General features: G+C 41.1%; 2 protein-coding genes, 1 long non-coding RNA gene and 2 pseudogenes across 3 annotated transcripts; 2 read left to right on the top strand and 3 right to left on the bottom strand.

The window, feature by feature from the left end:
• Positions 1 to 12,971: 12,971 nt before the first annotated feature.
• On the bottom strand, positions 12,972 to 14,107 carry LOC146959834 (GTPase IMAP family member 9-like). Its single transcript, XM_085772859.1, has 2 exons — positions 13,855 to 14,107; positions 12,972 to 13,609 (listed from the first exon to the last, which is right to left on the bottom strand). Exons 1-2 carry the CDS (start codon positions 14,105 to 14,107, stop codon positions 12,972 to 12,974), a joined length of 891 nt encoding a protein of 296 aa, XP_085628985.1.
• An 8,833-nt stretch (positions 14,108 to 22,940) lies between these two features.
• On the top strand, positions 22,941 to 23,778 carry LOC146959835 (GTPase IMAP family member 9-like; annotated as a pseudogene).
• A 13,482-nt stretch (positions 23,779 to 37,260) lies between these two features.
• Positions 37,261 to 38,549, top strand: LOC146959836 (G2/M phase-specific E3 ubiquitin-protein ligase-like). The gene is made up of 5 exons (XM_085772860.1): positions 37,261 to 37,361; positions 37,490 to 37,652; positions 37,794 to 37,897; positions 38,168 to 38,312; positions 38,412 to 38,549. The coding sequence occupies exons 1-5, from the start codon at positions 37,261 to 37,263 to the stop codon at positions 38,547 to 38,549; spliced, it is 651 nt and encodes a 216-aa protein (XP_085628986.1).
• Positions 38,550 to 40,479: 1,930 nt separating this feature from the next.
• Positions 40,480 to 42,047, bottom strand: LOC146959837 (uncharacterized; annotated as a pseudogene).
• A 10,694-nt stretch (positions 42,048 to 52,741) lies between these two features.
• Positions 52,742 to 53,291, bottom strand: LOC146959838 (uncharacterized). The gene is made up of 3 exons (XR_015035588.1): positions 53,119 to 53,291; positions 52,909 to 53,010; positions 52,742 to 52,820 (listed from the first exon to the last, which is right to left on the bottom strand). It is a non-coding gene; the product is annotated as an uncharacterized LOC146959838 (long non-coding RNA).
• Between the last annotated feature and the right edge of the window lie 18,798 nt (positions 53,292 to 72,089).

A 72,089-nucleotide genomic window follows, 5' to 3' on the forward strand; every position in this document is an offset into this window, starting at 1 on the left:
TTAAAAAAAAGGATTATCCAGTATACTTTGTAAAAGATAATGACATTATTACAGATAAAATTGAAGAAATAGTAAATGAATTTAATAACTTCTTTGTTCAGGTTGGTTGCAACCTATCAAAAGATATTCCGAAGCCAAAAAGTAATAATGAGATAGATAAGTATATTAGTAAAAATTCCTCCTCCATGTTTTCTAGTGCTACGAATGATAGAGAGATACTCGAGATTGTTAATAAATTCAAAAATAAAAAATCCTCTGATTGTTTTGATATGGACATGGTATTAATTAAAAGTATCATTGAATATGTAGTTCAGCCATTTACGTATATTTGTAATTTATCCTTTCAAACAGGTATTTTTCCTTCAAAAATGAAAACAGCAAAAGTTATCCCTATTTATAAAACTGCTGAAAGAAATCTATTTACCAACTATAGACCAATATCATTACTCCCGCAGTTCTCAAAAATTTTAGAAAAGTTATTTGTAAATAGACTTGATAATTTCATTGAAAGAAATAATCTATTGAGTGATAGCCAGTATGGCTTTAGAGAAAAAAGGTCCACCTCGATGGCGGTAATGGAACTTGTGGAAGGGATATCAAATGCAATAGACAATAAGGAATACACAATAGGTGTCTTTATTGATTTAAAAAAGGCATTTGATACTATTGACCACCGAATATTAATGAATAAATTAGAGAGATATGGCATCAGGGGGATTGTTTATAAGTGGATGGAGAGTTATTTGGAGGACAGATATCAGTATGTGCAATTAAATAATGTAAAATCTAAATACTTGAAGGTCACCTGTGGGGTTCCCCAAGGGTCCGTTTTGGGCCCTAAATTATTTTTGTTATATGTTAATGATATTTGCAATGTCTCCGATTTATTGAAATGTGTTTTATTTGCTGATGACACCACTCTCTACTGCTCTGGTAAAAATCTTGAACAGCTTCTGAGTATAGTTGAAAATGAATTGAACAAACTTAAAGACTGGTTTGATTTGAATAAGTTATCATTGAATCTAAATAAAACAAAGTTTATAATTTTTGGTACCAAACAAATTAAAACTCAGGTTAAAATTATAGTAAATAGTAATTGAAATAGAAAGAGTGTATGAAAACAAATTTCTGGGTGTTACAATTGACGACAAACTGTGTTGGAAGCCACATATAAACAATGTGATAACCAAAATGTCAAAAATCATCGCAATATTTTATAAAACAAGAAATTATCTCAACCAAAAGTCATTATACACACTCTACTGTTCGCTGTTACTTCAATATATGACCTATTGTGCCGAGATATGGGGTAATGCGTACAAAACTAACACTCAACCTATCTTCAAATTACAGAAGAAAGCTATAAGAATTATAAATCATTTAAATATTACAGAGTCAACAAACGCTTATTTTGTACAGTCAAAGACTCTTAAATTTTACGACTTAGTTAATTTCAAAATGGCTCTAATTATGTTTAAAGTGCATAACCATATGTTTTGTTGCAGTACTCAGAGGCTGTTTGAAACTCGAGAGAGTCGTTATGAATTGAGAGGATTAGGTGTCTATAAAAGACCAAAAATACGAACTAATATAAAACAGTGTTGTGTTTCCGTCAGAGGTGTCAATTTGTGGAACAGTTATGATGAGGAATTAAGAATGTGTAGCTCGATTTCTATTTTCAAGAAAATGTTTAAATCCAAGGTACTTAAAGAATATATAGATTTGTTATGAGCGCCAAATGCTTGTTTGATTTAAACTCTAATGTAAAAGTTGCCTTGTTGAAATAGTTTCTGGATTGATTGTTGTTTTTTTGTTTTTGTTTTTTCTCTCTCTTTACCTCTTTTTTTGTTTTGGTAAAAAGGGTAGGCATAATAAGCCTAGGCTTCAGCCTACACCTTTTCGATCAGCACCCCTCATCACATGTACAGTAAGCACTTGTGTACATTTAGTAAATTTTACCTGTGGAGAAGGGGGGGGGGGGGGGGGGGTAAAATGCTGATCGAATAAACTGAACTGAACTGAACTGAATGTAGTTATATTTTGACTATATTAGCTTCACATGATTTAGCAACGACTCCGTTAAAAGTAGAACGACGCTGCTGAGACGAGCCGCGGGCCCACGGTGCGCCGCCGCCTGGTGCTGGTGATCAGAGCGGCAGAGAGCAGCAGGCAGTGATCAGCTGCTCCGGTGACCGCGGTCGGCACGGTGCAGCGGCTCCGCGGCGCTGACGGGGGGATGGTCACATGTTCAAAATGCACGACATTTCTGCTTATTGTGGTATAACCTGTCAATTAAAAATCAACAAGTATCTGCAACGCTGCTGCATCTCATCCTTGTGTGGTCACGTCCACCACCTGACATGCAGCGCATTCTGCTCAACACAGCTGCCGTCACTCCACCAGAAGATACATGGACGTATTTTAAATATAATCCAGCAGAAAAAAAACTGAATGCACCAGGCTACTGTTACCACTTTATCTGTGTGTGGGCTAATGCATAATCCTTAGACCATAAACCATTGGGTGGAAACATTATGTGTAAAACCATTCCTTTATTGAATTAATTTGTTAAAAGACTTTCTTTTTTTTAAATTAAAACTGACTAAAACTAGACGAAAACCTTGTTGAGTTTTCGTCGACTAAAACTATCACATATAGAAATGACTAAAATTGACTAAAACTAATAAGTATCAAAAAGACTAAGACTAAGACTAAATCTAAAATGCCTGCCAAAAACAACACTGATACAGTATCAGTTAACAATATGGTACAAAACAATCACCGTACATTTGTTTTACTGTTAACACAACAAAAATGATTCCTGGGAAACAGGGAATATTGTTGTTTAGATGGAGGATGGCTAAGGATCCTTCTTCCTGTATGTGGATCTGGCCACAATACCTCATCCACATCACTTTCTTTGATTTGTAAAAAAAGAAAAAAAAAAAGGATCTTGTATCTTGTAATCTCATGTATCATTTTCCTTCCACTTCACAATTATGTGCTACTTTGTGTTGGTCAATCACATGAAATCCAAATAAAATACTTTTAAGTTTGCTGGTGTAATGTGACAAAAGGTGGAAAAGGTCAGAGGGATGAAGACTTCTCCAAGGCTTTGACTTGACCTTTGACTCTTGCAGAGTTGCGTTCAAAGGGCTCTGTAACTTGTTGTCTAACCTGAGTCTGATGTGTTTGAGGACACAGTCAATAGTGGACAGAGACACTGTTGATTCCATCAAAGCTGACGCTGTCTTTAATCACAGGGCAGCGTCTCCGTCCTCTGACTATATTCTTTATCAGTGACAACCTGACATGTTTCTGAGAGTGGTGGGGTGTGTGTGTTGGAGGGGGGGGGGGCAGCATTATAAAACAGAGAGCAAAGTGAACTGAATGTATTCACTGCTCTTCAGCAGCAGAGACTCAACACATCCTCCACCTGGAAAAGACAAACATGGCTGGTAAGGTTTTTTACTATTCAAAGTTACTTGTAGGATTGGGATTTGTTTCATTTACAGTGACTTTAGGAGAATTCTAAAGTTGAGCCACTCATTAAGCAGATGATGAGTGTGTGAGCACTTTAGAGTTGCTACTACACTGCAAAAACTCAAAATCTTTCCAAGAATATTTGTCTTATTTCTAGTCAAAATGTCCAATTTCTATTCAAAACGAATCTCTTTTCACTTAAAATAAGACTCATCACCTAAAAATGATCTTGTTTTTAGATAATTTCACTTGTTTCAAACAAATTTTCACTTGAAATAAGGAGAAAAATCTGCCAGTGAAAGCAAGTTTTTTGAGCTTGTAATAAGGAAGAAAAACTTACTCCATTGTCAGATTTTTCTACTTATTTCAAATGAAAATAGACTTGAAAGAAGTAAAAAGTGTCTAAAAACAAGCTGCTTTTTAATGTGATGAGTCTTATTTTAAGTAGAATGAGATTTGTTTTGACTAGAAATAAGACAAATATTCTTGGTAAGATATTGAGTTTTTGCAGTGTATGTTAGATGTGATGTTAGAATGAGCAGCATGGGCTCCTCTATGGAGCTATTGTTGTTACTTTATTAGCTCAGGGCAAAAGAGAGGTTACGCACAAATCTTTTTCACGGATCGCCGCGAGCATTTGCCTCAGCAGATGTTGCAGAAATGACGTGTAAAAAGACAACCAATCAGAGCTCCTGCCTGACTTGGAACCGGTGACAGACATTTACACATCTATTATAGATCTGTTTACAGATGTACAGATTTATGTACACCTACAGATCTTTGCACACATTTGCAGATTTGTCTTCACTTGCAAATCTGAATACAAATGTGTTGTATTCTTTCTTTCTTTTTTTTCTTTTTCTTTTTTTACACATTTACAAATTGATTTCGCACACAGATTCTGAATACACATTTGCAAACGATAAAGTAACAATCATACCTCTAAAGTCCTGTGGTCAGAGAGCATGCCCCACACAGGCATGAGATTGTAGGTTTGACTCCAGACATGGACGATTACATCACACCATGTGTGAGTGAGGGAGGGGGGAGAGGAGAGGAGAGGGAAGGGGAGGAGAGGAGAGGAGAGGAGAGGAGAGGAGAGGAGAGGAGAGGAGAGGGGAGGAGAGGAGAGGAGAGGGAGGAGAGGAGAGGAGAAGAGAGGAGAGGAGAAGAGAGGAGAGCAGAGGAAGGGAGGGGAGGGGAGAGGAGAGGAGAGGAGAGGGAGGGGAGGAGAGGAGAGGGGAGGAGAGGGAGGGGAGGAGAGGAGAGGAGAGGAGAGGAGGAGGAGAGGAGAGGAGAGGAGAGGGGAGGGGAGAGGAGAGGAGAGGAGAGGGGAAGGGAGGAGAGGAGAGGAGAGGAGAGGAGAGGGGAGGGGAGGAGAGGAGAGGAGAGGAGACACCGTGAACCTTGTTTAGACCTTCCATTAAACCCAAACTGCATCCTGTTCCTTGTTCCACATTAGCGCCACCTGTTAGCGTCACAGCAACCTTCAGGGCCTGTGGTAAAAACAAGGGGGCAGTTGTCGGTCTGAGAAGTGAAGCTCACTTCCGCGTTCAAAAAACTGCAATCCCCTCTTCTTCCTCTGGGGGCTGGTGTCAGAAGGGAGCATTCCCCATAGAGCCCCATGTTAAAATCGCCGACTTTACATCCTCAGTAAACATGTTAAAAGCCTGGTGTCAGAAGGTTTTTTCGTCTCAATCGATAGTTTCTACCCCCGCACACACTCTGAGGGGGGGGGATTTTTTTTTAACTCTACCGTTTTACTGTTATTAGGTTAAAATTCTGGCCAATTAGGGCGCGGAAACGTTGAGTGACAGGTCCGAGCAGCTCCGTGGACAGCTGCTTCGAGGCCAGTGGGCGGGTTCTCGCCCGGCTAATCCAACATGGCGCTGTTCAGGCCGCCATATTTGAGTCACAAAAACGACTCCCCAAAACCAATGGGTGACGTCACGGATGCTACGTCCATTCTTTTTACAGTCTATGGGTAAAAATGAGTTCATGTGACTGTGATGAAGTGAGTTTGTTTTCTGGACCCAGTATCTAATGGCTGTTTAGACCTTCAGTTAGACCTTCAGGACTCTAAAGACAGTTGTTGTTTCTCTCTGGTGACACACTGCTGTCATTTCAGTTTACACTCTGTCTGTTAACAACAATGGTCAATAATGAGTTTTACTATTCTCCCACAGATCTCAGGATTGTACTTGTGGGGAAAACTGGAACTGGAAAGAGCGCCTGTGGAAACACCATCTTAGGAAGGAAAGCCTTTGAATCTAAGTTGTCTGCATCCTCAGTGACGCCAGAGTGTCAGAAGGAAACAGGAGATGTTGATGGTCAAACAGTGGCTGTTGTTGATACTCCAGGTCTGTTTGACACCACTAAAGATCACGATGAGGTGAAGAACGAGATCGCTAGATCCGTCTCCTTTGCTGCTCCTGGTCCTCATGTGTTCCTCATCGTGATCCAACCAGGCAGATTCACTGAAGAAGAAAAAGAAACAGTGAAGATCCTTCAGAAGCTGTTTGGAAAAGAAACAAAAAAGTACAGCATGATCCTGTTCACCCATGGAGACGACCTAGAGGCGGAAGGTACCGATATAGAACAAATGATCTGTAAAGAATCAAGATCTCTGTGGCTTCGTCAGCCAGTGTGATGGAGGATTCCACGTGTTCAACAACAGAGACAAGAGGAATCATGACCAAGTCACTGACCTGATGGAGAAGATCAACAGCCTGGTTCAGAGAAATGGAGGAAAGCTGCTACACCAATGAGATGTTCCAAGAAGCTGAGAGAGCCATCAGAGAAGAACAGGAACGTCTACTGGGAAGAAATCCAGCTATGGGTCGTAAAGAAGCAAGAAGAAGAGCAGAGGGAAGGAATCCATTTCTTGCTGGTGTGGCAGCAGCTGTTGCTGGAGGCGCAGTTGCAGGTCCAATAGGAGCTGCAGTGGGAGCTATAGTGGGAGTTGTGTCAAGTATCTGTTCCATTCAGTGATATTTAATGTTAAATATCCATTACGTTCTGGTCACAACTGGAGAGTTTCATGTTAACAGATTCATCTTTTTGATCACGTGTTCTAGTTTTCATTCATTATGAACATTTTCATTCCTCAGCACTGATCCTTTATTATGTCATTAATATCCTCTCTAACTGTTTCAGAGCTGTAACAGACTGACTGCAATCAAACATGTGATGTATCTGTGTTCAACATGTTAATAAACACAAATGTTTCAAATCAGCTGTGTCTCCAGAACATGATTGTTCCACTTTCTCAACTTCAGAAATTTAGATTTGAGGAGGCAGAACATTGATGTTGCCCCTCTTGCCCCTGCATAGAGCCAACCTCATCTGCACTCATAGATTGAATGCTAAACCACTTCAAAATGGTGGTTTGATGTGTTGCTCGTAAAGGGATAGTTCAACATTTTGGCAAATTGGCCCATTGTAATTGTTAACCTTTAAATTATTTGTTAATGGTGAGCAGCCCCCCCCCCCCCCCCTCCAGACAATTCCTCTCTTTTTTGGTCCTGACATTTTTATGTTATTTTGTTCTCAATGCACTCTACTATATAGTGAATAAAGATTTTCAACTGCAATATTTCATTAATTGAGATCAAAGATGTGTTGTTTGAGTGTTTTAACCCTTTATTTTTTGGAGCAGTGTATTTGAAACACATCCAGAGCCCCGAACGGCAGCACTGCTCCTCTGTCCAGGTTACACCTGAAGCTTCACTGTTCAAAAACAAACTAAAGCAGCCCACAGTAGAATACAACAGAATCAACTAGAATAGAAATATAAAACTATCAATCACAGAATGATTGATGTGTAAATAAATAAATCCAGTCCAGGTCACAGGGTGGAGATGAAAGACAAAGTTCATTTCACACTTTGAAAAAAATGTTTTATGTTTATTTATTTTATCTGTGGATGAAATTAAAAAGTTCTGAGAGTTTGTGTGGATGCTGACGGACAGCAGCTGTGACATCATCACTAAACCCCCCCTTCACGTGACAGGAAGTAAAGTGAAACATGTTTCTAACAGTGAAGTGGGTCTGATGGAGGTGGTTTCCATGGTGACGCTCTGCCCTCTGCTGGACACTCGTCACCACTACAGCTACAGACAGACACAGCTGCTCTGCTGATTATGAGGAGCATGAAAAAAGGTATTGAGTAGGGATGTCACCATTACTTGTTTTCACAATTAATCGTGGTATTAAAAGCCACAATTATTTAATCGTAAAGATTCCTAAATACCGTCACTTTCACAAATATTCGATGTTGGAACCGTATCAACAGATGTGGCGCAAAAATAAAGGTAAATGCTCAGATACTGGTCCATTTAACTAACATAACATTGAATTGGTAGGAATTTAAATGTTAGAGTGTCATTTTTAATTTAAAAAAAAAGCAAAACAAAACAAAAAACAAAACATTTAGATGACAATTCATGACCTGAATATTTCAAACACTTCCCCTGGGGGTTAATAATTGGTCATATATTAATATATACTTGAAATATTTTGTGTAAACAATGAGTAATGTAATTATATTTTGACTATATTTGATTTTACACATTCATAGTGTTGTGAAATTAATTAATGCAGAATAATCGTAACACCGTGATTATTTCTCTGACAATAATCGTACAAAGAAAATTTATAATCGTGACGTCCCTAGTATTGAACGTTAATCACATCGTTTCATGTCATAAAAGTTTTTGTTGAAAATGCATCTGCAGCGTAACGAACGTTTGACTTATAATACGTTTACAATTAACCTTATGCACGTCAAATGCTAACCAAGCTTAGCATTTTTCTGCTAGAAGCTCTCTTGGTAAAAATAAAGTAGAAAAATATAGAAATGAGAAGTGCATGCAGTAACTCAGCCACAGCATCGTTTCTCTGTTCTGTACTGGGTCAGGCCACAGGACTTCATCCTCAACTGGATTATGTATGTTCCCTGATATCATTAGACACAAGTGTGATCAGATTGAGTTGTTGTGTTCAACCGGTGAAACTTGTGCTTTACTTGTGTTTGACTTTTGCCACCTGTGCTCAGCATTATGCAACACAGGTGCATCACAATGAAAATGTGTTGGTGAGTTGTTAAAGTCTAAACAGGTGAAAAGTGCTGATGGTTTTGCCAAAAGAGACTGATTCAGTCAGTGGTTCAGGCAACTGAGCATTTGGTTCAGACAACAGGGTTTAGTGTTTTAGCAACTGAGAAAAACTGTACAGTAATGAAACAGAAACTGTTAATCCCGTGTGCATTAAATTAAACAAAAATAAAACTAAGTAGGCTAGCCTGTGTGTAGATCGTTGGTCTAACCCTAACCCACTTTATGCTACAACATGTTGTTTTTATTGATGTTTCTCTAGACAAACGCTCAGCAAATTGATCCTGGTCTCTGGACAGAGGGGACAGGACATGATATTCATGATTTGTGTAGAAAAAAATGGACTATTGCCTGTAATGTCCACTTTTATTCATTCATTTCATTTTATTTTTATTCATTTTAGGGCTTGCCTCGCCAGACATGTGGGAACGACTGTGGGATTTTTTTTCTCATGGTAAGGTTTCTTGTGAAAGTATACGCACTGCAGGCATCAGTCAACAATGTAAACTGATGGTTCTTCTATTCCAGTATTTATCATTTTGTGTCTGTTTTCAGTGAAGTGGACGAGTTCTGCAGGAGGATGGAAGGGCAGATGAGGAAAGAAGGAGCACTGCCATGATATAAAGACTATTTGTGAAAGCCTGTGCAATAAAACATCTGAAACCATTTCATTCCATTCATTTCATTGTAGGCTATTTTAAGACTGTTTTGTCATTATAACCCCATGCAATAGCATTTACAGGGTTGCCAACTTTTGGTCCTGGGCTGGAGTGAGATTCTGTTGGCGGGGGGGGGGGGCTGTCTATAATAATAATAGTAATGTTTAATGTAGATATTTTCTCTCTCTCTCACACACACACACACACACAATACCGCAAACTGAGTAGAGGTGTAATAGGTGACAAAATATATCCCTCTAGGGGGGTCTGGGGGCACCCCCCCAGGAAAAAATTGTGATTTTAACATGTATTTGAAGCATTCTGGTGTACTCTGAGAAGAAAATAAAGGGAAAACACAACATTTGCTTCAGATAAGAGGGAAAAAAGCAGATCTGTGGTTCCTATCATTGTATGGCTGGAGTGTATGAAACTGGTCTAGTGGGGAGCTGTGGCTTTTGGCCTGGACCAGCCTATTGAGCCTATTAATATATGAAAGGACAGAACAGACACGTCCTGTGATTTTCAGTCTTCTACTACAGCCTGATGATACAAGTCGACAACTCCCCGTCCTACTGTGCTGTGATCACAGGCTTGAGCAGCCGTCCAATCGACACGCGGATAAGCATCGCACACCAATCAGAGAGCCTATTGATGAGAGCCAAAGCTTGCTTTAATTTTTTTTCTTTTTTTTGCCAAATCGCTTGATTTTGGCGTGAGAATAGTTTGAGTGGCGTGAGAGCGTGAGACAGGACCTAAAAGCGTGTGACACACGCCAGATCAACCCTGCTCCCAAGTGACGTCACGGGACCAAAGACTGCGTCCCGCTACATTAGCTAAGATTTCTTGCCGTTATTTACCAGTTGACGTCAGCGAATCAACAAATAGTTCCTTAAACGCCTAAGATGCTGTTGCCTTCGTCCTCGTCGATGCCTGAGAAGCAGGCAGGACCGGTTCTAGGCAGCATATATTAGGGGGCAGTCAGAAATGTGAAGGGGGCATCATGTGAACACATCATGCTGAATTGGGTTGTTGGCTGTGTCCAACCCCAACCTGGAGAAGTGGATTTCACTTTGTCAGACCTCGACCTTCAGACCTGTCCAACTAGAGGCCGGGGGGGCCAACCAGGGTCTTAGGCCTCTACCTTCAGACCTGTCCAACTAGGGGCCGGGGGGCCAACCAGGGTCTTAGAGCCCAAATTTGTTACTGTCGTAATGCAAAGAGCCACATTATATGGGGGGTTAGGGGTGCATATACCTGAAGATGCATTGCAAACCCAGAGGGGGTGAAAAAGGTGAGTAGCTAAACCCCTGAAGGGGGTTCTGGGGGTCTGGGGGTCTGGGGGCACCCCCCCCCCCCTCCCTGAAAATTTTGTGATTTTAAAATGTGAGTGAAGCATTCTGGTGTACTCTGAGAAGAGGGGGGTGGGGGGGGGGGGGGGGGGGGTCTACTATGGTCAAGATTTACAAAACTGAAAGATAGTCTTATGAATACTAAAGAAAAAAGAACAGAACATTTTAGAAAAGAACACTGTCCCTTTTTTGGCGGATTTTTGTGCTACTGCAGATAATTTTGTCAACTTGTAAAATACACATTGTTTGAGTATATTAAAATGTGCTTTCTCAACTTCTAACATTTGGATTTGAGGGGGCAAGACATTTATTTGAGGGGGCGCTGCCCCCTCTTGTCCCTGCGTAGAGCCGGCCCTGGAAGCAGGAGTTGGGCGAGCAGCATCCACACAACAGCGGGTACCATTTTTCATCAAGTAACAACAACTGTGAGACAAATGAAGCTTAGCGAAAGTTCAGACAGGAAGACTATCTCTTTAAGCACGCCTCAAAGCCCTTTCCCTGTTTTCCCGCTATCCTCTCGCTCCACCCTTATTCTCATAATTCAACCAATCACAGTCTCAAGGTCAGATAGAAGAAGAAGAGCCATTTAAGACAGTACATTGTGAGTGTCTCTTTCATGAGTAAAAGTAAGATATTTTCAATTAAAATGTCATTTTTCAATGTGGTTCTTTTTTGTGTCATTGGTGTTACTTTGATTTGCGCTATAATTAAATATTATATGGGGGAAAAAACAGTTTAATGAATATAATTTTTGGATTTTAAGATGCTGACTCCATGCTTGACACCATTTTGTGTAATTAGCCTCTTATAGATATTTGTCATTGGTGTTACTGTGAAAACTAAATACATATGATAGGTGGAAAAAAAGAAAAATATTCTAGTTGTCCATTATAGTTGGTAACATGGTCAACATGCTAATAAATAGTTCCCACTAAATTAAATGTGTGAAAACTGAATTAAAATGTTTAACTTTTTTGACTCGGACAATCACCATATTTTGATATGATGTAGTGCACTACATCATATACACGATGTAGTGGACTACATCATATACACGATGTAGTGGACTACATCATATACACGATGTAGTGCACTACATCATATACACGATGTAGTGGACTACATCATATACACGATGTAGTGGATAGGGAGTGAGTGAGTGGATGATTGCGAACACAGCTATAGACTGATGCTTGCTGGCTGCGTGACATTCTTGATTTGCATGTTTTGTATTGAAATAATCCAAAGTAACTAAAGTAATCCGGTACATTACTTTAATTTTGTGACACTTTGTGTAAGTTACTGATTACATTTTTTAACAGGTAACTTGTAATTGTACTGGATTACGTTTTTAAAGTAGCCCTCGCAACCCCGACCACGCTAGGAGCTTCATCATCAGAGCTCTAGAAGAACTTAGACCCAGTCATTTTCAAACTTTTATTCATCTTCAGACGCTGAAACAACTGAAACATTGAAATGACCACATTATACATCTTTCAGGTTATAGACAGAGACCCTCGACATGTCTGTGCAGGTCTATGACCTCATGAATAGGATTAGTGATTGATCACATTTTTAGGAGATTAATCTGATACTTCCCTCTGTGTTCATCTATCAGTGTTGCCTCACTTCTTTTGTCCCTACCTTAAAGGGATAGTTCAACATTTTGGCAAATTGGCCCATTGCCATAATCGCTATAGTCATAGCAGTAGGTTCGTTACCTTTAATTGTTGGTGCAAGCTGTTTTTAGAACGGCGGAGCGCAGCAGCTGGCTGCTCAGAGCTACGCTATGGAGGCTAAGGGAATTTCTTGGTTTCCCTCATCAAACTCATCAAATACACAACCCAACAACTCCAAAACGCTTTCGTGGACAAGTTGTGACCTGCACATTCACCACGCTATGAGATAATAATGGAACGTTACGAAACAGAGCCGTTTTCGAGGTAAATACAGGGTAAATACAGAGTCTGCTTGCTGAAAAACTGTCCCTGAACGCAACGCGCATCAGCGGTTTTGCATGAATTTACCTCTTAAACGGCTCCGTCTCGTAACGTTCCGTTATTATCTCATAGCGTGGTGGTTGTGCAGGTCACAACTTGTCCACGACAGCCTTTTGGAGTTGTTGGGTTTGTTTATTTGATGAGTTTGATGAGGGAAACCAAGAAATTCCCTTAGCCTCCATAGCGTAGCTCTGAGCAGCCAGCTGCTGCGCTCCGCCGTACTAAAAACAGCTTACACCGACAATTAAAGGTAATGAACCTACTGCTATGACTATAGCGATTATGGCAATGGGCCAATTTGCCAAAATGTTGAACTATCCCTTTAAGAAGTTAGTGAACTGACTCCACTAAGGTTGGCTACCCCTCCTACCATCTCCTGACTCCCTGTGTGGACGGACGTCTGACCTCATAAACCCGACGTCCTCCCTCAGAGACTGAATCTATCTTGTGCAGCAGCTGTTGGACCTGATCTCTGTCCTCCATCCTTCTGTTGTTGAACACCTGGTACCGACCGCTACACTTCTTCAGAAGCTTCTGCAGGTTCTCGTCTTCTCTGATGAACTGGTCCAGGTCGATGCCGTCCTCTTCCAGTCCGTCTCCGTAGGTGAACAGCACCATGGTGTGTTTAGGGGCATCAGGACTCAGCATGTTCTCCAGAGCCTTCAGACTTTCCTGCTCCACTTCAGTGAATCTTCCCAGCTGGATGGTGAGGAGGAAGACGTGAGGACCTGGAGAGCTCAGCTTCAGAGCTTCCTCCAGCTGAGCCTTCACCTGGTTCTGGTCCTTCAGCACAGAGCTGAAGAGACCGGGGGTGTCCACCACAGAGACTCTACGACCACCAACCTCACCTCCTCTCTCCACACAGCTCAGTGTCACAGGTGAAGCACTGAACCTACAGTCGAACTCCTTCCTCCCCAGGATGGTGTTTCCTGCTGAGCTCTTCCCCACTCTCTCCTGACCCACCAGCACCACCCCTGGAAACACCTGAGCTCCAGGACTCAGTGCTGTCAACACATCAGAGTGACACAAAAATCAGTTTTAATCTGAAACTGTTGTGAACCAGAATGTGATAAACAATGGTCTGATCTTAATGATTTTATTTTGTAAGTGTTAGAAGTCAAAGTTAAAAGGAAACTACAGTGATGAACTGCACGATCACACGGAGATGGAAATAATGATTCCCTCTTTATGAGCTGCAGCTAATCAATCATCAATATTAAGTATCACAGAATGACACAGGCTTGCCTACCCGACTCAGATACAGCTCTTCCTGGACCTCCCACACTTCTGTAGCAGCTTCCTCCATTTCTCTGAACCAGCATGTTGATCTTCTTCAGCAGCTCAGTGACTTGGTTGTGATTCTTCTTGTCTCTGTTGTTGAACACGTGGTATCCTCCATCATACTGAGTGATGAGGTCACTGAGTGGTTGAATCATATTAATCAGTGTCTCTATGGTAACATCTTCTGCTTCTAGGTCGTCTCCATGGGTGAACAGGACCATGCTGTACTTTCTTGCTTCTTCTCCAAACATCTCCTGAAGGATCTTCACTGTTTTTTTTTTCTTCTTCAGTGAATCTGCCTGGTTGCATCACGATGAGGAACACATGAGGACCAGGAGCAGCAAATGAGACGGATCTAGCGATCTCGTTCTTCACCTCATCGTGATCTTTACTGGTGTCAAACAGACCTGGAGTATCAACAACAGTCACTGTTTGACCATCAACAGCTCCTGTTTCCTTCTGACACAACAATGTTGATTCAAAGACTCGTCTTCCGAAGATGGTGTTTCCTGCTGCGCTCTTTCCAGCTCCAGTTTTCCCAACGAGTACAATCCTGAGTTCTGTGGGAGAAAATTAAAACTCATTACTGACCATTGTTGTTAACAGACAGTGGAATCTGTGTAAACACATCTATAATAGATCTGTAAATGTCTGTCAGCGGTTCCAAGTCAGGCAGATCCGCAAATGCTCGCGGCGATTGGTAAAAAAGATTTGTGCATAACCTCTCTTTTGTCCTGAGCTAATTAAGCAATATCACACGAGAGGTCGTGCTGTTGTACTGTATATCAGCACGGGTGTGATTCTGTCGTAGGCACGCAACTGGAAGGGAGACGAGGCTGTTGCCAGGCAACACATGAACATTTCCTACTAGCTATCTTACTAGTGGCCCCTTTTCCACTGAGCTGGTTCCAGTGTTGGATCGGCGCCAGTGTCGGATTAGCAGCGGAGCAACAGGACCAGCGTGAAGACATACAGAGACGTTATCGATACCGTATTACATTTGTTTATCTGTAATCAATATAAACACAGTTGAAGCTAAGTAGCTGAGCTACGTGGCTATCGCCGTCAAAACGTAGTTGCCGCCGCAACGATTTACGGATTAGACGGACCAGGTCAGGTCCAGGTTTTAATGTTCAGGTCCGTTTCTAACTGTAGCAGCAGCAGAGAGATGGGGCAGCTCCTGTATGGGGAGCCTGGCTCTGACTTAGCTCCTGTCCAGATGAACAGCGGAGTGATATGTCTGTAAAAAGTCCCAGTGCTGTTATCCACCACTTTATTTTCCCATGATCCATTGCGTCACACCACAACGGAAGTCGGTTTTAGTAGCATTCTAGCGAGCGTCTAACTGGTAGCGTTAGCCACCGGTGTAGGTACCAAATGTGGGGGCTCCGGGCTGCCAAAACCGTTTTGACTAAATCTGATGTTTGTGAAGTCTATAAAATGAATTATTGAACAAACATTAGGCTACTATTTCTGTGTGCACGTTTTTGTAATTAGTCATGGTTATCGTAGTTGTTAGCTTTGCTGCTGCTGACAGCTAACAGCGGCAGCTAAGCTAACATCAGGGCGTCAGCTGTCAAAACCCTCCCGTTGTGGGACACGACATGAAACTACTCCAGTTAGCTCAGTCATGTTGGAACTAGGATATCCACTGGAAAAAAATATTTTTTTCCTGGGCCGTTTATTGAATTATAATTATTTATTGAATTATAGGCCAGCTAATCTAAAATGTTTGTTCAACAATTAGTTTTATAGACTTCATAAACATCAGAGTAGTGGCAACGGTGATATAGCCTAGTGACGTGAAAATGTGACATAAAGCTAAAACCTCGTCTGTATTGTTCTCATTAAAATTACGTGATGATTATAAACTAGAAAAACATTTCCAAGAATGGAAATGGTGTGAATGCTGAAAGCAATGCTGAATGAGCTGAAGAAATTGTTGAAACAATGCTGAATGAGCTGAAGAAAGAAAGAAAGAAAGAAAGAAAGAAGGAAAGAAAGAAAATGGGAAGGGTAGATGGAGAAAGAAAGAAAGAACAAAAGGACAGAAAGAAAGAAGACACAGAGAGGTAGATAGAGAAAGAAAAAGGTAAGAAAAACAGAATAATAGAACATAAAGAGAATAGAGAATGAATGAAAGAGACAGAGGGGTAGTAAGAAAGAAGGAAAGAAATTGGGGTGGATAAATGAAAGAGAGAGATATACAGAGAGCAGTAGAAAGAAAGAAAGAAATGGGGTAGAAACATAGAAAGAGAAAAGGAGTAGAAAGAAAAACAGAAAGAAACAAAGAAGTAAAAAGAAATGGGGTGAAAGAAAGAAAGAAAGAAAGAAGAAAAAGAGAGAGGGGGATGATAGATAGAAAGAGGTAGATGGATGGATGGATAGGGAGGGAAAGATAGAACGAAGTTATGTAAAATACAAATGAAGGAGTAAAAGAAAGAAAGAAAAAGAGAGAAAAAAGAGACAAAGGGTTTATAGATAGATAGATAGATGCACTGTTCTATTTATAGACTTTGATAACGAGCTGGCCGCTACAGCTGGACCAACTGCACACAGAGCAGAGCAGAGCAGAGAGATTTCAGCTCTGTGCAGCTTCCCAAAACAGCCCATAAAAAGAGAACCGTACCTCTTATCAGAATGTGGCCATGACTACTGGGGCAAGGAGACCTTCCTGAGCACATTGATGTGCATTAAATGTTTGTAGGGCAAAAACTTTTCTCAGGGTCGCAAGGTAGAAAAGGGGGGCATTTCTGCTTTTCTAAAAAAATCAGCTCCTACTTTTATATTGAAGTGGATGAGCCACTGGAGCGGGTCTAGCTGCACAATTAGGCTCATTGAGACAATTCTGTAAGTCTGTCTGCTGTTTTGAACACATCAAATGAGACACGACAAGTGTGGCTACAAACCGGTGAGGAAATCATGTGTCTAGAGTTTAATTTGTGGCCGTGCTGGCAATTTATCCAGAAAAAAATCCTGAATGTTTTTTCGATCCCTCTCACTCTAGCGATGATGTCACTCACTCTAAGCCCTGCTCGTTAGACGCAACACACACCCATTATAAAGCTGGATTTTGTCAAAAAACTTAATGATTTTAAAGCGGCCAAATATCAGAAACTGTTGAAGATATCAATAAGCTGAGTCATAGAGGAATACTTAAAAAGTTTGTCTACAGCTCAGAATTTGAATGAAGTCTCTAGCTGAAAGTATGTGGACACTTTAAAGGCTGAAAGAAGTAAGAAGATTTGAAAAGTTTCAAGACTGTTCCAATGCATTCTCTATGGGGAAAAAAAATCAGAAATAGTTGAATATTGCAAAAAGTATGAATAGTTGAAAAGAGAAAAGACATAGCACACCTGTCCCGAAAAGGCTGAACATTTTGATATTTGAATTGTTGAAATAGCACAAAGTATGAAGGACTAGTTAAATGCCGAAGAAAGGCAGAAAATGGCCGAACCGAATAACAATAGTGTGAATGCTTCCAGCATTCACACTAATAAAGTCATCACGGCCAATGTTTATCAACCAGTCTATGCTATCAATACAGTAACGTTGGAATGGAGTGTCATGGCGACACCCAGCGTCATTCTCCAGAAAGTGGTGGATACTGTATATCAGCACTCATGAAATGTCTCTTGTCCAATCAAATTACTCGGTCGGAACTAACTATTGTATAATAAAGTAACAACAATAGCTCCATAGAGGAGCCCATGCTGCTCATTCTAACATCACATCTAACATAGTAGCAACTCTAAAGTGGTCACACACTCATCATCTGCTTAATGAGTGGCTCAACTTTAGAATTCTCCTAAAGTCACTGTAAATGAAACAAATCCCAATCCTACAAGTAACTTTAAATAGTAAAAAACCTTACCAGCCATGTTTGTCTTTTCCAGGTGGAGGATGTGTTGAGTCTCTGCTGCTGAAGAGCAGTGAATACATTCAGTTCACTTTGCTCTCTGTTTTATAATGCTGCCCCCCCCCTCCAACACACACACCCCACCACTCTCAGAAACATGTCAGGTTGTCACTGATAAAGAATATAGTCAGAGGACGGAGACGCTGCCCTGTGATTAAAGACAGCGTCAGCTTTGATGGAATCAACAGTGTCTCTGTCCACTATTGACTGTGTCCTCAAACACATCAGACTCAGGTTAGACAACAAGTTACAGAGCCCTTTGAACGCAACTCTGCAAGAGTCAAAGGTCAAGTCAAAGCCTTGGAGAAGTCTTCATCCCTCTGACCTTTTCCACCTTTTGTCACATTACACCAGCAAACTTAAAAGTATTTTATTTGGATTTCATGTGATTGACCAACACAAAGTAGCACATAATTGTGAAGTGGAAGGAAAATGATACATGAGATTACAAGATACAAGATCCTTTTTTTGTTTTTGTTTTACAAATCAAAGAAAGTGATGTGGATGAGGTATTGTGGCCAGATCCACATACAGGAAGAAGGATCCTTAGCCATCCTCCATCTAAACAACAATATTCCCTGTTTCCCAGGAATCATTTTTGTTGTGTTAACAGTAAAACAAATGTACGGTGATTGTTTTGTACCATATTGTTAACTGATACTGTACAGATCAGATCACACAGATCATCAGTGATCACATGTCCCAAATATTTAACCTTATTACAAAAAGGTAACAATGACCCAGACAAATGAAATACTGGGAACACCAGGTCCTTAACACCCTTAGGTCTGCACTGACACTGTATCAGTGTTGTTTTTGGCAGGCATTTTAGATTTAGTCTTAGTCTTTTTGATACTTATTAGTTTTAGTCAATTTTAGTCATTTCTATATGTGATAGTTTTAGTCGACGAAAACTCAACAAGGTTTTCGTCTAGTTTTAGTCAGTTTTAATTTAAAAAAAAGAAAGTCTTTTAACAAATTAATTCAATAAAGGAATGGTTTTACACATAATGTTTCCACCCAATGGTTTATGGTCTAAGGATTATGCATTAGCCCACACACAGATAAAGTGGTAACAGTAGCCTGGTGCATTCAGTTTTTTTTCTGCTGGATTATATTTAAAATGCGTCCATGTATCTTCTGGTGGAGTGACGGCAGGTGTGTTGAGCAGAATGTGCTGCATGCCAGGTGGTGGACGTGACCACACAAGGATGAGATGCAGCAGCGTTGCAGATACTTGTTGATTTTTAATTGACAGGTTATACGCACAATAAGCAGAAATGTCGTGCATTTTGAACATGTGACCATCCCCCCGTCAGCGCCGCGGAGCCGCTGCACCGTGCCGACCGCGGTCACCGGAGCAGCTGATCACTGCCTGCTGCTCTCTGCCGCTCTGATCACCAGCACCAGGCGGCGGCGCACCGTGGGCCCGCGGCTCGTCTCAGCAGCGTCGTTCTACTTTTAACGGAGCCGTTGCTAAATCATGTGAAGCTTGAGTAATGACGATCCATTATGGGATTTAGAGGCGATCGCAGCCCGACCACTAACATTTACGTCCGTTCTCGTCTCCTCAACGAAAACTCACACACGTCTCGTCATGTTTTCGTCATCAGAGAGCCGTGTTTATCTCGTCACCGTCTCGTTGTCGTCATGAAAAAAGGTGCTTGTTCTCTTTAATTGAAAAAAAAAAAAAAAAAGCTAGTTGTTTACTATACAAGTGCACTATGTTAAATGTTTCCTGTGTTGAACATTGACAATAGATATGAAAATGCACTTTGTTGATTTTATTTATTTAAAAAACAAAGAAAAACACGCACTCTCCAACAAAACTCTCAGGAACAAACTAAAGAGGTGCACGGCCAAAAGATCAACTTAAAGAAACAAAAGAAAGGCCAGCAGCACTCGTGTCCTTCTCATTGTCTTTTATTACATACTGCGTCGGCGCTTAGCATGCACAAACCGGTTTCCACAACTGACTGAGGAAGACGTTGTGGAAACCGGTTTGTGCATGCTAAGCACCGACGCAGTATGTAATAAAAGACAATGAGAAGGACACGAGTGCTGCTGGCCTTTCTTTTGTTTCTTTGATTTGATTTATTTGACATAGGGGTAGGCTATAAAACACCATTTGGACTTTATAAGGTTCGGACCTTTCACTTGGATGAAAGTTTAGTAACTGGACCTCAATGAATTTAATTGAATACCCCTGCTGTACAGTTTATTCTATCTGTCTTACCATATTTGTTGTAAGACATTTCTATTTCCATGCAGGGCCGTTGTATAGGGGAGAAAGGTGATAATAACTCTAGGGGCCCAGCGCCCAGTGGGGCCCACAAAAGACCCCAGTAGTCTAATCTTTGTACAACTGATTTATTCTGCATAAGACCCTGACTAATATTTAATGTTTATATGGATGACCTATCTGGGAAAACAGGATGTGTGGTAGGAAATGTTATTGTCAATCATCTTATGTATGCCGATGATTTGGCAATCATTTCTCCCTCTAGTGCTGGCTTTCAAGAGCTGCTTAACATATGTTCAGAATATGGTGCAAGATTTAACGTGAGTTATAATGCCAGAAGAGTTCTGTTATGGTGTGCAGACCTAAGGGTGTTAAGGACCTGGTGTTCCCAGTATTTCATTTGTCTGGGTCATTGTTACCTTTTTGTAATAAGGTTAAATATTTGGGACATGTGATCACTGATGATCTGTGTGATCTGATCTGTACAGTATCAGTTAACAATATGGTACAAAACAATCACCGTACATTTGTTTTACTGTTAACACAACAAAAATGATTCCTGGGAAACAGGGAATATTGTTGTTTAGATGGAGGATGGCTAAGGATCCTTCTTCCTGTATGTGGATCTGGCCACAATACCTCATCCACATCACTTTCTTTGATTTGTAAAAAAAAAAAAAAAAAAAAAGGATCTTGTATCTTGTAATCTCATGTATCATTTTCCTTCCACTTCACAATTATGTGCTGTGTTGGTCAATCACATGAAATCCAAATAAAATACTTTTAAGTTTGCTGGTGTGATGTGACAAAAGGTGGAAAAGGTCAGAGGGATGAAGACTTCTCCAAGGCTTTGACTTGACCTTTGACTCTTGCAGAGTTGCGTTCAAAGGGCTCTGTAACTTGTTGTCTAACCTGAGTCTGATGTGTTTGAGGACACAGTCAATAGTGGACAGAGACACTGTTGATTCCATCAAAGCTGACGCTGTCTTTAATCACAGGGCAGCGTCTCCGTCCTCTGACTATATTCTTTATCAGTGACAACCTGACATGTTTCTGAGAGTGGTGGGGTGTGTGTGTTGGAGGGGGGGGCAGCATTATAAAACAGAGAGCAAAGTGAACTGAATGTATTCACTGCTCTTCAGCAGCAGAGACTCAACACATCCTCCACCTGGAAAAGACAAACATGGCTGGTAAGGTTTTTTACTATTTAAAGTTACTTGTAGGATTGGGATTTGTTTCATTTACAGTGACTTTAGGAGAATTCTAAAGTTGAGCCACTCATTAAGCAGATGATGAGTGTGTGTGAGCACTTTTAGAGTTGCTACTACACTGCAAAAACTCAAAATCTTTCCAAGAATATTTGTCTTATTTCTAGTCAAAATGTCCAATTTCTATTCAAAACGAATCTCTTTTCACTTAAAATAAGACTCATCACCTAAAAATGAACTTGTTTTTAGATCATTTCACTTGTTTCAAACAAATTTTCACTTGAAATAAGGAGAAAAATCTGCCAGTGAAAGCAAGTTTTTTGAGCTTGTAATAAGGAAGAAAAACTTACTCCATTGTCAGATTTTTCTACTTATTTCAAATGAAAATAGACTTGAAAGAAGTAAAAAGTGTCTAAAAACAAGCTGCTTTTTAATGTGATGAGTCTTATTTTAAGTAGAATGAGATTTATTTTGACTAGAAATGACATTTTGACTAGAAATAAAACAAATATTCTTGGTAAGATATTGAGTTTTTGCCGTGTATGTTAGATGTGATGTTAGAATGAGCAGCATGGGCTCCTCTATGGAGCTATTGTTGTTACTTTATTAGCTCAGGGCAAAAGAGAGGTTACGCACAAATCTTTTTCACGGATCGCCGCGAGCAAACGATAAAGTAACAATCATACCTCTAAAGTCCTGTGGTCAGAGAGCATGCCCCACACAGGCAGGAGATTGTAGGTTTGACTCCAGACAGGGACGATTACATCACACCATGTGTGAGGGAGGGAGGGAGGGGGGAGGAGAGGAGAGGGGAGGAGAGGAGAGGAGAGGGGAGGAGAGGAGAGGAGAGGAGAGGAGAGGAGAGGAGAGAAGAGGGGAAGGGAGGAGAGGAGAGGGGAGGGGAGGAGAGGAGAGGAGAGGAGAGGAGACACCGTGAACCTTGTTTAGACCTTCCATTAAACCCAAACTGCATCCTGTTCCTTGTTCCACATTAGCGCCACCTGTTAGCGTCACAGCAACCTTCAGGGCCTGTGGTAAAACCAAGGGGGCAGTTGTCGGTCTGAGAAGTGAAGCTCACTTCCGCGTTCAAAAAACTGCAATCCCCTCTTCTTCCTCTGGGGGCTGGTGTCAGAAGGGAGCATTCCCCATAGAGCCCCATGTTAAAATCGCCGACTTTACATCCTCAGTAAACATGTTAAAAGCCTGGTGTCAGAACGTTTTTTCGTCTCAATCGATAGTTTCTACCCCCGCACACACACTGAGGGGGGTGAACTTTTTTTTAACTCTACCGTTTTACTGTTATTAGGTTAAAATTCTGGCCAATTAGGGCGCGGAAACGTTGAGTGACAGGTCCGAGCAGCTCCGTGGACAGCTGCTTCGAGGCCAGTGGGCGGGTTCTCGGCCGGCCAATCCAACATGGCGCTGTTCAGGCCGCCATATTTGAGTCACAAAAACGACTCCCCAAAACCAATGGGTGACGTCACGGACGCTACGTCCATTCTTTTTACAGTCTATGGGTAAAAATGAGTTCATGTGACTGTGATGAAGTGAGTTTGTTTTCTGGACCCAGTATCTAATGGCTGTTTAGACCTTCAGTTAGACCTTCAGGACTCTAAAGACAGTTGTTGTTTCTCTCTGGTGACACACTGCTGTCATTTCAGTTTACACTCTGTCTGTTAACAACAATGGTCAGTAATGAGTTTTACTATTCTCCCACAGATCTCAGGATTGTACTTGTGGGGAAAACTGGAACTGGAAAGAGCGCCTGTGGGAAACACCATCTTAGGAAGGAAAGCCTTTGAATCTAAGTTGTCTGCATCCTCAGTGACGCCAGAGTGTCAGAAGGAAACAGGAGATGTTGATGGTCAAACAGTGGCTGTTGTTGATACTCCAGGTCTGTTTGACACCACTAAAGATCACGATGAGGTGAAGAACGAGATCGCTAGATCCGTCTCCTTTGCTGCTCCTGGTCCTCATGTGTTCCTCATCGTGATCCAACCAGGCAGATTCACTGAAGAAGAACGAGAAACAGTGAAGATCCTTCAGAAGCTGTTTGGAAAAAAAACAAAAAACTACAGCATGATCCTGTTCACCCATGGAGACGACCTAGAGGCGGAAGGTACCGATATAGAACAAATGATCTGTAAGAATCAAGATCTCTGTGGCTTCGTCAGCCAGTGTGATGGAGGATTCCACGTGTTCAACAACAGAGACAAGAGGAATCATGACCAAGTCACTGACCTGATGGAGGAGATCAACAGGCTGGTTCAGAGAAATGGAGGAAGCTGCTACACCAATGAGATGTTCCAAGAAGCTGAGAGAGCCATCAGAGAAGAACAGGAACGTCTACTGGGAAGAAATCCAGCTATGGGTCGTAAAGAAGCAAGAAGAAGAGCAGAGGGAAGGAATCCATTTCTTGCTGGTGTGGCAGCAGCTGTTGCTGGAGGCGCAGTTGCAGGTCCAATAGGAGCTGCAGTGGGAGCTATAGTGGGAGTTGTGTCAAGTATCTGTTCCATTCAGTGATATTTAATGTTAAATATCCATTACGTTCTGGTCACAACTGGAGAGTTTCATGTTAACAGATTCATCTTTTTGATCACGTGTTCTAGTTTTCATTCATTATGAACATTTTCATTCCTCAGCACTGATCCTTTATTATGTCATTAATATCCTCTCTAACTGTTTCAGAGCTGTAACAGACTGACTGCAATCAAACATGTGATGTATCTGTGTTCAACATGTTAATAAACACAAATGTTTCAAATCAGCTGTGTCTCCAGAACATGATTGTTCCACTTTCTCAACTTCAGAAATTTAGATTTGAGGGGGCAGAACATTGATGTTGCCCCTCTTGCCCCTGCATAGAGCCAACCTCATCTGCACTCATAGATTGAATGCTAAACCACTTCAAAATGGTGGTTTGATGTGTTGCTCGTAAAGGGATAGTTCAACATTTTGGCAAATTGGCCCATTGCCATGATCCCTATAGTCATAGCAGTAGGTTCGTTACCTTTAAGTGTCGGTGCAAGCTGTTTTTAGAACGGTGGAGCAGAGCCGTGAGCTGCTCAGAGCTACGCTACGGAGGCTCATTATGGGATTTCTTGGTTTCCCTCATCAAACTCATCAAATACACAATCCAACAACTCCACAACGCTCTGGTGGGCAAGTTGTGAGCTGCACATTCACCACGCTATGAGAAAATAACAGAACTTTACTTCAAACACAGCCACTGTCTCCCTCTCTCCGCCTCTCTCTCGCTCTCTCACACACACACACACACACACACACACACACACACACACACACACACACACAGACACACACACACACACAGACACACACACACAAGCTCGGTCTGTCTCTCTCTTCCTTGAGATAAAAAAACAACTGAACCTCATTTACTTTAGTGAAAAGTTATTCATTAGTATGGAACATTTGGGGACAGCTCTCCATTTCGACACACCTCCACTTCGACACCCCGCTGTTCCGAAATACCCCCACTACGAAACGCCGCTGATCCGACACAGTCCCCCCCCCCCCCCCCCCCCCCCCCCCCCCCCCCCCCCCACCCCCCCCCCCCCCGCAGCTGTCCAATGTCCAAGGTGCTGAACCGCGTGACGTTGTTTACATTCTGCTTTGTGGCTTGTCTGTGAAACGTGCTGCTCAGAGACTGGGCAGATCTGTCCCACTTGCTTTCTCCCCGACTCCGTTGTTGGAGATCTCCACACAGTAAAAGAAATACACTTTTTTTCTCCCCCCTGCTCCGCTCGAGCGCGGCTGAACCCGGCTTGAGCTCACAGGGCGCGAGGCTGCTGCAGCCGCCGCTCGTGCTGACAGCTGACTGAGGGAGATGCTTTGGTTGGGTTTAGGCAATGAAGAAAGGAGTTGGTTAAAGCAGAAGTAAGTGATATATTTGTGTTAATCTAAGTCTTAAATAGTTATATCTTCCGACAGCAATCACTTCTATAGAGTGTTTGGACTGAAACACGGGTCTGTCAGTCACTCTGCTCTGCTCTGAGCCCAGGAGAAAACATTTATCGTATCCTACAGTTTTTATCCAATGAGGAGAGAGAACGGCATGCAGGGCTGTGTGTGCAGCCAAGGAACGCCGTGAATGTGGCGACGTAGGGATGAGGACTGTTATGGTGCGTTCAAGGAAACTCGTATTTTTCCGACCTGTGAAGTGGTACCAGTTCGATCTGGTACGAGTTCACAGGTCAGAAGTTACGAGTGGCCGTTATAGTGACTTTCACCGGTAAAACAGGTCGGAGAAACACGAGTGGGTTGCCTGGAACGCTACAAAGTCGTAAGTTGTGACTTGAAGCTGTAATTTACGATTTCAAAAGCCTGCCTGGAACGCAGCATTAGCCAAAACCACCGGACCACTTACTTCTGCTTTAAGTTTAGTAAAAAGACCAGGTAGAGGCTAGACAGGATAGAAGCAGAATGAACATTATAAGTAATTAATATGAAGTATTTGCTTGTTTTGCAGTTAATTATGCACATGATCCGTTTGACCCCAAAAAGGAAAAAAGGATCAATGCGCACTGCGCACTGGGGGTTTCCCCAATAGCCTTTTCGGAGTAGCGGGGTCTTTAGAAAAAATAGAAAACCCCGCTATTACGATGAATGGAAGTCTATTGTCGGAAAGGCGGGGCTTTGGAAAGGCGGGGTGTAACCGGAACATTTACTCCCGTTTGATGACGTTGTGTGCGACCACGCACTCGCAGCCCAGCTCACGTGACAGGCACTTGTATTTATATTAGAATAGGTCATCACTGATTGGATTTAATTTTCAGTGAACTTCTTTTTTTTTTTTTTACTCTGTTTCTTAAAGCAGAAGTAAGTGATATATTTGTGTTAATCTAAGTCTTAAATAGTTATATCTTCCGACAGCAATCACTTCTATAGAGTGTTTGGTCTGAAACACGGGTCTGTCAGTCACTCTGCTCTGCTCTGAGCCCAGGAGAAAACTTTTATCGTATCCTACAGTTTTTATCCAATGAGGAGAGAGAACGGCATGCAGGGCTGTGTGTGCAGCCAAGGGACGCCGTGAATGTGGCGACGTAGGGACGAGGACTGTTATGGTGCGTTCAAGGAAACTCGTATTTTTCCGACCTGTGAAGTCGTACCAGTTCGATCTGGTACGAGTTCACGGGTCAGAAGTTACGAGTGGCCGTTATAGTGACTTTCACCGGTAAAACAGGTCGGAGAAACACGAGTGGGTTGCCTGGAACGCTACAAAGTCGTAAGTTGTGACTTGAAGCTGTAATTTACGATTTCAAAAGCCTGCCTGGAACGCAGCATTAGCCAAAACCACCGGATCGCTTACTTCTGCTTTAATTTATCAGGTTTTATTTGAAGTTACACTACTTTGTGATTTTATAAGCTAAGAAAACCTGAAGGACGATGTTACTTTTGCTGTTTGCACTATTATCCCACTGTTTGTGCCTTAGAGGTTGAATAAATGTTGAATCTGTTCTCACATTTCAAACTTGTTTGATTTGAGTCGTTACAGGTTTGCAGTACAGGTGAATTGTTGTTTTGAAGTATATTTTTTTGGCGTTTTTGCCTTTTTTATTTTATAGTCATAGTGAGATAGACATGAAAGGGGAGGCAGAGAGAGGGGGAATGACATGCAGGAAAGGTCTGCCCGACGCGGGACTCAAACCGGGGACGCCTGCGTTGAGGACTGTAGCCTCTACATGGGGCGGCCGCCTTAACCACTGCGCCACGCACCGCCCCATGAATTGGTATTTTTTATCGTCACTTTTATCGTTATCGGGATAAATGCCAGAAATGATGGTGATTAGTTTTAGTCCATATCGCCCATCCCTACTGGTGACTGTGCATCTGCCCCAACTCTGATGCCCTGGCAGTGTCAGTTAAGCAACATCAGGCAACTCACTGTCACTGAAACACTGAATGAAATCTCTGATTAAATACACTGACCATGGATGTCTTACATTATAATAGATCCATGTAGCACGCCCACTGCACCAACCCTGACGGCCCCTTTGCTCCGTATCAAATCCCCCCCTCGCCCTCTGTCTCTCTCCAGCAGTCCTTTCAAAATAAATGTGTAAAAAGTCCAAAGGGAAAACAAGTATTATACAACAAGTAGTTCCGACCAAGCAATCTGATTGGTCAATAAGACATTTAGAACGTGCTCCAATCAGCATTACAGCACGGCTGACTCATCACTGAAAATATTACTCCGCCATGTCATGTTGTTTATACATCTCCATGGCAACATGGACTTTTCCCCCTTTTATTTTCAGAAACGTCATTTATTACTCGTGAAAATAAATCTCAAACTACATTGACCTCCTGTAGGTTGTTCCTGTCAGCTGCCAAAGTCACATCTATAGAACAATTATGTTATTTTATTTTTTGTTAATATATTGTAAACTTCCCCGTTACAGCCGAGAGGATTGTCTCCCTCCCATGTGTGTAACGTTACAAAGTCGGAGAGACACGAGTTGTGATCGCGGTGAATATGTTTTTAAAATATGGCCTGGAGCTGAATATTTTCATTGGATAAAACGGAGGTGATTACCTGTATGTTTCTCTCTCTTGCGCCTTTTGGGCTTTTAAATAATCTGGAGTAATCGTTTGTCTTTCTCTATCAGCTGTGTCGGCGACACGGCGCTATAACTTCATTTACATGCAGAGTTTGCGGTTGTAGAAGCTACATCTGTGAAAGGAAAAAAACGGCATCTTTGTTATAACTTTGATTAGGCGAGTTTGTGCAGTGTTGATTTAGTTGGGGAAAGTCCGAGACCGCGTTAAAACATGAACGTCAGCTCAGAGTTCACTCATCTGGGACTAGAAAATCATTTCTGTTGCTAGGTCGTTACTAAGGTTCGGACTATTTGCTGTAGAGGTGAACTAGGTTCCATTACACATAGGAGTCTACTGACGTGACTGATTGTGTTTCAGTTATTAGTCAGACCCCATTTATTTCCATGGAAACGGGAAGCACACTCGCTAAAAACTTTAAATTTTGAGAGCAAAACGTCCATCAACATGAATATTTATTTAATTATACGCTTTATTTTGTTGGTAATTGTTGTATAATCGCAATATTACCCTCGAGGGTAATATTGCTTAAATCACCAACTGAGCTGGTGCCGGTGACAAACTAGACAATGGCAGCCGGTCACTCAAGTCATTGTCTCTCAAGTCAAGTCAAGACCCGAGATTTTTTTTTTTTTTTCCAAGTCAAGTCACAAGTTATTGACTTGAGTCAACTCAAGTCCAAGTCACAGTGACTCAAGTCCCCATCTCTGCTAACAATTAATGACATAACCTCATTCAGCATTTGGTGCGTCACATAAACCTATGGCTTGACCTATGGTACCTGGAAGAACAGATGCTGCAGTTTGTTGGATGGGGGGTCCCAGGGGCTTGGCTGCAGCTGCCAGTTGCTCTGTAACAGACCAGAGACATCATTACTCCACCAAGCCATAAACACATATACATCATGTAGGGCTGTTTTCAACTAAGGATTGTCATAGTCAAACCTGATTGGTCAGATTTTGCCGTCGTCGACTGATCGTCAGACCTTTTTTTTTTTTTTTTGATCGCAGCAATCTTATTTGCGACTTTTTCCTGTTTCAAACAAAAGAGCTAAAACACTCAAAACATGGTAGGTATGAAACAAAAAAAACAAGCTCCTCTTCTGAAAAACTCTGACATGATCGAAGAGATGATCAGAGAACTGGTCATGCAGCTGAAGGCAGACAATGAGCGGCTCTGCCGGGAAAGGGAGGCCTCGCGGGCTGGTTCAAGCGCGGCTGCTCCAGCCCCTCCTGCCCCGGTGAGTACTGCTCCAGGAGCTGATGTCAGTGCTACAGTAACAGAACGATTGGTGGTAGTGCCTCGTGACCGTAGGTGCCCAATCTTTAATGGTAAGACCGGTGTAAGTGTGAATGACTGGGCAGAGGAAGTCCAGGCCTGTATCCGTGCCCGTCGTCTGACGGCTGCTGATCAGGCCCTCTTTATGTTTGATCATCTTGAGGGTGAGGCGAGGGAGGAGATAAAATACCGCACCAGAGCAGAGCAAGCAGACCCAGACCAGATCATTGCTATCCTGAAGGACTTGTATGGTTGCACCCGCTCCTATATAGCTTTGCAGCAAGCCTTTTTCGCCAGGACGCAGCAAGAGGGAGAGACCTTGCAAGAGTTTTCCTTGGCTCTGATGGCCCTTATGGAGCGGGTAAAGCAGCAGGCGCCTGATGGTCTTCTTAACTCTACCGTTCTGCTTCGAGACCACTTTGTGGAGCATGTTCTCGATGGCGCCCTTCGTCGGGAGTTGAAACAGCTGGTCCGGCGTCAGCCTCAGGCCACTTTGATAGAGGTACGTGCGGAAGCTCTCCGCTGGGAAAGGGAGGGATTCCCAGGGGGCGCTAGAGAGCGCAGTCATTCTCTCCCGGCCATGTATGGTCTGCAGTATGGAGTCCAAAGTAGTCCCTGTCCACCTTCAGCCATTCCACAGAACTCCGACCTATGTGAGTTGAAGGAACTTTTAAAGCGACAGCAGGAACAACTTAATCAGCTCACTCAGACTGTGGCCTCTTTGCACACCACTTCCTTGCCACCTCGCCATAATCATGCTGGTCCATTGATCTGTCGTAGATGCCATCAACCAGGCCACTTTGCAAGAGAGTGTCATGGCCGGCAAGCTCCTCCTCAGGCCCGTGCTAGTTCTGCCTTCGGCCGAACCACCCATGAAACCAGACAGGCTCCTTCTGCTTCCCAGTCGGAAAACTGAAACCCACTGAGTTGCAGAGCCACAGCTCAGGTGGGGAGTCGACGGGCTCAAGGGAAGGGACCGTGGGTAAATTAATGTCATCGTGTCCTCATTTGGATCTTTTGATGAGTGGTGTTACGGTCCCATGCTTGCTGGACACTGGGTCCATGGTGTCCACCATAACAGAGAGCTTCTTTTTGGAGCATTTTGCCCCATGGGGTCACAATCGCCTCCAGTCTTGTCATTGGCTCCAACTTCGAGCGGCTAACGGCTTAGCAATCCCGTACATTGGCTATCTTGAGCTGGACGTGTCACTGTGTGGCAAGGTATTTCATGGATGTGGGGTACTGGTGGTACGAGACCCTCCTGGTGCATCGTCTTCTGTCCCTGGGATCTTGGGGATGAATATCATCCAACGATGTTACCAGGAGCTTTTTGGTTCACACGGTGCAGGGTTGTTTAGTCTGCCTGCCGTGAATCAAGCTCCTGATTTAGTTCTTGAGGCCTTACAACAGTGCCACCAATCAACCACTCTCCCGTCAAGGGATCTCTTTGGGACTGTCAAGGTCCGCGGCCCAACGCCAGTGCGTATACCCGGTGGGGTTACGCAGTTTATTGCAAGCACATGTCCTGAACAACCTTCTAGCTCTGTCGTACTTTTTGAACCCCTGGCATCTGGGCTTCCAGCGGGACTCCTTGCTTCCCCCTGCCTTATTCAAGTTGTCCGTGGTACTGCTTACGTCCCTGTAGTCAACGTGGGTACGGCTGACGTCCTCCTCTACCCACGCATCCGTCTGGGTACCCTCAGCCGTGCCCAAGTGGTGAGTTTACCCACTGGGGTTACAGAGGTGAGGTCAACCACAGCTACAGTTTCTTCTTGTACGGCTGAGGTCCCTGTACAGAGTGGAGTAGAGGAAGTAGACTTGTCCGCTTTAGCGCCTGAGCACCAATCCGAGGTGCGATCTCTTCTGCGCAGGTATAGCTCGGTCTTTTCGGCACATGACGGTGACCTTGGTTGTACCAAGCTCATTTCTCACGACATACCAGTGCTTGACAACGTCCCTGTGCGACAGAGATACAGGCGCATTCCCCCCTCGGAGTATGAGGAAGCCAAGGCCCACATTAATCAGCTTTTGGAGGCCAAAGTCATCAGGGAGAGCAGTAGCCCCTACGCCTCCCCAATTGTCTTGGTTAGAAAAAAAGATGGCAGTTTGCGCATGTGTGTGGACTATCGCCTCCTTAACAGTAAGACGAGAAAAGATGCTTTTCCCCTCCCTCGTATAGAGGAGAGTTTGGATGCCCTCTCCGGTGCTTGTTGGTTTTCGACCTTAGATTTGGCCAGCGGGTATAATCAAGTTCCCGTGATGGAGCAGGACAAACCCAAGACGGCTTTTTGCACACCCTTTGGCCTCTTCGAGTGGAATCGAATGCCATTTGGGCTGTGCAATGCCCCAAGCACGTTCCAACGGCTGATGCAAAGAATGTTTGGGGACCAGCAGTGTCAGTCTCTTCTTTTATATCTCGACGACATTGTTGTGTTTTCTTCTTCCATCACCCAGCATCTGCAACGCTTGGAACTTGTGTTGAATCGTCTACAACATGAAGGCTTAAAGGTCAAACTGGGAAAATGTGCTTTCTTTCAGAAAGAGGTCAGCTATCTTGGGCATATCATTTCAGGGGAAGGTGTTTCCACCGACCCAGCAAAAATTGAGGCGGTTGCCAAGTGGCAACGCCCCCGCCATGCTACAGAGCTGCGTTCATTTTTAGGATTTGCAAGTTATTATAGGCGCTTTGTAGAGGGATTTGCGAAGGTTGCAGCCCCTCTCCATAAGCTGGTAGCTGAAGTAGCTGGGACACAGGGCAAACGACGCCATAAACAAGATCTTGGTCCGTCATGGACACCCCAGTGTGAAGAGAGCTTTGAGGCTTTGAAGACAAAGTTAGTCTCAGCCCCAGTTCTGGCGTTGTTGGCAGGATCCATGTAGCACTAGTGGTGGGTCCATGGATTCCTAATGTGTGGCAGCCTGCACGGAAGCACGAGGACGTGCTTGTGAAAAGAGGGGGAGAGATGTGACAGTGGTGGTCCTGTCACTATGCCTCCAATTGATCATGTGCCCTGGCTACTTGGCCAAGGGGATGTCCCTTTGGGTGACTAGCAAGCGCGCATGACTCTTACCCGGGAGGTGTGGGTTCAATCCCCGCCCGGGCCCTCTTCACCTTGCCACACAAAGTTAGACATGTCAGACTTCCTTGGTTTTAAACTTTGGCGGCTCTTCCTCTTTTTGCCACTCAGTGAGCGTTCTGCAGTGACTTCTGTACCGGTCCTGTAGTGTGCTGCTCACCTCTGCTCATTTGTGCAAGTGCAGTGGATGATTTATTAATGGGTGATTTATTAATACGTAAAGGACGCTCTCTCTCTCTCTCTCTCCCTCTCTCTGTCCGTCTCTTTTTTCTCTGTGATAGAGATGCTGAGTATACTGTAGTAGGCTATATACTGACTATCTGATACCGAGGCTGTTGTGGTGGACTAAGAGAGATGATGATTTGTGTTTTGTTTTTCATTATGCACTCAATACTTGGTTGCGGTTGAACTACTGGAAATTTATTTTTCCGTGATATTGTAATGTAATTATTTGTTAATGGTGAGCAGCCCCCCCCCCCCCCCCCCCCCCCCTCCAGACAATTCCTCTCTTTTTTGGTCCTGACATTTTTATGTTATTTTGTTCTCAATGCACTCTACTATATAGTGAATAAAGATTTTCAACTGCAATATTTCATTAATTGAGATGAAAGATGTGTTGTTTAAGTGTTTTAACCCTTTATTTTTTGGAGCAGTGTATTTGAAACACATCCAGAGCCCCGAACGGCAGCACTGCTCCTCTGTCCAGGTTACACCTGAAGCTTCACTGTTCAAAAACAAACTAATGCAGCCCACAGTAGAATACAACAGAATCAACTAGAATAGAAATATAAAACTATCAATGACAGAATGATTGATGTGTAAATAAATAAATCCAGTCCAGGTCACAGGGTGGAGATGAAAGACAAAGTTCATTTCACACTTTGAAAAAATGTTTTATGTTTATTTATTTTATCTGTGGATGAAATTAAAAAGTTCTGAGAGTTTGTGTGGATGCTGACGGACAGCAGCTGTGACATCATCACTAAACCCCCCCTTCACGTGACAGGAAGTAAAGTGAAACATGTTTCTAACAGTGAAGTGGGTCTGATGGAGGTGGTTTCCATGGTGACGCTCTGCCCTCTGCTGGACACTCGTCACCACTACAGCTACAGACAGACACAGCTGCTCTGCTATGGGGTAAGAGAGCTTCCAAAAAGATGTGTCCATGATTCTAACCATTCGTACTCGTAATGATAAACATTTGTATGTAAATAAAAAAGTTGTACCCAAAATTCTGCTGTCATACACATGAGTCTGAGAAATTGTTCGGGTTAGGATTGTTTTTATGTGAGTATGAATCTAAAAGCTGTGAGTGCAAAGTCTTGTGAATACAACTCTAATTTCTACGACTACGAAGTCTTCACTGTGAACACGAATTCAAGTTTGTGGGTACGAGTAGAAAAAGTGTTGAAATGACGTCACAGCAGGTCACAGGCAGGTCACAGGGGAAAGTAATCGAACCCCGAGTGATGCGCCGAAGCCGAGGATGGCTGACAACAGCAGTGCACCGATGGACACCGCGGGTAACTCAGGGGAAGCAGCATCACAGGTAAAGTAAATAACACATCCAACATTCATTTATTTTTATTTAGTTATTTATTTCATGAAATTGTACTGTTTTAAATCATATACAGTTTATGGACGTGAAGACTGCTACTGCTTTAGCTTACAAGCTAACGACATGCCCGGTGATGCAGTTAGTGCTTGCATTAGCTACTAGCATTAGAAGTTGGTTTAAGTTAGCTAATTAGCGCTGATGAAAACAAAAACAAAACTAATTTGAGATATAACGTGTATATTTGTGTAGTCTTATCTGTCATAAACAAGAGATAAGGCGTTACGGTGCGCGTTTGTGTCGCGGTGCTAGACGGTCTGAGGCTCCATTCTCCACGTAATTAGTCGTTTATTTAACCAGCACTATTACTCTGAAGCTGTTTAATCAAGGTAAAAAAAAAAAGAACCATAAGGAAATTATCCTGCATAGTTCCTCTGTAGCCTCTTTGATCAGAGCTGCGCCCCCAGTAGCGGGCGCACCGCTGCTGGGGGCCCTATAAGAGTTATTATTATTTGCCTGCAGTCATTTGCTTGAGATTAGGTGCACAAGTGTGGTTTGCATGGGTCCAGAGTCAGACCAGGGATCTATTATAATACATCCATGGTCCAGACTGGCTTTTTGTTTGTTGTGGATGCTGACCCAAGCTCAGACTTTAAGAAGAAGTTAGTTTACTTTGAAGGCATTCTGTAAAATCGTGGAAAGTACCCATGTCTGTAACATTTACTATCTTTTTTCTCACTCAGGGCCAATTAAGGGACATCATCAACACAGCACAAAATCTGGTGTTGATGTTAAGTAACAATGTACCAGCGAATGTCAGGCCAGTCAGTCAGAGAACTTCAGGAGAAGCTGCTGTTGGACAGGGAGTGCAGTCAGTTCCAACAGCGAGGCAGCCTCAGCAGGCAGTGCAACAACTTACAAGATCTCAGAACAATGGACTGTCAGTGAAACAAGAAATGGCGCGGTAGGGTACATGCCATGGGTCATTTATTGCACTCCCAGTTTAGGCACATTTGGCCAAAATGGGTCCCTGATTCTGATTCAATCAGAGGGCAGTGAAACAGCTGGAGATTTTTTAATTTTATAATTTATTTTCTGGAGCTTCAGACCATCACCATATTAACTATTGCATAAAACAAATTAAACAAATCTACATACTGTAAGCTAACATAATCACTTAGTCTTCTAAGTTAGTTTGCTTTTTGTTGTTGATGGAATATAAAAGAGAGAATAATACTATGCCATCTTTTTAGGTCTTTTCCAGGATTCTTTCAAAAAGAGGCAAGAGGCAAAAGGCGTTTTGCACCATATAGGATGAAAGAATCTGGGAAGAGCTTTTTGGTGAACTTTTTTCTTCTTGAAAAACAATATGAAAAAACACCAAAAGGAGAAGAGGAACTGCCACTCATGCTGGCTGGCCTTGGAAAACGTTCACTATCCATATCTGAAAATGTGACACATTCAGAGGTACACTGCCATTGCCTTGTGTCAAGTCATGTCTCAAGAGAAAAACACCCATCTTAGAATTAATCTTGACACATGATTTAATTAATATTTGCATGATGAAATACACAGTAGTTCATAAATACGACTCATTGCATTAATGCTTTAACTATTGTTTGTCTCTTCAGTTTTCAGATTTGCTTTTGAGTGCATACCCAAGACTGGCAAATATCTGTGGTGGCTGGATGCTGCACAAGTCCACAGGTATGTGGCGTATACACTGGATTAATGTTGTTTCAAAATAGTTACTCTATATTCAGGTTTGCTTAGTATCCAAAACTTTTCAAATTTAGGTGGGGGTGGGCGGCGGAGCTTGGTTGTCATCCCTCCAGATCTACATGGTTACACTGGCCAGCAGCTGAAAGCAGTGAGCGGGAATGGGAAATACACATTGTACATCTCTCCTCTACAAGAAGAACTTGATACAATTCCATTACCACCCGAAGCAAAGGAGTTTGAGAACATGCCCAAAGCCCAGTGTACAACCTGCAAGAAAATGGTTCCTCTTCAGATTCTTCCAGTACACATCAAGGAATGCAGGACAGAATTTGTAGATTTGTCCTCTTCTGCTGAAGAGGTATGTCAACGTTGAGTCTTTTAGGCTTTATTTCACAGCTGTGTATATTGGAAAATGAGATATTATTCTGTATTATGCTCTGAACACTTGCGTATTACTGTTTTTCTCCCCAGGAAAGCTGCAACGAAGCACATGAAGATGAATCCCCAGATTCCATTTGTGACCAGACGGGCAAGGTGAAATTGTTTGTGCCTTCCTGGTAAATCAAGATATTAATCTCTGGGATAATGTAAGTCTTTATTCACATGCCTTGTGAATTCTTTTTTTAAGACAGCAGAGTGTCCTGTGTGCAACAATGCATTTCAAGTTGACATGATTGAGATCCATGCAGCCACATGCGGATTGCGGTAATATTAATGATTTTAGTGCATTTTTTCATGTATATCTTCATTTGACAAATGACATGTAAGAGGATTGCCTTGCAAAATGTTATAGATATGCAAGTGTTTCTGTCAAGATAAGCTGTTTTCTTTGTGTGTGCAGACCCTCAAAAAATGATGGCCATGAGTCAAGTGGATCAGTACCAGTCAGTCAAATCAGTACCTTTCAAAGGTAATATTGTACATTAGGTAATCATGGTGGCATATCATGTCATCTGGATAATACACACTTTAAAGAGATACTGCAGTATCAATCATCTTTTTCCATTTGAAAAGCTTTATATGTGTGGAGTGTGATCACAGAGAAATGTGGTAATCATACCTTGCTCTTGTCTTGACTTACATGAGGCCTGCTTTCACCTCTTAGAATTTCACCAGTACAGGAGGTGTGGCAATTGTTGTACCATGCCACACCCCAACAACCACCTGGAATAATTGTAACAAACAGCTATGAAATTATACAGACAGTATAAACCATGTCTAATTTTGTTTGCTATTCAAATGCTCAGTGTTGAACAAGAAATATATAAGTAAATAAAGCATTCAGAAAAGACATGTTGGTGTCTATATTAATGTTTAATTTTTGTCTTTTGTTTTTAATTCCAGTGCTGAGGAAATCTTGGATTGGGTCGCTTTACAAGTTGTAGAATCAGACACATTTTCCATCTGTGTTTCGAGAACTGACCTCTTCAGCAGAGGCATGCAACAATGGCAGCGGCAGAAGAAGACATCGCCCAAATGTAGACTTAAGGTCAGATTCTTTGGCGAGGCAGGCATCGATACTGGGGCCCTGAGCAGAGAATTCCTCACAGGTATAAATGTTTGTCTATTTTTCATTTCACAATAAGAGGACATTTGTGCACATCATATTCTTACAAGGCCAGATGCAGGATAAAAGATAATCAAGAACAAAAGGAAAGGAATTATCCGCACACTGGATATAGCTCTAAGAGTTATAATAAGAGGATAATTTCTTCTCCTTCAACATCAACAGGGGGTTCAAATACTAATTAAATGGGGGGGGGGGGGTACTGTTTTTGCTGTTTTGCAGAGATGCTAGCAGAGATTGAAAACAGACTCTTTGTTGGAGGGTCAGATAAGAAAGGGAAGAATCCTGTTTATTGTCTCAACAGTTTGGACTCTAACTACTTCAGGTGTGTAATGAAATTCATTGTGTTTTCTTTTACTGTAGCATATTAATTGCAATGCTAGTTAACCCTGTTTTATATAATTGTAAATAAATTCAGGCAGTTTATATGCGGTGTTGTTGTATTTTGTTTAGGAGTGCAGGAGAGGTCATGGCAGCTAGCCTGGCACAAGGAGGACCTTGTCCTAAGTTCATGCGTGAGTGGTGCTTCAGATACCTCTGCTCCGGTGACTCTGACAGCATTCTAGTGTCTCCCAGTGATGTAACAGATTTAGAACTATCACAGCTTATTGAGAGGGTAAATTCAATTTTATTAAAGTTAATAATTGCATTAACATCATTATGAAATGGCTTGCATAATTACTTTTTTGGTTTGTTTCTTTTACAGAACAATGATACAATGCAAATTAATTTCACTTGACACCTACTCTGTTTTCAGATAAACAGCGCCAGTAAGGACAACATCAATGACCTAGTTGATGATATTGTGACCTGCGGATACACCGGACCCGTGTCCATGGAAAAACGAGACAGCATGATAAGGTATGTTGGTGACATTTTTGTTTTTCATTAAGGCAAGGGTGTATTGTACAAGAATGTGACTTGAATAAGGCTACTTGTTTGGTCATGTCTAAAACATGGATTACAAGTAATATGGCATTGGTTTCATGCAAAGCTGTGTTGTTCTTCACATGTCACCAAATAATATATATATTTTTTTAAATAGTAGTTTTGTTCCCCCCAACCCACCCTCTACGTCCAACAGGTATACTACAACAGTATATTGTCCTGATGAAACATTTTGTCCATTAGAACTGTCATACTTCACTCCACCATGAGAGTCCTCCCAATGCTTGACCAGCTGAGAAAAGGCCTGCAGGTGTATGACCTCCCAAAAGTCATGAAGAGTCATGAAGACCTCTGCCAAACGCTGTTTATTCCAGGGGAAGATGATGAGGTAAATTTTTACATTTTAGACTGCTTTTAATTTTGCATGAATGTCTTTTGCAAGAATTACAATGTTTATGCAGACTGAAATGCTCTCTTCTTCTTAAAGGCGGATGCAGCCTTCGTTCTGGAGAGCAGCTGTCCTGTCTACAGTGAAACTGGTTCTGCCAAGCACCAAAAGGAAGTAAACATCATGAACTTTCTCCAGGACTACCTCCAGGAAATTGAGGATTCTGGTATGTTTTAGCCAAGATAGGGTAATAATGAGGTTAACTTTTTCTGTTATCCTGCAGTACATTTTATATAGTGCAGTGTAAATGGTTAATCGATTGAAACTATACAACCCAATAAATCTAAGCGTTTGTGGAAACTTGATGTCACTATTTAAAATGAATGTAACTGATGAAATGTAATATTGTTATTATTGCTTTCATATGGATGACTTGTATAGTTATATTGACTAACAGCTATACTGAATAACAGGGTGTCTGAACTTTTGCCACAACATTGCCCGTCATCCAGTCAGAACAAATGCAGCTTTGGTTAAAATCTCTATGTAGTTTCTACTTTGATTTATCAAATGTTCTTATACTGAAAAAAAGTAAATGTGATTTATATATGTAAGGGATTTTACCAACTTGAAAACTAAAATGTATTGTTTTCAATCCAGACTAACATTGTCTTAATCTCTTCATTAAGGACATGAGGGCCCCAGCAACAAAAGCATCTGTCCAGAAGGCTTGACTGTTGGACGAATAATGCAGTGGGTCACTGGACAACGACACAAGCCAGTTCTCCCAAGCGAGAAGAAGGACTTTGGGATAAACATAAAATTCAAACATGACTGTGACACAAAACACAAACTTTGTTTTCCGACTGTAAGTGCGTGCAGTCGCACTGTCACATTCCCTTCAGCTCACTTGGGAACATACAGTGAATTCAAAAACATAATGACACAGGCCATTTGCCATGGGCAAACCTTTGATAAGGTGTAGCCACTCAGAAGGAAAACAACCGTAACTGCAACAGGTCAGCTCATATGTTTTATTATTTTATTTTATCATTTGATGTGACAGCTTAATGTTTCAGTTATCTTTTTTGTTACTGTTACAGAACCATTGCTTTTGTATTGGTTGATGGTTGACTCCAAAGTTGGTTTTTACCTCCATGTACTCTTCAGAATACCCAGTCATTTTTTTGTTTTTGGGTCAAGTTGGAAAAGTCACAAATTTAATTCTGATGACTCTTGTGGAGATTTCATGGGAAAGTTTTCAATAAAAATATTTGGGACTCCTGTCTCATGTTAAATTGAACAGGTGTCAGGCATGCCTTTTTTTTTAAACAAGTGCACTGACTGTTCACCTCTATACAATCACATCTTTGCAAGGTCGTGTCAGGCATTTCTCATGTTTCCATTAGACTTTCAATACACTGAACCATTGTTATGTAAATGTCTCTGCCAAATGATTCTGATGAGGCCAAGGGATTTATCATGGACCGTACAGTTTCCATAATATCTGGAGTCAGAGGGCACTCAATTTCCTGAACCTGAACTCCATATGGCTCCTCCTGTACAGCATCAAACATCTCCCAGTCTGTTCCAAATAGCTCTGTGTTCTGGAAAAAAAACAAAACGTTTTAATGTTATTTTGAATGAAATAGCATTATAGCCTGATAGAATAACTGCCTGAGTCATAATGAATCTGCAGTGTTAGGGGAACTAGGTAGATATCATAATTTAGTTAAAATATGATAGGCAATAAAGTTATAAGGCTAATGATTGAGAAATATTTTAACAATATACCAAAGCACACACTGACATACACAGGCACAGTGCAGTGACAACAGAAAACATTAAACCAGAGAATAAAATGTGTTTAATGTTCAATCAGAACATTGAGTACATCTACTGTATTATAAATCTTGCTTTGCTTACTTGCTTTATTTGTGTGATCACATCAATGAAGTATCACACACACACTTACTTGTAATTATTTTTTTTAAAGAACTTGCTCCTGAATTTTAACCTCATACTCCTTCCACACTGTTGAAGATATTGACCCAATTCAAATAACAATAAAAAAATCAATTGTATAGGCTACCTAACCTCCACATATTCAGGTTCAAAACCTGTCAACTGCACTTCACCTTTGTAAACAGCACCTCGAGTTTGAGCTTCAACAAACCTGCAAATCTTCATACGGGTCACAAGGGTTCTTCATGTGGCCCAAAACCCAGAGCTGGTTTGGGGAGAGTCCACCTTCAGACCGTAAAGGATGGTTGTCCCAGCCTTCTGTGAAGGTGTGAAGGGCCTCTGCCAGACGTGGAAGGAAGACATAGTGTACACAAAACAGATGAACAACATCTGCCAAATGCAACAGGCCATCTTCCTCGAGACTGTGAAGAACTTCATAGTAAAAGGTGTGTCACGCCGGTCCAGACATCTCGCCACAGGCGCTCTATTCTAGATCAGAAACAGGAATTATTCAGCTGAAAAGTAATAATTGATATTGTCTGACTGAAAATACTTTACAACAATAATTTCCCATTTTACATCTTAAAATTGATATAAATTATTTGAATTGTTTATTGTAACCTTTGATTATGTACGCTGCGCCCAGCTATGAAGCTCCCTCTTCCAGCGCCTTTAGCAGTGAACATGGTTTCAGCAATTGAGACATTTTCAACACCTTCATCGCCCCTGACCCTTGAAAATACATGGAAGAAATGTTCAGCCATATTCATCACAACAAAATATTCCATCAAAAATTACTGAAATGAGTAATTAGGACAATGAAACAATAGCCCAAGTTCATATCATTGTTTACCTGGAAGGCCAGCCATAGTTTTCCACTGCCTTCAGAAAAAATGAATGAGCAGTGTTTGAGCGGTTATTTGTTGCAGGTTCCAGATAGAAAATCTGTGTAGAAAGACAGTGTTTGAAACTGCAGAGGCAAAATATTAAGGCCTACAACACATAACATCAGTAATCTTCATTTAAAATGTTTATTCCCTGCTCTTCTCCTCCTGTACCTCTGCCTTGGTCTCCTCCCATCCTGCTACTCTTGACCTCTCTTTAAACTCCTCCCTTTCTTCTCATTATCTTCTTCTCCTCCCCTCCCTCCTCCCATCATATTTTTTCTCCATATGATTGGCCAGTCAGTATTGCTCCCTAAGATTGCCAGTTGGGTCCATGTACTTAAAGTGATGGAGTAAAATATGATCAAATTCATTGTATGAACCATGATGTAGTTTATGACATGTACAGAGATAATAAAGCACTGTTAAAAAAAAAAAAAAAAAAGGTGACAAACCTTTCTTGAGTACCCATCTATCGCACCAAATATGACGATGTTGTACCTTCAAAACAAAATATGAAATTACAATGAGCAGTCACTCCCCCCAATAAATAAAAATGTGAATAAATCTTAAATAGGTCGTACCGTATGAGCTTATGATTGGTGTCCACATGGACTAATGACAAAGGCCCCTGCACAAAGTATTTCCTTCTCACTATGCACCCCAACCGTGTCATTCTCTCCAAAACTCCTGGAGCATCAACTCTGTGCATGGACTCTTTGATCCGATCCCACTGGACCCTATGCCCATCAGCTTGCAGATAGCCTTTTACCATTCGATATCCCGCATTTGGGATCCGCCTTTTGATGGACTGGACAGCATTATCCAATTCACTGTCAGTTAGGCTGCTGTATGTAGACCGCGTGGACAAGCCAAGTTCACGCATACGCCTGAAGATTGTGCTTTGGCTGACACCCAACAGATTTGCAATGCAAGACACTGGTAAGGGGACGTCGATGAGCCGGGACAGAAGCTCCTCAGAAAAAACGAACTTTGGTCGGCCTCGTTCTCCAGCTCTAATGAAAGCACAGGGACTCTCTTGGGAAACAGCTGCGTGGATCTTATTTTGCAGGGATAAAAGACACTCCACAATTTCAGCTGGGATGTTTAAAGTACTAGATGCAGCCGTCACAATGAATGCTTCTTGATTTACAATGTATTGTAAATAGTCCAAATTCAAGTGTGGTTGATTCAACACATCTGTCATCCTTGATTTCAGGCGTTCCAATAACCGAGCAGCTACTGGTCCCTGTAAACAACAAGTTTGATGTATTAAATGCCACTGTTAACATAGTCATTTACCAACATACAGTAATCTATCAATTCCACATAGGCTGGACAGACATTCAAAATAATTTTGTATTTTAGCAAAATAATATATATGCCAATCATTAGCATGCAAGTTCATACAACAAAAATCAATTATTATATTATTAATTATGATTATTATTACTACAGTCTGGACCCATGCAAACCACACTTGTGCACCTAATCTCAAGCAAATGACTGCAGGCAAATAATAATAACTCTTATAGGGCCCCCAGCAGCGGTGCGCCCGCTACTGGGGGCGCAGCTCTGATCAAAGAGGCTACAGAGGAACTATGCAGGATATTTTCCTTATGGTTCTTTTTTTTTTTACCTTGTTTAAACAGCTTCAGAGTAATAGTGCTGGTTAAATAAACGACTAATTACGTGGAGAATGGAGCCTCAGACCGTCTAGCACCGCGACACAAACGCGCACCGTAACGCCTTATCTCTTGTTTATGACAGATAAGACTACACAAATATACACGTTATATCTCAAATTAGTTTTGTTTTTGTTTTCATCAGCGCTAATTAGCTAACTTAAACCAACTTCTAATGCTAGTAGCTAATGCAAGCACTAACTGCATCACCGGGCATGTCGTTAGCTTGTAAGCTAAAGCAGTAGCAGTCTTCACGTCCATAAACTGTATATGATTTAAAACAGTACAATTTCATGAAATAAATAACTAAATAAAAATAAATGAATGTTGGATGTGTTATTTACTTTACCTGTGATGCTGCTTCCCCTGAGTTACCCGCGGTGTCCATCGGTGCACTGCTGTTGTCAGCCATCCTCGGCTTCGGCGCATCACTCGGGGTTCGATTACTTTCCCCTGTGACCTGCCTGTGACCTGCTGTGACGTCATTTCAACACTTTTTCTACTCGTACCCACAAACTTGAATTCGTGTTCACAGTGAAGACTTCGTAGTCGTAGAAATTAGAGTTGTATTCACAAGACTTTGCACTCACAGCTTTTAGATTCATACTCACATAAAAACAATCCTAACCCGAACAATTTCTCAGACTCATGTGTATGACAGCAGAATTTTGGGTACAACTTTTTTATTTACATACAAATGTTTATCATTACGAGTACGAATGGTTAGAATCATGGACACATCTTTTTGGAAGCTCTCTTACTCCATACTCTGCTGATTATTGATCATCATCAATAACTCAGACAGATCAGCATGAACATCCTTCTATAACTTTAACTATCATGTAGAATATATGGAACAATGACACAGTCATGATAAATACCAACAGTAGAAGATGTAATAAAGGCTGTGGCTCAGACCTTCAGATTAAAAGCTCAGACAGAAGCAGATGAGTCCGTCTGCATTTTATTGTGAAGGGCAGGAAAGAGTTAATTCAGAGTTCTCTGTTTCCTTCTTGTTTTATTTTGAAAGGCGGCTGACAAACTTCCTGCTGGGAAAAGACTTTTACACTGAAGCTGTGGAGGAAACACCAACGTGAACACACTTCTCCTTCCTTCTCCACTTCCTTCTCCTTCTGTGTTGACAGCTTGTCCTTTTCTCCACAATATCTAAAAGAAAAACCGTCTTTGACATGTCTGTGATGTATCATACAACATAGGTTCACACAACAACCGACCAACATGCTTCTTCTGTTATTAAAGCAGATGATAAACACCACATAGTGGAGTCTTATTCAATGATATCACGTCAATATTACACACTGCAAAAACTCTACATCTTACCAAGAATATTTGTCTTATTTCTAGTCAAAACAAATCTCATTCTACTTAAAATAAGACTCATCACATTAAAAAGCAGCTTGTTTTTAAGACACTTTTTACTTCTTTCAAACAGATTTCCACTTGAAATAAGTAGAAAAATCTGATAGTGGAGCAAGTTTTTCTTTCTTATTACAAGCACAAAAAACTTGCTTTCACTGGCAGATTTTTCTACTTATTTCAAGTGAAAATTAGTTTGAAACAAGTGAAAATGATCTAAAAACAAGTTAATTTTTATGTAATGAGTCTTATTTTAAGTGGAAAGAGATTAGTTTTGACTAGAAATGAGACATTTTGACAAGAAATAAGACAAATATTCTTGGAAAGATTTTGAGTTTTTGCAGTGCTGGAATTTGAGAGAGAGAACAAACAGATAATTGTAACCAGCATGAAAAATCAGGTGAGTAACCCTGTATTCATTCATTCATTTTGATTTATTCAATTCATGGTTTACATTCTACACATGGTTGCACATATTTACATAAAGTACACACATTGTCACCATGAATGAAAAGAAAACTTATCGTAGCTACCTGCCCCTCTCTGTTGTTATAAGTACACTGGCTTACTTCAAGACCAATATTATACTCTGTCTCAAAATATTAAAGATGATGAAACATAGTAGTGACAAGAAAACAAACAAAACAGCAGTGGACATCGCTCGTCTATCTATCTTTTCTTTTATCCCCTTCTTTTTCTCTTTCTCCTTCTTCTTTTTTGTAGACACTTATCTTTATTTTTTTAACAGTGTCATTTAGACAGTTCCAGTAAACCTGCAGTAGATGGCAGTGTTCCCCTGGTAGTGCTTTTGGGTCATTCCGCCAAAAGAGTGCCATTTGCTCATTGTAACTCTTAAAAATTAAACTTCATTTTTCATTCCATTTCAGTATAGAATTTTTTAATATACACATTTACTCATTCAAAATGAGTACTGGTCAATCTCAGGCTACTTTATTTAATTTATTGCTGCTTTCGAAAGTTTATTATCATTGCATTTTTGAAGTATGAGTAACAGCAATGAGTTTTTAGCATAAAATCAGCAATTGTGTGAAATCCAGCCAAACAGCATCTATACTAATAGCTTGAGCACACAGAGCACATTCTGAGGATTTAACTGAATATTTTACTTTTGATATCAACAAACACTTAGAGATAATTTAGGTAACAGGAATGAGTTTTAAGAGTGACCGACCCTGACATACATTCAATTTCAGGAAAAATAAATTACAGAATTTAATGTTGGTCTTCCCATGACTTTCAGAAGACCTAAATGATGTCACTTCCAGCAGAACATGTCACTGGTGGAATGGTCCAAAACTTTTAGAGTGTAGAATGTGTCCGGGTAAAACAGCACTGAGTGAAAACCTGGGGACGGGACTAAAATGTGAATTTTAACCAAAATATAATTAAGTTTTAATTAAGAAAACGTTACATAAGTGTAGATATAATATGAAGTCACACTAATATGCAAAAAAAATGAGATTTTAGAAGGATTTTATTCATTATGCATTGTGGTAAACTATAGCGTTTGGCTCTGGGGACATGCAACAAAGGCTATGTTTCAGTGCTTTGAAAGCCTTTTTATAGTAATTAAAAATTATATATCTTTAATTTCTACAGTGATTCATGTGTATGGTGCTTTGTTTATTAATTAAATGTAATTTATATTATATTATTACATGTTTTTATACATTTAATATGCTGGGGACAGAAATGGCACTCTTTTGGTGGAATCGCCCTTTTATTCCCCGTGATGAACCTAGTCAGGTACATGGATGTATATTATCTTATAATAGATCCATGGTCAGGTGTTGGTGAAGTCTGCACCTGAGAGCAGACGCCATTTTCCTCTCAGACACGAGGCAGACAGCAGCAGAGCAGAGCAGACCGAGAGAGTCGGTGGTAAAAACAAAGCAAACACGAAGCAAAGAGAAGCAGAAAGCTGCAGACAGACCCGGTAGTCACCGGAGAATCCAGGTTCAACCCGATAAACCGTGAACCGAGGAGAAAATAAAACCCTTGTAAGAGTAAATGCAGGAAACTCCGGTAAGTTAAGTTAACACACAGTTAGCACACAGTTAGCTTGCAGTTTGGTAGCCGTTCAGATGGAAAAAATGCATTTATTGTGCCATTAACTTGGTTTAAGGTGGTCTATATCGCTTAAAACAAACCATATGATGACCTTCAATGTTTTTCTGTGACTTTTGTGCACTTTCTACCGTAGTTTATTGTTTGAAAAAAGATCGCTAGCTCGAAATGCTAATGCTATTAGCAACCGCGACATGCTAATCGCTAGCTCGGAATGCTAATTTGTCTATTGTTTATGCTTAGTTTATGCTAATCGCTATGCTAATCATTAAGATAAACCTAAGTTTCCATGCGGTTTGCAATGATGCAGTTTATTTTTTATGCCATTTGAACTGCTCATAGTGCTATTAGCCACTGCAAAGGCTAACAGTACCATTCAAGGTGTGGTTTACAGTGTTGTGCAAGTTAATGAAAAATAGTAACTAGTTACAGTTACTAGTTACTTCATTTAAAAAGTAACTCAGTTAGTAACTGAGTTACTTAAACCAAAAAGTAATGCGTTACTGAGAAAGTAACTTTTTCGTTACTTTAAAACGTTTATTTTGGTGGTTTTTTTCCAATGCTCCCACTAAATAAAGGTTGATGGAATAGGCTTTATGCACAGCTCCACTTACTTCCTGAACTTAAACCAGCTCCTTTATTTCCTGTCTTGCATTATTGGACAAACTGATTAATCCAGGTGTGTCTGTGACTCTGACCTCAGTAGTAATGGTCAGACACCTGGAATCAGGAGCAGTGGAGCTGTGGAGCTGTGCATAAAGCCTTTTCCCCTCTATCCGTCATTTCTGTAGACTGATGCTGATGAAAAAACGCGTATTTTTATCTGTAAATTTTACCATCATCATCATGCTGCATCTTGACCGAGTTACATTCAAGAACCTGACGGAAAGTAGGTAAATTCACTCCAGCGGTCTTTTTTTTTTTTTTTTTTTTTCGATCTATCAGCTGTGTTTACCCAGAGCGATTGCTCTGTGTTTAGCGTTTCAGGCGTCAATTGGAGTCCGTCTGTCTGTCGGATTCATACCGCTGCTGCTGCTCGGGTGGAGTGGGTGCTTGTGTGTGCTTGCTGTTATTCGAGCTGTGTCCCAGGGGCTGCAGGCTGCACTGGCGCACAGCTGATCGGTCTGGGATGCTGCGTTAGCTACGTTACCTTTAGCTCGCCGTCATGCCCTGACCTGAGGCAGCTGACGTGTGGCCGAAACCACCTTGCGTTTCATTAAACCGAACTGTAGTAACGCGCCACTTCACATTCTCAGTAACGGCAACGGCGTTGTAACGATGGGAAAAGTAATCAATTAGATTACTCGTTACTGAAAAATATAACGCCGTTAGTAACGCCGCTATACTCTAACGCCGTTATTACCAACACTGGTGGTTTATTTCATTTTTTGATGAAGACATTGCACTTTTGTGTATAAAAACAGTATTTAATTTGATGTTTGAGAGTTAAATATTAAAAAGGTGAATTAAAATAGTTAAAAGCTGATGATACAAGATAAATAGAGGTTAAAAAGGATGCATAAGTTATGTGTCTGTTAAAAATACTATTGTTGATATGATAATTCATGAATAATTGATTACATGTATGGTTAAACGTATTGTTTTAATTCATAATAATTCATTTATTGTGTGTTAATGTGTTTCCTTGATTTTTGGTGATATATTTCATGTTTGAACTGAGAAGATGATGAGACAGAATCAGATTAAGTTCCTTACAACTGTGCATTTTCTGTGTAGGTTGTTTTTTCTGAAATACTGCCTGAGAAATAGAGAGAAAGAGACGGTTGAGACGGCGAGCCCAGCCCAGCGGTTCAGAGAGAGAGTTGGAGACGCGGTGTGGCCAGCTGCAGAACCTTCCTCGACGACTCCATCATCTGAATCTCACACTCTGACAACAGATAAGACACACACACTCCTCACCTACCCGGGTTGAAGTAGTAAAAAGACACAGAGGACAAAGAAACTGAATTGACACTGATACACAGAACACACACACTGGATCCTCTTGAACTGAACTTACCAGAATACTGAGCAGGAGAACTCGGTTTCTATTCCTTGGACTCTTCTTTTTGTTTTGTTTTTTATTTTTACGGCGCCTTATTTTGATAAACAAGTGCAGTCAAGCTGTTGATGTTTATTATTTGTTTGTTTTTTTTAAGTATATTTTTGGCTTTTTGCCTTTATTTGATAGCACACAGTAGAGATAGACAGGAGAGGGGGAATGACATGCAGGAAAGGACTGCCTGATGCGGGATTCGAACTGCGCCACGCACCGCCGCGTTTATTATTTGTTTTGCATTGATATTAACATATCACCTGTGCAAATACCAACACACACTCCTTTTTGTGAGTCACCTCAACCTCAACTCAGCCCAACTACTGGTGCTAATGTTAGCTAAAGCTTTAGCTAACTTTAGCACCAAAACTTTTTTTTCACACAATGCAAATGAATGAAACACGCTGGCCGCGAGGAACGTGATGTAAACGGGAATATTATCGATGGATTATTAACCTGTTGGAGTTTGATGACTGCTGCTGCTGACTGATTTGGACGTCACCAGTGAAGGTAAGAAACATTTCTTAGAGGTTTGATCAGCTGTTCCTCTGCTCAGCTCGAGACTCAGATTAGAGATGTGATGATCATTTACCGTCTTATTTTATGGTGATGGCGCTATTACAGTTAGTACGGATGTTTACATGGACGGGCTGTGGCAGCGAAACTGAAAACTGTCGGAGTAACGTCAGGTTGTTGTCGGTTGATCCGGTGAATGATCAACTTCAGAATTTTCCTCTGGATGTAAACATGCTGCAGACTTCCGCTTGTAAGCAAATCAGTGCAGTGCCCTAATGAATTTTGTCCAAGTGGAGTTGCCGTAGGCAGCTGTCACCACGCATCCTTTTTTAAAATTTTTATGTATTATTAGTTTAACAGCTCTGGGCCGTTCAAATAACTTAAAAAAAAGAACTTTTAGTGCATTTTCTTTCACTAATATTGTCCATTTGGAATAACATTCTGTTTTTGAGTAATAGATAGAATAGTTAGGGAGAAAGAGAGAAATGATGCCAGCGACATGCTGCATCAAACTGAACCAACTCGTCTCCTCGTTCTTCTCTTCCCTACAATGTAAATAAAATTTGTGCTTTTTAACAAAAAATCTGATTAATCGAAGAAATAATCAACAGATTAATGGATTATCAAAATAACGGTTAGTTGCAGCCCTAGACCGAGGTCACGTGGTCTGGAGGTTGATGACTGATCTTAGTGGTGAGAGGAAGAGGAGCAGCAGTCACAGTGACCTCACCACAGACCCTGATGGCCACCAGATGGCGCTGTTACAGCATTCATTACAGCAGCACTGTCAGCACCACTACTAGTGGAAATTATGGGATGTATTGTTTTGTAAATACATGAATGTTAATGTGTTTTGTTGTTTATTGTTCTTTCAGATCACACTGACACACACATTGTACCACAACCACTGTGTGTCCTGACCAACACATCAACAAGACGTCTGTCAGTGAGTAGAGTGTTTCCTGTCTCTGACACACACACACACACACACACACACACACACACACACACACACACACACACACACACACACACACACACACACACACACAGAGCGTGGTTTTCCAGACAGGTTCTCTTGCCTTTAAGGTAAGTCACGTTTATTTTTGTCTGTTAGATATTAAATGTTACACATTGAACCACAACTCCAGTTGCTGAAAGAACAGACATTTAGTTTTAGTTTATTGTCATATACAATAAAGCTACTGTGTACGGTCAATGTAATGAAAAGCAGTGTGCCAGACACCTCTTGAAACCTTATCACAATAAAAAGAATAATGAATAAGTCAAGAAATAAATAGCCATAAAATAGTCAAAAACAACATTTAATAACCAAGAGAATAATTGCAGTGTTCAGCAGCCTGATGGTCTGTGGATAGAAGCTCCTTGAGGCGACTGGTGCGTGCCTTGATGCTCCTCAGACGCTTTCCTGAAGGGAGCAGGGCAAACAGGCAAATATATAGTTTCTTGAGTTAATTCAAAGGTGTTGAACAAGTAACCCCAGAGCTACCAAACCAAAACTCCAACTTTATTGAAACTTTCTGCTGCACCAGCAACAGTCAAAGCAGCAGCCACATTCACACAGCTCACATGGACTCAATGTCTCACTGATGTTATGCCGCCCATTGATTGGATGCGAGACTCCGGTCCTTTTTACTGATTTTTATTGACGCCAACCCCGACATCTACTGTACACCGTAGAACTGAATGTTCAAATAAACAAAATAAAGACAACATTACTTATTGTAATCATTACAGAAATAGCATTGCTTAGCATTGTAGCTAGTACCAATAAATAATACTCAGAGTAATACTGACCACTTTAGCCTGCTCCTCAATCAACGGCAGAATCATTCCCAGTGGCAGTCTTTTCCGGTCAAAAAATACGATTCTTCAGCTTACACTTCTCATAACATCACATTCACACAGTTGCAGCAAACACCACGAAGCATGGAGTGATAAAAAAGGAAAACAAACTAGCAGGTAATATCACCGCTACAGGTGCTCCTCTGTCTCTGAGTGAAGCTCACGGAGCTAACCGGCGCTACTTCCTGTTCTTTACTCGTTTCAAAATAAAAGCACGTATTTCAAAATAAACTCGAAAACTACTGCATTTACAGATGTTATGCATATAAAATATGTAGAAAGGTTGCTCCTTTCTTGCTGTGTGTCTCTAGCTAATCATTTCTTTTTGCCATTGTGAATATCAGAATATATTCCACATACAACTACTGCTCCCTTCTCGTTGTCTTCCTTTATGTTACGCCTCTATTTGGGTGCTCTAAATTAAAATGCTAGGATGCTTTTATTTGATCTAAACAGCAGTGGCACTCAGCGTATTTATTGTAGTGACGTACGTTTCGAGCAGTAAAGGTGTGCTCTTCTGCAGAGTTGCGAGTACCTGTGTTTTTTCTACTTTATCTTCAATTGAGACACTACTCTGGAAATTAAAGAGAATGAAATCAGAAAATAATAAATTCTGCTGGCTTGATTTTGTCTTCTCCAAGTATATCTAATTAAGTCAGGGTTTTTGAAACACCAGATATCTACTAAATCCAAACTGTCCATAAGATTCAGAATTTTTGCAACAGCTTGTGGATGGTAGTTTCTTACAGTTTTTCCTTTTCGATCCAAAGCTCGCTTTATGGCAGAATTAAAATCGCCTACCATAATGATTTTACTGCAGTTGGTTACCTATTTCCTCAAAAAAAGCAGGATCATCTGTTTTTGGTCCGTATATTAATCAAAGAGTATATTTCATCTTGTATATTTAGATTCAGAATGATCCATCTTCCAGTCAAATCTGTATGAACAGAGCAAACTTTAAATTGAAGTTGGTTCTTGAGGAGAATCATAACACCTTTTGAGTTTCTCTGACCATGAGAGAAATAGATAATAGGACCATCCCACTGTTTTACCCATTATATTTCATCTTCCTTTGTTGAATGAGTTTCTTGTAAACAAAAAATATTCAGTTTCTTTGCTTTTAACCATGTGAAAATGTAGTACGTCTTTTTTTACTGTCAGCAAAACCATTGCAGTTGTAACTAGCAATACCTATTTCGTCCATTACCATACTGTTAGAAATTCTGAATGTTTTCCAAAGTCTTTATTTATTTTGCACATTATTCCTAAGCAAACCTCCCCCATGTATAACAAACACATGATCTACACAAAAAACATAAAACAAACAACATGTACCAAGAATCCCACCCATTATCCCACAGTCTTTTAACAAGATCTAGGGAAAGAAACCCCGTCCAAAACTCATTAATATCAAAACAGAAGCAAAAAACAGTCCCAGGAATTTTAAGGCGACAGATTTGTCAATTGAGCTCAAAAATCAAGAGGTGCTGCATGACTGCGTCTGTGTGAATGTGACCAGCAGTGTAAACCACTTTGAGTGGTCCCAGAGACTAAAATGTACTGCATGAATGCAACGCCATTGTAATTCTTAATTCATACTCATAAAATCAAACCTTGCAGGTTTTGCACAAGAACAGATTTCTACACACGGATTCTAAAATGAAACCCATTTTGTCCTCATGGTTAAGGTGAGGCATGTCTGACGTCTCGAGGGAAAATGTCCCAGGCGTCCAGCCCAGGAGTGTGATTCTTCCAGTCCAGTTGGAGAGGAGGATTGTTTAAAGCCATCAGGCAACCCAACCAGTAGCATTCAGAGGACAGAAGTTTGAAATTCTCCCTCACCTCCTGGGAGTACTGACTCTGGTGTTGGAGGACCGGAGCCTGTGTGGGACAAATGGTACAGTAGATTGAACATCAGCCATCCCATTGCTCCATTTTATCCACAAATGTGACTGTGTCTGTTGTCAAAAGCTGCAACATAGAACAGTCGTACCTGAAGAAGATCATCTTTCTTGCTATGGTAGAGAGCCAGCTGAAGATTGTGAATCGTTAAGTGTCTGTACTCTTTCACCTGGAATGCAGCAAAATGTATTTTACAGAGCTATAGTACAACCAGCTTTAATGATCCAGAGTTAGACTGCATTCTTCCTGCTCAGTACCTTCTGAGGTGTTAGTCCACTGCTGGGTTCAACCAGTCCAAACACTCCTTCTATCTGCTTCTTCTTTTTCTCCATTTCTTCTGCTGCGTCTTCAAACATTTTCTATAATAATCAGGGGGAATTTCAGCCAAACAAACACAGGAACCACAGTAAGTTGAACTTTGAACAGGACCTGAGGAAGAACCATCACTTCATCAGGGTGTACTGTACCTGGGTCCAAGCTTTGGTTGAGTCTCTGTCCACATGATTTGATTTCAGACAATCTTTGATTTTAGGCCACTGCAGAAGTTTCAGCTTGTCATACATCTCAGTCAGTCTGGTTTTACTGACTGGGTCGTTCATGCTCTCAGTGCCTCCTGCCTTTATAGACACAGCCAGGTCTCCTGCCACTCTATGAAGAACAAACATACATTGTGTCTGGAAAAACTTTACATGCTGCAATGGTCCTCTGGCCTGTATTAAGGTTTCATCTTTATTCTATAAGTAGATTGTTCTTCTAAAGGTTTTATCATTTGCCTCAATCTTTGTTTCCAGGTCAGACAATGCACCGTACCTGTCTTTGAATGATCTCAGTTCTTCTTCTTTTTTTTTCAGAGCAGATCTGTGAGGCCAAAATGTTTCACATTATTATACATAAGAAGAAGCAACTGGCTCAATGGTGTCACACACTGAAGCACAAGATGAGATATTTTCAGTCTGTTGTGTTGGACCGATTCATATCGTACAGACCGTACTGCTTCCAAACTCAATCAGTAACTTCACCGTCTGTTTCCAGTTTCATGAGATGGAGACGTCAGACTTAAAAATACCCACCTTGCCTCTTGAAGCTTTTCTTTGTAAAATGATTCCATCTCAGTCAAACTGTGATAAAAACATCATCAGTGGTTAGTCTGGTGAAAACATGTCAGAGCACAGATCCATTGTTCAAATCAACTGTTAATACCTAGGACTCATTTCAGTTTAAGTGTCTGTCAGGTGGATTGATCCACTTGATCCATTAATGAAAAACAAACCTCTCTTTGAGTTCACGTTGATTAGTTTCACACTGCTGACATCTAGATTTGACACCTTCTTCATTCTTGGGCCTTTTGCTGAATGAAAGAAATACGATTGTAATAGGTTTGTTGTGCAACTAATCAATGTTGGGTCACTGTGTAAAACCTAAACATCATGTGATGATTTGCAATCGAGAAGCTTAAATTGTACGTCAAGCAAGGATGGGGAAACAGTCCACTTTGTGAACAGTATCCATAAACATCCAGAAACTGAGGAGACCAAGTGCTGTCATTTTCAAAGGAAGAGTTGCAGCAACAGATCAGTCAACATTACCCTGTCCCAGCTTCTTTGAAATCATATTGCTAGCATCACATTCACAACAGGCCAATCATTTTCTAAACACAACAAGATTTATTACGTCTACCATTCCATTTGTTGTCTCTGTGTTGTTTTTAATTTCACATGGACTTCAAATGTTTTGCAGATCATCACTCTGTATTTACATTTTTCACAGCATCCCAACTTCAGTGGAAACGGGTATGTATTCTGGGTTGAACAAATTTTCCAGTAGAGACATCCAAGGCCCATCTGACCAGCCCAATTTTTATCCATGCTCTTTGTTTAAAATTGATCTTAACGGCACTGTTTTATAAGCTGCTTGTAATTTCAACACAGATGAACAAAGTGACACTCTTTTCATAGTTTTACCTAGGCAGTGTCTGCGGGTGATGTAGACCAAGCTTCATGAGAATCGGTTGAATGACCTCACATCAGCTCGATTAGGGTTTATGTTTGACTTTTAAACATTTTGAAAGCAGAAGGCCATTAGGAAAAAGATGCAGATAATTTCTGAGATCAAAAGGGCAAAGAGTTTTGGCTTCATCCCAATATGTTGTTGGTAAAACTAATCTTTGTGCCACCTAATATGTTGGTGCTCCAACCCTAATAATGATCATCAGAACAACAACAAGAGGAAGCCAGCAGCATTGGCTGCTTGGGCCCTAAATGAGAAGCTGGTCTTTACCTGGTGTCTTGTAGATCTGCAGCAGGTTCAGGCTCTCTGAGATTGGAGACAGATATGACACGTAGTTGGCTAAAGGTGTATATTAAATGACACGCCTCCAGCAAGAAATTAGTCTTGGTAGCTCTATGGGACTTTATTGAATACCAAACCAATTGCTAACTGTTGCATACAAAGAATAGTGAATTGATACTGGTTTATTGTTATCATTCACACCACATGGGGTGAGGTGATTGACTACAGGCTCAGCTTTTCTGGTTTAAGATGGCTCCTTAGTGTTGGAACACCATTTGGCTGATCAATGTCTAGGACCAACACATTGAACTAAATTGTGGGAATTTTTGGATTGGGACTTTGGATCCAGCCATGCTGCTCCTACGCACCTGCCTCACTGGACAGATGTGCAAACCATTTCTCCTTCAATCCCTAACCCACCATTTCCCATGGCTCTTTTAAAAGTTCTTAAGGAGACAAAGTGCAACTCAACACAGTCAGTAACATACCGGCCTGCCTCTGCTTGGACATCATCCTGGCTTGATCTGTTGAAACATGAAGAACCACTGAGTTAAATTACCATTCAGTGTTACAAATGATAGCAAGATGACTTGCAGCACTGAGGACTCAAAGTTTGTCTGATCCAAACATTGCTTGAAACACTTGTTGTTCATACTTGTTTTGGCAGCATTTGAATGGGGACTTATAGACACAGAGATGTTAATTGATTTTATGTTTACAAAAACAGACGGATGGACTTGTGAGTTGACTACAGGTTACAGTAAGGCTCTCATCTGCATCCTGCAACTATTATCATCGTTCAGTTGATGTAGGTGCTGTGTGACTGATAAAACAGTTCATAGAAATCTCAGTTCATTATGGAGTACTTTGTATTTCATAATAGTTTAATAATTTAATTACATTTAAGAAAATAAGTTAATTGAAATGATCATTATTAGTTTATTATTTGCACAAACTCAGATAATTCATTTTTTGATGTTTGCAATAACTGTGGTGAGACAGATAAAAATAGGCGCCTGTGTCTTTAAGAAAGTAGCTGCAGCACGGTGTTTAGGAAGTGAAGCAGTGTGGAAGACAGGAGAGCCTGAGGAGCCCACGGGATTTCTGACCGTGTTGAAGACGTGTTTGAAGTATAGTGGACAGGTAGCCTTTCGTTAATTACATGTTGAAAATGTATGACTTTAATGTTTTTGTATTTTGGCGAATAAACCTGTGAAACCAACCATCGTGGAGGACACACTTTTTTCTGTTTGGACAACACGCGTCAGCCATAAGCTCCGGTGGAACTTTGTTAGAAAACCTACTGTTGATGTGCTGAAAACCATCTATCTTTGTAGATAAACAACTAATTTACTGATTCTTAGAAGTTTGGCAGATGGAATGTTTAGGAATTTCTATCTTTTGTAATAAGTTGCGTCCACTTCTATCAGGCATTATCAAACTTTTCCTGTGTAGAGTGCCCCCCAGAGGACAAACATCCCAGTGCATCATAACAATTCAAGGACACACGATTGACACACATCAACCAGGTTTGGTTACAATAGCAGTGGCCAATTTTTATCCATGCTCTTTGTGTAAAATTGATCCTAACGGCACTGTTTTATAAGCTGCTTGTAATTTCAACACAGGTGAACAAAGTGACACTCTTTTCATAGTTTTACCTAGGCAGTGTCTGCGGGTGATGTAGACCAAGTTTCATGAGAATCGGTTGAATGACCTCAGACTAGCTCGATTAGGGTTTATGTTTGACTTTTAAACATTTTGAAAGCAGAAGGCCATTAGGAAAAAGATGCATATTATTTCAGAGATCAAAAGGGCAAAAGAGCTTTGGCTTCATCCCAATATGTTGTTGGTAAAACTAATCTTTGTGCCACCTAATATGTGATCAGTGCCACTTTTTGTGCCTGAGTACTGAGTTTTCTTGTCAAGGCTGTCAAAAAGGTCATTACAAACTGCCAGGTTAGGCTCATTGCACCTTGGTGCTCCAACCCTAATAATGATCATCAGAACAACAACAAGAGGAAGCCAGCAGCATTGGCTGCTTGGGCCCTAAATGAGAAGCTGGTCTTTACCTGGTGTCTTGTAGATCTGCAGCAGGTTCAGGCTCTCTGAGATTGGAGACAGATATGACACGTAGTTGGCTAAAAGTGTATATTAAATGACACGCCTCCAGCAAGAAATTAGTCTTGGTAGCTCTATGGGACTTTATTGAATACCAAACCAATTGCTAACTGTTGCATACAAAGAATAGTGAATTGATACTGGTTTATTGTTATCATTCACACCACATGGGGTGAGGTGATTGGCTACAGGCTCAGCTTTTCTGGTTTAAGATTGCTCCTTAGTGTTGGAACACCATTTGGCTGATCAATGTCTAGGACCAACACATTGAACTAAATTGTGGGTATTTTTGGATTGGGACTTTGGATCCAGCCATGCTGTTCCTACGCACCTGCCTCACTGGACAGATGTGCAAACCATTTCTTCTTCAATCCCTAACCCACCATTTCCCATGGCTCTTTTAAAAGTTCTTAAGGAGACAAAGTGCAACTCAACACAGTCAATAACATACCGGCCTGCCTCTGCTTGGACATCATCCTGGCTTGATCTGTTGAAACATGAAGAACCACTGAGTTAAATTACCATTCAGTGTTACAAATGATAGCAAGATGACTTGCAGCACTGAGGACTCAAAGTTTGTCTGATCCAAACACTGCTTGAAACACTTGATGTTGTTCATACTTGTTTTGGCAGCATTTGAATGGGGACTTATAGACACAGAGATGTTAATTGATTTTATGTTTACAAAAACAGACGGATGGACTTGTGAGTTGCCCACAGGTTACAGTAAGGCTCTCATCTGCATCCTGCAACTATTATCATCGTTCAGTTGATGTGCTGAAAACCATCTAACTTTGTAGATAAACAAGTGATTTACTGATTCTTAGAAGTTTGGCAGATGGAATGTTTAGGAATTTCTATCTTTTGTAATAAGTTGCATCCACTTCTATCAGGCATTATCAAACTTTTCCTGTGTCGAGTGCCCCCCAGAGGACAAACATCCCAGTCCATCATAACAATTCAAGGACACAAGATTGACACACATCAACCAGGTTTGGTTACAATAGCAGTGGCCAATTTTTATCCATGCTCTTTGTGTAAAATTGATCTTAACGGCACTGTTTTATAAGCTGCTTGTAATTTCAACACAGGTGAACAAAGTGACACTCTTTTCATAGTTTTACCTAGGCAGTGTCTGTGGGTGATGTAGACCAAGCTTCATGAGAATCGGTTGAATGACCTCAGACTAGCTCGATTAGGGTTTATGTTTGACTTTTAAACATTTTGAAAGCAGAAGGCCATTAGGAAAAAGATGCATATTATTTCAGAGATCAAAAGGGCAAAAGGGCTTTGGCTTCATCCCAATATGTTGTTGGTAAAACTAATCTTTGTGCCACCTAATATGTGATCAGTGCCACTTTTTGTGCCTGAGTACTGAGTTTTCTTGTCAAGGCTGTCAAAAAGGTCATTACAAACTGCCAGGTTAGTCTCATTGCACCTTGGTGCTCCAACCCTAATAATGATCATCAGAACAACAACAAGAGGAAGCCAGCAGCATTGGCTGCTTGGGCCCTAAATGAGAAGCTGGTCTTTACCTGGTGTCTTGTAGATCTGCAGCAGGTTCAGGCTCTCTGAGATTAGAGACAGATATGACACGTAGTTGGCTAAAAGTGTATATTAAATGACACGCCTCCAGCAAGAAATTAGTCTTGGTAGCTCTATGGGACTTTATTGAATACCAAACCAATTGCTAACTGTTGCATACAAAGAATAGTGAATTGATACTGGTTTATTGATTGGCTACAGGCTCAGCTTTTCTGGTTTAAGATGGCTCCTTAGTGTTGGAACACCATTTGGCTGATCAATGTCTAGGACCAACACATTGAACTAAATTGTGGGAATTTTTGGATTGGGACTTTGGATCCAGCCATGCTGTTCCTACGCACCTGCCTCACTGGACAGATGTGCAAACCATTTCTCCTTCAATCCCTAACCCACCATTTCCCATGGCTCTTTTAAAAGTTCTTAAGGAGACAAAGTGCAACTCAACACAGTCAGTAACATACCGGCCTGTCTCTGCTTGGACATCATCCTGGCTTGATCTGTTGAAACATGAAGAACCACTGAGTTAAATTACCATTCAGTGTTACAAATGATAGCAAGATGACTTGCAGCACTGAGGACTCGAAGTTTGTCTGATCCAAACATTGCTTGAAACACTTGTTGTTCATACTTGTTTTGGCAGCATTTGAATGGGGACTTATAGACACAGAGATGTTAATTGATTTTATGTTTACAAAAACAGACGGATGGACTTGTGAGTTGACCACAGGTTGCAGTAAGGCTCTCATCTGCATCCTGCAACTATTATCATCGTTCAGTTGATGTGCTGAAAACCATCTAACTTTGTAGATAAACAAGTGATTTACTGATTCTTAGAAGTTTGGCAGATGGAATGTTTAGGAATTTCTATCTTTTGTAATAAGTTGCATCCACTTCTATCAGGCATTATCAAACTTTTCCTGTGTCGAGTGCCCCCCAGAGGACAAACATCCCAGTCCATCATAACAATTCAAGGACACAAGATTGACACACATCAACCAGGTTTGGTTACAATAGCAGTGGCCAATTTTTATCCATGCTCTTTGTGTAAAATTGATCTTAACGGCACTGTTTTATAAGCTGCTTGTAATTTCAACACAGGTGAACAAAGTGACACTCTTTTCATAGTTTTACCTAGGCAGTGTCTGTGGGTGATGTAGACCAAGCTTCATGAGAATCGGTTGAATGACCTCAGACTAGCTCGATTAGGGTTTATGTTTGACTTTTAAACATTTTGAAAGCAGAAGGCCATTAGGAAAAAGATGCATATTATTTCAGAGATCAAAAGGGCAAAAGGGCTTTGGCTTCATCCCAATATGTTGTTGGTAAAACTAATCTTTGTGCCACCTAATATGTGATCAGTGCCACTTTTTGTGCCTGAGTACTGAGTTTTCTTGTCAAGGCTGTCAAAAAGGTCATTACAAACTGCCAGGTTAGTCTCATTGCACCTTGGTGCTCCAACCCTAATAATGATCATCAGAACAACAACAAGAGGAAGCCAGCAGCATTGGCTGCTTGGGCCCTAAATGAGAAGCTGGTCTTTACCTGGTGTCTTGTAGATCTGCAGCAGGTTCAGGCTCTCTGAGATTAGAGACAGATATGACACGTAGTTGGCTAAAAGTGTATATTAAATGACACGCCTCCAGCAAGAAATTAGTCTTGGTAGCTCTATGGGACTTTATTGAATACCAAACCAATTGCTAACTGTTGCATACAAAGAATAGTGAATTGATACTGGTTTATTGATTGGCTACAGGCTCAGCTTTTCTGGTTTAAGATGGCTCCTTAGTGTTGGAACACCATTTGGCTGATCAATGTCTAGGACCAACACATTGAACTAAATTGTGGGAATTTTTGGATTGGGACTTTGGATCCAGCCATGCTGTTCCTACGCACCTGCCTCACTGGACAGATGTGCAAACCATTTCTCCTTCAATCCCTAACCCACCATTTCCCATGGCTCTTTTAAAAGTTCTTAAGGAGACAAAGTGCAACTCAACACAGTCAGTAACATACCGGCCTGTCTCTGCTTGGACATCATCCTGGCTTGATCTGTTGAAACATGAAGAACCACTGAGTTAAATTACCATTCAGTGTTACAAATGATAGCAAGATGACTTGCAGCACTGAGGACTCGAAGTTTGTCTGATCCAAACATTGCTTGAAACACTTGTTGTTCATACTTGTTTTGGCAGCATTTGAATGGGGACTTATAGACACAGAGATGTTAATTGATTTTATGTTTACAAAAACAGACGGATGGACTTGTGAGTTGACCACAGGTTGCAGTAAGGCTCTCATCTGCATCCTGCAACTATTATCATCGTTCAGTTGATGTGCTGAAAACCATCTAACTTTGTAGATAAACAAGTGATTTACTGATTCTTAGAAGTTTGGCAGATGGAATGTTTAGGAATTTCTATCTTTTGTAATAAGTTGCATCCACTTCTATCAGGCATTATCAAACTTTTCCTGTGTCGAGTGCCCCCCAGAGGACAAACATCCCAGTCCATCATAACAATTCAAGGACACAAGATTGACACACATCAACCAGGTTTGGTTACAATAGCAGTGGCCAATTTTTATCCATGCTCTTTGTGTAAAATTGATCTTAACGGCACTGTTTTATAAGCTGCTTGTAATTTCAACACAGGTGAACAAAGTGACACTCTTTTCATAGTTTTACCTAGGCAGTGTCTGCGGGTGATGTAGACCAAGTTTCATGAGAATCGGTTGAATGACCTCAGACTAGCTCGATTAGGGTTTATGTTTGACTTTTAAACATTTTGAAAGCAGAAGGCCATTAGGAAAAAGATGCATATTATTTCAGAGATCAAAAGGGCAAAAGAGCTTTGGCTTCATCCCAATATGTTGTTGGTAAAACTAATCTTTGTGCCACCTAATATGTGATCAGTGCCACTTTTTGTGCCTGAGTACTGAGTTTTCTTGTCAAGGCTGTCAAAAAGGTCATTACAAACTGCCAGGTTAGGCTCATTGCACCTTGGTGCTCCAACCCTAATAATGATCATCAGAACAACAACAAGAGGAAGCCAGCAGCATTGGCTGCTTGGGCCCTAAATGAGAAGCTGGTCTTTACCTGGTGTCTTGTAGATCTGCAGCAGGTTCAGGCTCTCTGAGATTGGAGACAGATATGACACGTAGTTGGCTAAAAGTGTATATTAAATGACACGCCTCCAGCAAGAAATTAGTCTTGGTAGCTCTATGGGACTTTATTGAATACCAAACCAATTGCTAACTGTTGCATACAAAGAATAGTGAATTGATACTGGTTTATTGTTATCATTCACACCACATGGGGTGAGGTGATTGGCTACAGGCTCAGCTTTTCTGGTTTAAGATTGCTCCTTAGTGTTGGAACACCATTTGGCTGATCAATGTCTAGGACCAACACATTGAACTAAATTGTGGGTATTTTTGGATTGGGACTTTGGATCCAGCCATGCTGTTCCTACGCACCTGCCTCACTGGACAGATGTGCAAACCATTTCTTCTTCAATCCCTAACCCACCATTTCCCATGGCTCTTTTAAAAGTTCTTAAGGAGACAAAGTGCAACTCAACACAGTCAATAACATACCGGCCTGCCTCTGCTTGGACATCATCCTGGCTTGATCTGTTGAAACATGAAGAACCACTGAGTTAAATTACCATTCAGTGTTACAAATGATAGCAAGATGACTTGCAGCACTGAGGACTCAAAGTTTGTCTGATCCAAACACTGCTTGAAACACTTGATGTTGTTCATACTTGTTTTGGCAGCATTTGAATGGGGACTTATAGACACAGAGATGTTAATTGATTTTATGTTTACAAAAACAGACGGATGGACTTGTGAGTTGACCACAGGTTACAGTAAGGCTCTCATCTGCATCCTGCAACTATTATCATCGTTCAGTTGATGTGCTGAAAACCATCTAACTTTGTAGATAAACAAGTGATTTACTGATTCTTAGAAGTTTGGCAGATGGAATGTTTAGGAATTTCTATCTTTTGTAATAAGTTGCATCCACTTCTATCAGGCATTATCAAACTTTTCCTGTGTCGAGTGCCCCCCAGAGGACAAACATCCCAGTCCATCATAACAATTCAAGGACACAAGATTGACACACATCAACCAGGTTTGGTTACAATAGCAGTGGCCAATTTTTATCCATGCTCTTTGTGTAAAATTGATCTTAACGGCACTGTTTTATAAGCTGCTTGTAATTTCAACACAGGTGAACAAAGTGACACTCTTTTCATAGTTTTACCTAGGCAGTGTCTGTGGGTGATGTAGACCAAGCTTCATGAGAATCGGTTGAATGACCTCAGACTAGCTCGATTAGGGTTTATGTTTGACTTTTAAACATTTTGAAAGCAGAAGGCCATTAGGAAAAAGATGCATATTATTTCAGAGATCAAAAGGGCAAAAGGGCTTTGGCTTCATCCCAATATGTTGTTGGTAAAACTAATCTTTGTGCCACCTAATATGTGATCAGTGCCACTTTTTGTGCCTGAGTACTGAGTTTTCTTGTCAAGGCTGTCAAAAAGGTCATTACAAACTGCCAGGTTAGTCTCATTGCACCTTGGTGCTCCAACCCTAATAATGATCATCAGAACAACAACAAGAGGAAGCCAGCAGCATTGGCTGCTTGGGCCCTAAATGAGAAGCTGGTCTTTACCTGGTGTCTTGTAGATCTGCAGCAGGTTCAGGCTCTCTGAGATTAGAGACAGATATGACACGTAGTTGGCTAAAAGTGTATATTAAATGACACGCCTCCAGCAAGAAATTAGTCTTGGTAGCTCTATGGGACTTTATTGAATACCAAACCAATTGCTAACTGTTGCATACAAAGAATAGTGAATTGATACTGGTTTATTGATTGGCTACAGGCTCAGCTTTTCTGGTTTAAGATGGCTCCTTAGTGTTGGAACACCATTTGGCTGATCAATGTCTAGGACCAACACATTGAACTAAATTGTGGGAATTTTTGGATTGGGACTTTGGATCCAGCCATGCTGTTCCTACGCACCTGCCTCACTGGACAGATGTGCAAACCATTTCTCCTTCAATCCCTAACCCACCATTTCCCATGGCTCTTTTAAAAGTTCTTAAGGAGACAAAGTGCAACTCAACACAGTCAGTAACATACCGGCCTCTCTCTGCTTGGACATCATCCTGGCTTGATCTGTTGAAACATGAAGAACCACTGAGTTAAATTACCATTCAGTGTTACAAATGATAGCAAGATGACTTGCAGCACTGAGGACTCGAAGTTTGTCTGATCCAAACATTGCTTGAAACACTTGTTGTTCATACTTGTTTTGGCAGCATTTGAATGGGGACTTATAGACACAGAGATGTTAATTGATTTTATGTTTACAAAAACAGACGGATGGACTTGTGAGTTGACCACAGGTTACAGTAAGGCTCTCATCTGCATCCTGCAACTATTATCATCGTTCAGTTGATGTGCTGAAAACCATCTAACTTTGTAGATAAACAAGTGATTTACTGATTCTTAGAAGTTTGGCAGATGGAATGTTTAGGAATTTCTATCTTTTGTAATAAGTTGCATCCACTTCTATCAGGCATTATCAAACTTTTCCTGTGTCGAGTGCCCCCCAGAGGACAAACATCCCAGTCCATCATAACAATTCAAGGACACAAGATTGACACACATCAACCAGGTTTGGTTACAATAGCAGTGGCCAATTTTTATCCATGCTCTTTGTGTAAAATTGATCTTAACGGCACTGTTTTATAAGCTGCTTGTAATTTCAACACAGGTGAACAAAGTGACACTCTTTTCATAGTTTTACCTAGGCAGTGTCTGTGGGTGATGTAGACCAAGCTTCATGAGAATCGGTTGAATGACCTCAGACTAGCTCGATTAGGGTTTATGTTTGACTTTTAAACATTTTGAAAGCAGAAGGCCATTAGGAAAAAGATGCATATTATTTCAGAGATCAAAAGGGCAAAAGGGCTTTGGCTTCATCCCAATATGTTGTTGGTAAAACTAATCTTTGTGCCACCTAATATGTGATCAGTGCCACTTTTTGTGCCTGAGTACTGAGTTTTCTTGTCAAGGCTGTCAAAAAGGTCATTACAAACTGCCAGGTTAGTCTCATTGCACCTTGGTGCTCCAACCCTAATAATGATCATCAGAACAACAACAAGAGGAAGCCAGCAGCATTGGCTGCTTGGGCCCTAAATGAGAAGCTGGTCTTTACCTGGTGTCTTGTAGATCTGCAGCAGGTTCAGGCTCTCTGAGATTAGAGACAGATATGACACGTAGTTGGCTAAAAGTGTATATTAAATGACACGCCTCCAGCAAGAAATTAGTCTTGGTAGCTCTATGGGACTTTATTGAATACCAAACCAATTGCTAACTGTTGCATACAAAGAATAGTGAATTGATACTGGTTTATTGATTGGCTACAGGCTCAGCTTTTCTGGTTTAAGATGGCTCCTTAGTGTTGGAACACCATTTGGCTGATCAATGTCTAGGACCAACACATTGAACTAAATTGTGGGAATTTTTGGATTGGGACTTTGGATCCAGCCATGCTGTTCCTACGCACCTGCCTCACTGGACAGATGTGCAAACCATTTCTCCTTCAATCCCTAACCCACCATTTCCCATGGCTCTTTTAAAAGTTCTTAAGGAGACAAAGTGCAACTCAACACAGTCAGTAACATACCGGCCTGTCTCTGCTTGGACATCATCCTGGCTTGATCTGTTGAAACATGAAGAACCACTGAGTTAAATTACCATTCAGTGTTACAAATGATAGCAAGATGACTTGCAGCACTGAGGACTCGAAGTTTGTCTGATCCAAACATTGCTTGAAACACTTGTTGTTCATACTTGTTTTGGCAGCATTTGAATGGGGACTTATAGACACAGAGATGTTAATTGATTTTATGTTTACAAAAACAGACGGATGGACTTGTGAGTTGACCACAGGTTGCAGTAAGGCTCTCATCTGCATCCTGCAACTATTATCATCGTTCAGTTGATGTGCTGAAAACCATCTAACTTTGTAGATAAACAAGTGATTTACTGATTCTTAGAAGTTTGGCAGATGGAATGTTTAGGAATTTCTATCTTTTGTAATAAGTTGCATCCACTTCTATCAGGCATTATCAAACTTTTCCTGTGTCGAGTGCCCCCCAGAGGACAAACATCCCAGTCCATCATAACAATTCAAGGACACAAGATTGACACACATCAACCAGGTTTGGTTACAATAGCAGTGGCCAATTTTTATCCATGCTCTTTGTGTAAAATTGATCTTAACGGCACTGTTTTATAAGCTGCTTGTAATTTCAACACAGGTGAACAAAGTGACACTCTTTTCATAGTTTTACCTAGGCAGTGTCTGCGGGTGATGTAGACCAAGCTTCATGAGAATCGGTTGAATGACCTCAGACTAGCTCGATTAGGGTTTATGTTTGACTTTTAAACATTTTGAAAGCAGAAGGCCATTAGGAAAAAGATGCATATTATTTCAGAGATCAAAAGGGCAAAAGAGCTTTGGCTTCATCCCAATATGTTGTTGGTAAAACTAATCTTTGTGCCACCTAATATGTGATCAGTGCCACTTTTTGTGCCTGAGTACTGAGTTTTCTTGTCAAGGCTGTCAAAAAGGTCATTACAAACTGCCAGGTTAGGCTCATTGCACCTTGGTGCTCCAACCCTAATAATGATCATCAGAACAACAACAAGAGGAAGCCAGCAGCATTGGCTGCTTGGGCCCTAAATGAGAAGCTGGTCTTTACCTGGTGTCTTGTAGATCTGCAGCAGGTTCAGGCTCTCTGAGATTGGAGACAGATATGACACGTAGTTGGCTAAAAGTGTATATTAAATGACACGCCTCCAGCAAGAAATTAGTCTTGGTAGCTCTATGGGACTTTATTGAATACCAAACCAATTGCTAACTGTTGCATACAAAGAATAGTGAATTGATACTGGTTTATTGTTATCATTCACACCACATGGGGTGAGGTGATTGGCTACAGGCTCAGCTTTTCTGGTTTAAGATTGCTCCTTAGTGTTGGAACACCATTTGGCTGATCAATGTCTAGGACCAACACATTGAACTAAATTGTGGGTATTTTTGGATTGGGACTTTGGATCCAGCCATGCTGTTCCTACGCACCTGCCTCACTGGACAGATGTGCAAACCATTTCTTCTTCAATCCCTAACCCACCATTTCCCATGGCTCTTTTAAAAGTTCTTAAGGAGACAAAGTGCAACTCAACACAGTCAATAACATACCGGCCTGCCTCTGCTTGGACATCATCCTGGCTTGATCTGTTGAAACATGAAGAACCACTGAGTTAAATTACCATTCAGTGTTACAAATGATAGCAAGATGACTTGCAGCACTGAGGACTCAAAGTTTGTCTGATCCAAACACTGCCTGAAACACTTGATGTTGTTCATACTTGTTTTGGCAGCATTTGAATGGGGACTTATAGACACAGAGATGTTAATTGATTTTATGTTTACAAAAACAGACGGATGGACTTGTGAGTTGACCACAGGTTTACAGTAAGGCTCTCATCTGCATCCTGCAACTATTATCATCGTTCAGTTGATGTGCTGAAAACCATCTAACTTTGTAGATAAACAAGTGATTTACTGATTCTTAGAAGTTTGGCAGATGGAATGTTTAGGAATTTCTATCTTTTGTAATAAGTTGCATCCACTTCTATCAGGCATTATCAAACTTTTCCTGTGTCGAGTGCCCCCCAGAGGACAAACATCCCAGTCCATCATAACAATTCAAGGACACAAGATTGACACACATCAACCAGGTTTGGTTACAATAGCAGTGGCCAATTTTTATCCATGCTCTTTGTGTAAAATTGATCTTAACGGCACTGTTTTATAAGCTGCTTGTAATTTCAACACAGGTGAACAAAGTGACACTCTTTTCATAGTTTTACCTAGGCAGTGTCTGTGGGTGATGTAGACCAAGCTTCATGAGAATCGGTTGAATGACCTCAGACTAGCTCGATTAGGGTTTATGTTTGACTTTTAAACATTTTGAAAGCAGAAGGCCATTAGGAAAAAGATGCATATTATTTCAGAGATCAAAAGGGCAAAAGGGCTTTGGCTTCATCCCAATATGTTGTTGGTAAAACTAATCTTTGTGCCACCTAATATGTGATCAGTGCCACTTTTTGTGCCTGAGTACTGAGTTTTCTTGTCAAGGCTGTCAAAAAGGTCATTACAAACTGCCAGGTTAGTCTCATTGCACCTTGGTGCTCCAACCCTAATAATGATCATCAGAACAACAACAAGAGGAAGCCAGCAGCATTGGCTGCTTGGGCCCTAAATGAGAAGCTGGTCTTTACCTGGTGTCTTGTAGATCTGCAGCAGGTTCAGGCTCTCTGAGATTAGAGACAGATATGACACGTAGTTGGCTAAAAGTGTATATTAAATGACACGCCTCCAGCAAGAAATTAGTCTTGGTAGCTCTATGGGACTTTATTGAATACCAAACCAATTGCTAACTGTTGCATACAAAGAATAGTGAATTGATACTGGTTTATTGATTGGCTACAGGCTCAGCTTTTCTGGTTTAAGATGGCTCCTTAGTGTTGGAACACCATTTGGCTGATCAATGTCTAGGACCAACACATTGAACTAAATTGTGGGAATTTTTGGATTGGGACTTTGGATCCAGCCATGCTGTTCCTACGCACCTGCCTCACTGGACAGATGTGCAAACCATTTCTCCTTCAATCCCTAACCCACCATTTCCCATGGCTCTTTTAAAAGTTCTTAAGGAGACAAAGTGCAACTCAACACAGTCAGTAACATACCGGCCTCTCTCTGCTTGGACATCATCCTGGCTTGATCTGTTGAAACATGAAGAACCACTGAGTTAAATTACCATTCAGTGTTACAAATGATAGCAAGATGACTTGCAGCACTGAGGACTCGAAGTTTGTCTGATCCAAACATTGCTTGAAACACTTGTTGTTCATACTTGTTTTGGCAGCATTTGAATGGGGACTTATAGACACAGAGATGTTAATTGATTTTATGTTTACAAAAACAGACGGATGGACTTGTGAGTTGACCACAGGTTACAGTAAGGCTCTCATCTGCATCCTAATTATCATCGTTCAGTTGATGTGCTGAAAACCATCTAACTTTGTAGATAAACAAGTGATTTACTGATTCTTAGAAGTTTGGCAGATGGAATGTTTAGGAATTTCTATCTTTTGTAATAAGTTGCATCCACTTCTATCAGGCATTATCAAACTTTTCCTGTATCGAGTGTCCCCCAGAGGACAAACATCCCAGTCCATCATAACAATTCAAGGACACAAGATTGACACACATCAACCAGGTTTGGTTACAATAGCAGTGGCCAATTTTTATCCATGCTCTTTGTGTAAAATTGATCTTAACGGCACTGTTTTATAAGCTGCTTGTAATTTCAACACAGGTGAACAAAGTGACACTCTTGTCATAGTTTTACCTAGGCAGTGTCTGCGGGTGATGTAGACCAAGCTTCATGAGAATCGGTTGAATGACCTCAGACTAGCTCGATTAGGGTTTATGTTTGACTTTTAAACATTTTGAAAGCAGAAGGCCATTAGGAAAAAGATGCATATTATTTCAGAGATCAAAAGGGCAAAAGAACTTTGGCTTCATCCCAATATGTTGTTGGTAAAACTAATCTTTGTGCCACCTAATATGTGATCAGTGCCACTTTTTGTGCCTGAGTACTGAGTTTTCTTGTCAAGGCTGTCAAAAAGGTCATTACAAACTGCCAGGTTAGGCTCATTTCACCTTGGTGCTCCAACCCTAATAATGATCATCAGAACAACAACAAGAGGAAGCCAGCAGCATTGGCTGCTTGGGCCCTAAATGAGAAGCTGGTCTTTACCTGGTGTCTTGTAGATCTGCAGCAGGTTCAGGCTCTCTGAGATTAGAGACAGATATGACACGTAGTTGGCTAAAAGTGTATATTAAATGACACGCCTCCAGCAAGAAATTAGTCTTGGTAGCTCTATGGGACTTTATTGAATACCAAACCAATTGCTAACTGTTGCATACAAAGAATAGTGAATTGATACTGGTTTATTGTTATCATTCACACCACATGGGGTGAGGTGATTGGCTACAGGCTCAGCTTTTCTGGTTTAAGATGGCTCCTTAGTGTTGGAACACCATTTGGCTGATCAATGTCTAGGACCAACACATTGAACTAAATTGTGGGAATTTTTGGATTGGGACTGATCCAGCCATGCTGTTCCTACGCACCTGCCTCACTGGACAGATGTGCAAACCATTTCTCCTTCAATCCCTAACCCACCATTTCCCATGGCTCTTTTAAAAGTTCTTAAGGAGACAAAGTGCAACTCAACACAGTCAGTAACATACCGGCCTGCCTCTGCTTGGACATCATCCTGGCTTGATCTGTTGAAACATGAAGAACCACTGAGTTAAATTACCATTCAGTGTTACAAATGATAGCAAGATGACTTGCAGCACTGAGGACTCGAAGTTTGTCTGATCCAAACATTGCTTGAAACACTTGTTGTTCATACTTGTTTTGGCAGCATTTGAATGGGGACTTATAGACACAGAGATGTTAATTAGGGCCCGAGCCAGTGACAACGTCACAGTGAAGGCCCTATTGAAATTCGAACGGCAAAAGTACAACAGAGTCCAAGAGTAATCAACAAGGTATAACTAAGTCCAAAAGTATCTAGAAGTAATCAGTAATCAATTACACACCTACCCTGGGGGAAAAAAACGCTAAATTATTATTTAATTGTTTCTTTTCATTATTATTAATGTTCTGCACTTTAAATCGCAAATTTGGACCCTTTCCCATGCCCGAAAACTCACCAAATTTGGCAGGCTCGTGGGGCCTCGTGAAAAATTTTATATTTTGCCAGCATCGTATATGGGCGGGGCCAAATGGCGAAATAGCGCCCGCTACAAATTTGCCAAAAACCCATAGGGAAAAAAATGACGTCAACGAAAGTGGACCAAAATCGGTAAACATATTTATCAATATGAGATGAACACAAAATCCTCTTGGAGCGAAGCCCGAAACCCAACAGGAAGTCGACCATTTTGCTTTACATTTCCCACGCTCAAAACGAACTCCTCCTAGGCATTTCACCCGATCGACTTCAAATTGGGTACGGAACATCGTCAGACCTAGCTGAGCTTAAGTTGTGCTTTGCAGGTCTGTAGCTCAAAGGGCGTGGCTGCTAGGCCTTGACTAAGTTTGCCGACTGTTTCGGTGCTCGCCATGTAAATACGAATGGCTCTCACGCCATTTTTTTGTGTCATTGTCATGTGAGCTACTACATTAATATGAATTTCCCTCCTCGGGATGAATAAAGTATTCTCTACTCTACTCTACTCTACTTGATCGTAGACGCTTCAAACTTGGTGCACATGATGACGCCACAACCCTGAACGATCCGACATATTATTTTCCTACGTCGCTCATAGCGCCCCCCGGTGGTAAAAGGAAACGTACTAAAACTTGTTTAAAATACATACTTAACCAAATCGACTTCATTTCACTTTTAATAAATGCAAAACCGGATGGTGAAGCTACATCATGAACACTGTGACCCTACGAGCACATCGTCCGTGTCGCAGCGTGGCGACTGTGTATCTTCCCAAATTAAATTACGTTTGCCTTTCACACGCACATACTTCATCGTAGCAACTTGAAAATCGGTGGACATGATGATGGCTCCGCCCTGAACGTTTTGATATATTAACTTCCTGTCTTACTCATAATACCCCCCCGGTGGTAACAGGAAGTACACAAAAATTAATTCCCCATAGACAAATTCCACTTACTTGGTCGTACACATACGAAACTCTACACACACGTGTATCATACCCAAACATACAAAAAATTGAATTGGAGCCATGCCCTAAACCCAACAGGAAGTCGGCCATTTTGGTTAGCATTTCTTTGACGCAAAACAATCTCCTCCTAGGGATTTCGCCCGATTGACTTCAAATTGGGTACAGAACATCTACAGACCAAGCTGATCAAAAGTTGTGCTCTGCCTGCAGGTCAAAGGGCGTGGCTGCTAGGGCACGGCCAAGTTCCGCGATTCAGCTAAAAAGGTTGAAATGCTATCACGCCCACAGATTTGATCGCAGCTGCTTCAACCTTGGTGCACGTGATGATGGCGTGACCCTGAATGATCCGATCACTTTCATACGTCACTCATAGCGCCCCCTGGTGGTAACAGGAAGTGGAATAAATTAAGTAAAAATACATAGTTGACCCCATCAACTTCATTCCACTTCTAAAACATGCCGAACAAGTTGGTGAAGCTATTTCATGAACGCTATGTAGCTACGGCTAATGGCCCCCTTGTGGCAGCGACACGAATAGCGCTCCATCGTGAACAGCCTCCTCCTACGGATTTTGCCCGATTGACTTCATATTCGCTACAGATCATCAAGAG

This window comes from Trachurus japonicus, unplaced genomic scaffold, assembly GCF_045865225.1.
Source record: "Trachurus japonicus isolate A0001 unplaced genomic scaffold, Traja_1.0 AP031020.1".
Lineage (NCBI taxonomy): Eukaryota > Metazoa > Chordata > Actinopteri > Carangiformes > Carangidae > Trachurus > Trachurus japonicus.

What these genes read in the sequence shown, in the direction of transcription:
- LOC146959834 (XM_085772859.1), bottom strand. Translation starts at nt 14,107, where the DNA reads ATGGTCCTGTTCACCCATGGAGACGACCTAGAAGCAGAAGATGTTACC. An exon ending in AAGAGCTGTATCTGAGTCGG is followed by an intron (nt 13,610 to 13,854) that starts GTAGGCAAGCCT and finishes ATGTGTTGACAG; the next exon opens with CACTGAGTCCTGGAGCTCAG.
- LOC146959836 (XM_085772860.1), top strand. Translation starts at nt 37,261, where the DNA reads ATGCTAGCAGAGATTGAAAACAGACTCTTTGTTGGAGGGTCAGATAAG. An exon ending in AAACGAGACAGCATGATAAG is followed by an intron (nt 37,898 to 38,167) that starts GTATGTTGGTGA and finishes TTTGTCCATTAG; the next exon opens with AACTGTCATACTTCACTCCA. An exon ending in TTCCAGGGGAAGATGATGAG is followed by an intron (nt 38,313 to 38,411) that starts GTAAATTTTTAC and finishes TTCTTCTTAAAG; the next exon opens with GCGGATGCAGCCTTCGTTCT.